Below are 72,089 nucleotides of genomic sequence, written 5' to 3'. Positions count from 1 at the left end.
TCACCTAATAAAATTATATTACATTATTAAATATAAATATCAAGTGTGGATAAATATTTACGACTCTCCCCACTAATAATAAGGATGTGGGTTGGTGAATTTGATCAAATGTGAGCACGCCAACACCGACAGGGGAAAAAACTAGTGGGGAGTTTAATGATTTGCATTGATTGAGGGGACGAGATGAGTAAAAAGGAATAAATCAACACCTTTTTAAAAAATAATTATTTGCTTTCCCAGTCCCCACTAACATAAATAATTACAATTTCTATCTTTAATTATCCACTTTTGTTTTATTATATAGTTTCTTTCATACATTATGTCACATGATATTGTTAACATAACGTATTCTTCACATCGCCGCTTGTCTATTCCCTTTCCATGCAATTTTCATCAATACTACTTTATTAACCAATTAATTTAATTTTTATTCATTTTTTATTCAGCATTCGATACTGATATTCAGATTCGATCAAATTAGAATTCTTAATAAAAAAATTTATATTAAAGATAAAACGCTCTCTTTAAAAAAAAATCATACCCTGAATTCAAATTTAAAATTTATGGTTAAGAATAAAGGAATACGCCAAAAACTTGTCAATACTAAGCAATTATTATTATTATTTGGTATTCATATAGAGATTTGACTTGAATCCGCGCCGAAAATATTGAGAGTAAAGCGCTCCCAACAAAGATGATTTCCTCCTCTGAACTCGAGCATATGACCTCTAATTATGTATGAAGGAGTACAACACTCCACCACTTGTTGGTAATAGGATTTTTTGTCGTTGTTGTTGTTGAGGTGGGGTGCAGGAGATCCATTCGGTATTCATATTGTGATTCGATTAAATTTGAATTCGAGTGTAAAATGTTCTCAACAAACACAATTTTATATTTTAAGTTTGATACAAAATCTTTAACTAAGGATGAAAAAATATACTCCACTACAACTTATTATTATTTTATTTTTTGCTTATTGATATTAAGTAATTATTTTAATTATTTATTTTTATTGAATATTTGATATTCATACTAAGATCCGATTGAATTTGTATTTGCGCTGAAAAATCTAACATTAACAATAAAGATGGTTTCATAGTCTGAACTCGAACTCGAGACAAGAAGGAATCCACTCCATCACAACATGTTGGTATATATATTAAAGCAATTAATTTAGTTTGTGGGGGTAACAATAATGTACCAACATATTATTTGCAATTACATTTTCACACTGACATTAAATAAGTTTTTTACTTAGGCTATACTCTCTGTTACCGCTATTAAGTATATATGTATATATTATTGTAAGTTGTTCTATGAAATAAATCTTGAAGTTATTTTTAGCAGCTAAGAAAATTAATTTGGGCAATTAATGCCATTGTGGTATGTCTCATAATCTTATCCCTCAATTTAATTATGGAAAGTTATTTTTAAAATTAAAATAATAATCAATAAATATGTAGGAAGCAACAAATGGTAATGTATTTACTTAGAAAGTATAGACGGAGAATCGTCCGTTAATTCTATTAATGATAGATTAGCGATAGACTATCAAGAAAATTATTAGTTATGAGCTATTTAGAGATGAATTTCATAGTTAATTTTAATTTTAGGTGGCATTGTGCCCTCTTAGTACACATGATAAGTTCATACCTTTTACTACTGTTCTAAGCTTGAATTTATAATAAAATAACAATAATATACTCGGTATAATTTTATAAATAAAATTTGAGAAGGGAGAAATATACACAGACCTTATCCTATGTTTATGGGATAAATAGATTATTTCAGATAGACTTTCGGCTCAAAAAAAATGTTTATGACAACATAATTTGAAAGAAGTAAAAAAGCTAGGAAGAAAATCTTAAAGAAAAAAAGATACCGATGATATAACTATTAAAGAAAATCAAGGTAAAAGAAACAAAATCGAAACAATTATTGGAGAGCAAAACAAAAGGGAAACTTATAGAAATCTCACTAGTTTTGGAGCTAATTTACTTAGATATACTTTAGTTTGCAATATTATGAATCTTATTAGATTTTGATACGTCTAGATATATATAGATACATGTATTTCGAAATACACGAGATCAAAATTAGGTGTATTTTGTTCTAAATACATTGTATCTAAATGATTCGCATGTATCTAGGATACATAGACAAATCTCGCTCGCCTTCCTCCCATATATTTGGTATTTCAGATACATGCGAATCACATCAGATACATACAAATACATGTATCTAGTGTGATTTACATGTATCTAGGATACATGACTATCCGCTCACCTTCCTCCCCATCTCGCTCGACTCTCCCCCTATTTTTAGTGTATCTGGTAGTAAAAATACATGTATCTAAGTGTATCTTTCTAAATATATGATAGAAAACTCTTAATTAATGGTAAAAGATATGCAATTATTTGAAAGTATAAATAAAATTAATATATATGATATGAATATATGTCTAATAAGGTAGTTTCTCAAAAAAAAATATGGAGTGGATTTGGGAGGAAATCAAATATGGTTTATGTTCTTGTTTAACTTCTTCTTCCTTTTTCATATCATTTTGTTCTTGCCTGCTAAATAAAAGGGTTCAATACTTTAAAAAAAAATATTACAGAGTGTAGTCTAGTGATAAATAAAGTGGGAGGATAACCATAAGATCTCATGCTGAATTTGAATGAAGGTAAAAAATAATTAATATTAGGTGATATTTTTATTTTTGCGTAAACTTAATAGGCAAATTACCTTATCATTATGAACTAGTTGAGACACGCAAACTAACTCCAATACCACCTAGGAGAGATAGGGGTAAGTGGATAGTAAAAAAAAAAAAAAAAAGAGGCAACAATACAAGTTCTTCAACAATGTACCTATTAAGTTAAAACTTATAATTTATGTTCTTGTTTAATATTAAAAAGGCAACCCTTGATTCTTGCCCATCGAACAAAAGGGGTTGAATATTTAAAAGCAACCAAGCATGCAATCTTGCTATCAATGAAATTATGAGGTTTCAGATTTCATTTTTATTATTTATAGCTAAGTCAATAATAAATATCGAGTATGGATTAGGAGTTTAACTGAACCAAATATATATATATATATATATATATATATATATATATATATATATATATATATTCTTGTTTTCTCAAATGGTAATTGATTTAATAGTATTATGCTAGATTATAGTCAATCTATTATTTGCTTGGAAGTGTATGATCATATATTTAAATAAAAATTGACAAAAAAATTAAAAGAATCGACAAAAATCGAAATGATGAAAAATCGACTTAATTATTTGAGTTGTTAACCGTTCAAACTTTTGAATAAGATAATCACATGATTATACACTTTTAACATTATTTTCTAGTTTTTGCTTTATTTGTCCATTTGTGGAGTGGAAAAGCTCAAATGGAAGTATTTACAAATGCATTCTCATGAATAGTATTTTTGTAATTTTTCAACTGATAGTCTAACTAGTGAGGCACGTAGTGCATCTCACCCTACAATGCCAGTAACCTCTTTTTGTACTTCTAGAATAGGGCCCTCAGGGCCATCTACTCTCTATAATGTTTTGTTTTAATTAATGCAACATATTTTTTTCTACCAAAAAAAAAAAGATCCAAATGGTTTAAGAGCTAATTACTTAAAGACACACTAATTTGTAATATTTCGTATCTTATCAGGTTTTGGTGTGTTCAAATACGTCCAATACATGTATCTCAGAATATATGAAATCAAAATTAGATGTAATTTGTTCTAGATACATTGTATCAGAATGAATTAGCATAACATTATATCGGAATGAATTAGCATGTATTTGGAATACATAACAAATCTCGTTCACCTCTTTCCCATCTCGCTCGCCATTCTCTTATGTTACTGGTATCCCAGATATATGCGAATCACATCAGATACCTACAAATAAATGTATTTAGTGTGTATCTAGTGTGATTCACATGTATCTGAGATACATAACGAATCTCGCTCGCCTCCCTCCTCATCTCACTTGCCTCCCTCCTCTCTCCCTATTCTAATATATCTAGTAGCAAAAATACATGTATCTAAGTGTATCTTCCGCAATATATAGTACTAATATAGAGACCAAAAATGTCATTTCTCCCCTAAAAAGAAAGGATAAATAATGATTTTATTTCATAATATTAAATTTTTAACAACGGACTACAATCGAACTCTTCCATAGTGAGTTGTTGGTTTATCAAGGTAAAGGAAGGTCTAAAGCTTCATCGTTGTCTTATTGGACTATTATACATATTGATAAATAATATTATTCGAGCGTTTGGAATTTGGGCTTGAAAATAAATAATATAATTGCTTGGAATTTGGGCTTGAAAATAAATAATATAATTGCTTAGAAACACACTTGAATTGTAATAGAGATTTGACTGGTAAATTTGAGAGAATAATCTCAATAATTACGTTGGGTGGTATTTTTTGGAGTCTTGGGGTTTGAAGTAGTTTTTTCTTTGGTTGAAAGGTTGTTGCCATTATAATTATATTTTTTAATATAATAAGAGAGGAGAAGAAGAGTTAATTTTATAAAAGAATTCAAGAATGTGATAATTAATATTTAATAAGACCGGGAGCCTTCTATTCATATTTACGAGTAAGAAAATATTGGAAAAGAAATTCTAGGGGTCGATTCTAATTATTTTTAAGATAGGTTTAATAGTTTTATATGGTTTTCTTCCTATATATCATAAAAATAAAAATAAAAGAAGAAGGAATCAGAATAGTTTTAGGATTTTGATACGTCCTCCTAATCATGGTAATTGTAATTGATTAAAGATTTTCTTTTTAAGTTTAATAGATAGTAATTAACTTTAGGCTTACATCTTAAGAAAAAATTAACTAAATATACAATTTATTTTACCATATTCACTAAAATTTTCTACTATTTAAAAAAATTATAAAAATTCCTACTCTCTTCTATTCTTGGATACATAACTTTACGCGTTGTATCGATCGGATACATCTTTTACGCGATGTGTCGGTCGGATAGATCACTTTACGTGATGTATCGGGATATACCTGATGTATCAGGACATTGAATGATGTATCCGAAATTAACACACGATGTATCGGGACATTGAGGGATGTATCCGAAATCGAAACGCGATGTATCGTGACATTTTTGGGATGTATCCAAACGTTTTTGGGATGTATGCAGATTCAACCAAATTTAAGGAATTTTTATAATTTGGGAAAAAGTAGAAATAGAATGTAATTAATTCTTAACATTATGAGATTTCGGTAATCCTTACTAAATTTAATCCGATTAAGCCCTCATTTGTTTGCACTTAATAGAGGTCTAAATCTTAATCATTCAGATTCAGCCCATTAAGTGCATTTGGTTTTTAGGTCTGAATCTGAACCATTCAGATTCAATCCATTAAGTCTATTTGTTTCTTGTTTTAAAAAGTCTCTTAATGGATCTGAAAAGATCTGAATGAATCTGATCTATAGGAGAGTCTTAATAATATTCAGACTTATTAAATACGCTATAAAATAATTACGCCTCACCTCTTTTGCTCTTTGCACGACTTTATCAAAAAAATTATTTTAGACTACTAATTTTATTGAGATTTTGTATGATCAAGCCCTCTGCAATAGTACATTAGATAATACTATTATTGTTGAACAATGTATATACTTGAGACCTTTTATTAGAATAACCACTAATTTTATTGAGACGCTTTGATCTTCAAACTTTCAATCTCGTTTGTATGATCAAATCTGCTTGTGTGATTACGCTAGATATATTATTATTTTTGAATACTTGAGGGCTCTTATTAAGATTTTGATTTAGACCACAATTAGTATTTAAAAATATTCATTATTTTCGTGTTTATAGTTTTGACATTAAACTATAGTGACTTGTCTTTCCAATTTTTAAATTTTTTAGTAAAATCACTATAAAACTTTGTTTGATATTTTTAAATTTTAAATTAAACTATTTAAAGTTCATACACTAGTAATATTTTCTAGAACTAAAATCAAGGTTTTATATTGCAACAAATAACTAACATTTTTTAACTTAAAAAAACTTTTTTCAAGTTATATACTTATAGTTGAACTATGAATATTCTCTTTAAAAATTTTGTTTTAGACAATTAATTTTATTAAGACTTTTTGATCATCAAACTCTCTGGTATGATCAAACTCACTTATGAGATTACACTAGATATATTATTATTGTTGTTGTAGTATTTTAATCTCCCAATACATATGAATCAGAGAGTAGCAAAAAGAAAGAAATATCATAACATACTACAACTAGATTAGTTTTTACTTCTATATTCTAAATATGAAAAAAAAATCTTCGTTTTTGATATTTTTAATCATCTTGATTGTCTTTGTTTAGTTATTTTTTTGTTGCATCTGTTCATATGTTATAGTTATTATATTTTGTATTTCAGCTATGGAACAATCTAGTAAAAATTCAAAAGTGATTTGGAAGAATTTGAAGATAGATAAGACTTTCTTAGAAAATTATATTCATGTCATCGCTTATCATTTCTCTATTGTCCTTGAATACTTCATAGGACAGTGAACACAACCGTCGAGCTTATGTTATAGTACCCAACTTGTTAAAACAAGGACAATTTCTCATGACATTAATATAGAGTGGTCAGAATGTTAACCAAGCAACATTTAAGTTAGCAATAGGAGGATAGATAAAAGACTATAGAAGGTAATTGGTTGATATTAAACAAATCCAAATCTTAAGCCTAATAGTTCAATTGATAACCATCACTCTTATTTTCAGGCTTGCCTCCCCCAACATTCAGTCAGAACTATAATACTGTTTCACCACTAAGAGGCTCAATGTGTTTGATATAATTTAGAAGAAAAAATCACATAGTAGTTGAGTAAGATGTAATCTACTATGTTGTACTGCTCAATTATAGTGTCATCTTTAATTCACTGTTAGTTAAAGCTTTATGTCATTTCATTATTTTTTTGCTATCCTAAGTTTATTCTTAATTGACTTTGATCGATTTGGATTCAGATTCTTTCGACTGCATTCTTGATTTGGTCAAGTTATATTCAATTAATATGTAATTATATTTTGCGAGAAGAAATATCAAATTGATTAAACGTGGGAGAATTTGGATCACCAGTGCAGACTTTGGTCCTAATCGAGAAAGAAAAAGATAAGGGAAGGGGAAATCGAAGAAGGAACATCAAACAACTGTTGTCAAAGTGATGCAGACTTGATATTTGAGTTAAACTTTTGTAACAGATTCTTATGCTTCAAATTATCTATGGCTACTATAATTTCCTTTAAATGCATTTCTAAGGTGGTAGTTTCATAATTTTTTTCTAATATATGTTGACAAAGAAAGAAATTGAAATACCTTATACCTTTTTCAACAGACTTGGGAAAGATCCATAGGGCATTCCCAACAATCTTATGCTTTACATTCAACAAGTAGTTGTTGGTAGACTGTCAGAGTTGAATGTGGCAACAACCACTCTAAACCTGATGGTATTGCGATAATGTTGGCTGATTATTTTGTGACTATAGCATATTTTGTATGAAAAAATATAAGAAATAAAATGAGAAGTGAGCAAACGTACCATATGGAATAACTTATTGAACTATTATTGACGAAAAAAATAGAAATATAGTAGAAAAGCCAAGTAGATTCTTCACGTGAACTTGATACCTTCAACATATTTTGCTTGTAATTGACTGATAAACGACTTATAATCTATTGCTTACTAGATACAAGATTATATCCATGTTATGAATTTGATGGATGATCATATTGTTGAACTTCAGAGATTTAGGTAAGTAATTCTTTCCAAAGCAAAGTTAAGATTTGAATTCTTTTGATCTGTATTCGATATAATGATACACTTCCTTCGAATGATTTTGCTATTTCGTATTTTGCTGTTTAAGGTAACATCTTGTGACATTAGTGTTTCTCTTCAACAGTTTGCATTAGGCTGTGTTGCCAACAATCTGGATACTGAAAACAACAAATTTGTCATGTAGATGATTTCTGCCTCTGAAAGAGTGTCTGGATAATTGCGAAGAAGTGCTAATGGGTGATTATTTGACTGCATTATTGCTTATTTTAGTCTTAATAGGACTAATAAACCTATGGTTTTCATGCTTCATCTCTGAATAGTATCTTTTTTCTTCTTATTTTACTTTCTTCTTCAATAATTCTCAGTTTGTTAAGCTTTTCAATGAGTATTCACATGACAGGGAAAAAAAGGGGTAGCAAGTCTTTTACCACTCTATCTATTATTTGTTTTTTGCATTCCATAGATACAAGGGAACTCTATCATTGTTTTTTCCATCTGTTGTCATTTTATTGTTAATGCCTTATTTTGTCTGGACAAGTAAGAAAATTTGGAGTCTTGCAGGCAGTACTGGAACACACCAATCTTCTACACCTGTTCCTTTTATTTGATATGTATGTATATATATATATTGTTAGGGATAATTATGATTTCTTGCTGCCTTTTAAGAATATACTACTGCATTTCATATTCTGTTATAAAAGATGTCATAATTTGTTAAGGAACAATGATTGAGAAATGTCATAATTTGTTAAGGAACTTGCATACAAGTTATGCTTGCCTCCATTATTTTGCATAAAAATGAAAAATAGCTATGTTGTAAGTTATGATTAAGAAATAATAAACTTTCTTGCAATTTTTTGTTTTGTTTATGAGCTCTGTTGTATATTTGATTCTACTTCTGGACATATCTTTGACAAATACTCAGAAATAGTAACTTCATAATTTCAAGGGGTAAAAAAATAGAGAAGAAAAAATTGAAGGTAAGAAGGTTAAGATTAACCTGATCATATTGAAGCATAACTCTATTTAGACATACAGATGAACATTATAATGCTTATTCCATTCATAATTTGGGGTGGTTACCTCTCTTTAAAATGCCATTCTTTCCCTCTCTTTAAAAATTATTTTGTAGCAAATTTTTTAACTTTTACTAATGTTGTTCTTAATTTATTATAGGTTACACCCACTGGTTTGATTAAGATAGCAACAAATAGATGTGTTGTGTATTCAAATGAATGTGATCTCTATGTGCAAGAGGACTAAACGAAATTGGCCAAGGACCAAATCACACACAGTGTAGTGTGTGATGTTTTTGATTGGTTGGGTGATATTGTTCATATATGGTTGGTTCCTATTGTGAATGTAAAGGTGATAAGATTCTTCCCCTACTTGGAAGTAAAAACTAATAGTTTGTTATCTTTTGAAGATGGAACCATGTATGTTTACGCGTATGTATTTATTATTACAAATGGTTTGATTCTTTCATGTAAATATTGGTTACTGATCTGAATGTGATACTCTTCTTAGGTTCTTATCAGTCCATAATGCAAAAGATCCCTTTGTTTATCTATGTGCAAAATGGTTTAATCACAAGTATATATGCTACTGTGTCTTTACTTGGTTGAACTCAATAGTCCCTCTTATCTCATTTTATTTTATATGGTACTCTTTCTTTTTAGTCCGTCCTAAAAAGAATGTTACTAAAGTCAAACGGTGCCACAGAGGGAGTTTACATGTTAAGTGTGATATGGTCATAGGTTGCCTGGTAGATCTAATTCCCCAAATCCAATCCTGAATGACCATTGAACTAAGATTTAGAGGAATTTTTGCCTTGATGATGATTGGTGTAAAGAAGTGAAGACAAACCCCACCAAAAGTTTACCAAGTTTAAATTATACAATCTTCGTAGGAGAAAACTTGAATCAAGTTTGGAACATGTCCAATCAAATATATGTACTGATAGTAGAGGTGCAAGAATTCCCTATGGCTATTATCATTTCAATACCATGCTTTGTAATAAGAATTGCCATGCCATTTCTGGAAAACTTGTACTACAGTGATCTCATCCCAATTGCAATTTAGGCATATTATCTAATTGCCAGTGATTGTCATAGTTCATTTTGATTATTTCCGAAAGAAGAATTTTAATTTGCAAAATTTGTTGATGATAGCCTTAAAAGTAATAGCGAAAATTTTATACTAAGAACCCGTTTGGATGACCTAAAATTTATAAGTTAGATAAACACTGTTGCAAAATTTTTATTTTTTAAAAATTATTTTGACTTTAAAAATAAGTGCTTAAAGATACTTCTATTTTATTATTTTCAAATTCTATAAAAATACTTTTAAAATATCTTAATTTAAAAAGATCTAAGGTAAACCAATTCAACTAGACAAGTAAACAACTCCAATGTTGGGGTCTCACTTGAAATATTCCTAAAAATTCACCAGTATGGACAAACAGAAAGTGAAACAAACATTTTCAAACACATGTTATTCATTTGATGAGTCATATGATCCAATGTCCACAAACATTACATCTTTCTCAAGACCTCACAAAACCAAAACTGAGGTAAATCACTGGCTACAAAAAAGATACACATTACTTGATCAAGCCTTCAATGGTAGGCTTACAGCCAAAGCCAAATCTGGACCAAGCTGGGAATGCAAACCGTTGCCATCTCGGTGCATGTGGAATTCGTCGGGTTGTGCTTCTTGATAGGTTAAGTCAAAATATGTTCGTGCAGGTTCATTATAATATCCTGAATGGCTGGTTTGCAGAGCTAGAGCGCTCAAGCCTCGCTTTCTTTACCTTGGTCTTTTTGCTTGCAATTTCTTGGAAAAGGTTTGGTCCACCAAATTCAATTTTGGAGCTCCTAATCTTCCTTCTCTTACCTGCGTCATATTCCTCATCCCTAAAATAGATATGTCGTTAAAAGTTGTACTTAAAACATAACAACAAACAACAACATACTCTATGTAATCTCACGAATATCTACATCAAGAAAAAAGATCCAACAGCATTTTTAGAGCATATGTTTTATGATCTTTAAACACAAGTATGTCCACAATAGACAGAGAGACTCACCACTCATCCCCGATGTACCCAATGGAGCCACAATTTCCATTCTGTGCTTCTACGCCATTCAAGAAACAAACTTCCACACCATCCCAACGAGCAACTGTGACAATCAAATAGGAAGCAGCTATGTTTCAGCTGACAAAGGCAATAATAAAATCATAAAGGCACATGTAGTTGCAAACAAGTACTTACCGCTTGACTCCAAACCTCTGGTAAGCATATTCAACAGACCTTTCTGTGTTGCAACTACTTTAGTCTCTTTAGAATCGGTAGACTGTCTATTGTCAACACCTTGATTTCCTACTGATGCCAAGCTAGAACTTTTTTGTGGTTGTTTGTCATTTGCTAATACAGTGCCGTTGTTCACAACTCTCGCATCATCAATTGTATTCCTCAGGAGATCCCCATTGCGTCCAGCAGTTTTCGTATCTAAACTGGAAACTTTCTCAGTGGAACCAAATTTTGACTTCTTTCTTTGAGAATGCGTTGAAGAAGATATCAAAGTATGGGACAATTTGGATGTAGATGGCCCAAGATCAGAATTACTCTCATCCACGGAACTTGGATTGCTACGCTTCCTCTTTCCAATTTTATGTTTCATTCGTTTGAGTTTTTTCTTCCTTTTCAGTCCCAAGGCTGGATCTAAGATCATAAAACTGAGATGCATCTTGGAGACACGACTCTTGAAAGACTTCTTTTTGGTCTTCAAGCATGCCTTGACAGTAGCTACCTTTTCTGTTGAGCTAGTCATAGTTGGTTGGCTCACTACTCCGGCCGATTCAGCACCTGCTTTTCTCTGTCCAACATCATTATTAACTTCAACATCTGAACCACCTAAACTGCCATAGGAGATGTCTTTTACCTGAAAGGAAATTTATCAATAAACATAAGACAGAGAATAACACTGCTTATTTTCCTAGTTTGGTTAGTTGTATCAGAAAAGCATTGCTTCTTTTCCTAGTTTGGTTAGTTGTATTCAAAATCCAGCATGAAAGAAAGAAGATACAACATAAGGAGGAGCATAGCACAATAATCAATCAGAAATATATATATATATATATATATATATATATATTACCACTCGAGAGTTGGTGTTTGCCTTGCATTCCTCTTGTTTGTCTTTGTTCAACAGTTTGTCAGGAGCACTTGGATCTTTGTCATTACTTACGCTGCTACAGTGAAATGGTATTGCAGCAGAGCAAGTCAACTCTTTGATGGTTACATTGCCATTAGGTAGTGGGGTAGAGTCCCCGCATCTTGTTTCACCCTTGTTATAAAGTCTATGAATTCCATTGGAGACTGGTACAGCAGGCTTAGCTTTAAGGAAGGATGGTCCATCCCTTGCGTCTACAACAGAAGGGTCCTTTACTCTGTCACCTGTTTCTTGTACTTTCGACAAATTTTCTAGCTGTATAGCCCCTCCGTGAGAAGAGAACCCACTAACTACTGCACCATTAACCTTTGAGGGTGCCAGAACCTTTGTTGAAGTTCCCTTTGAAACTTCGGCACTTAACGTCTCCCTTTGATCTTTTGTACCAGATAAGGAATCCTCATTCTTCACATGAAATCCATTTTGAGCAGTATCCTTAAATCTCTGGCTGTGATTAGAATATATTTTATTTCCTATGCCATTAGTGATCACATTATCATTGCGGGCAACATCTACCAGCTTCTTAGGCACAGGAGATTTCTTATCCCGAACATAGAACAACATGTATGCCTTCTGTTCCAACACCTTTCTCTCACTTACTTGAACCACCTACAAGTACATAGGAGAATAGAAATATTCAGAAGCTATTCTTTACGACAGTCGGACTACATTACCATAAACTATTTGCTTAAGTTTAAAAAAAATCTGAAACACCGAAACATCTAAAAGCCAAAAGATAGAAAGCAAAATGTATATACCTGATTGTCATCAAGGGAGTACCAATTTCCACTTGAAGTACGAACAAAGCAATAATAATGACCAGAATGGGTGCTCCAACCTGCATGAACCAGCACACCATAGAGTGTGTACTTCAATTCACCACCCTGCAAAATAAGAGGGAATCCCATGAGTTTCTAAAAATAGAGGAATTCCAGATATAAAGGAGGTACCAAAAAAAGTATCACAGAAGTATCAAAGCAAGATAATAGCAAGTAAAGCAAGCACCGGTATTGCATGTATTTGAGACTACGAATTGTTTCCACTATTTGTTATGTAAGGTTGATACCTCATTGGTGAAGTCTAAAACTACCACACACAAGAATATCAGCAGAATTGATGAAAAAACATCTTCTCAACTACTTGACATGCAATGCGATGAATTTTGCAGAACATTCACGTCAATTCATCATCCAATTAATAGGCTGCTAATTATCTTATTTGGAGATTAGTCAAATCACAAAATAAGAGCAGGTTCACATGACAAATATTAGATCTAAAACAAAGAAGGTAAAGGAGTTCTCAACTGCAAGGAGGAAAACTATTCTTACATAGGTATCGGAGACAAAATGTTTTAAGTCTAAAGTAGGCCCATAGTGAATCTTTTTATCGATCTTTTGCCCCGGGACATGTGAACCAAATCGCTTCAAGTGGATGGTTAGGACATGAGGTGCCTGGTCAATCGTTAGCCGTTTAGTAGCCTTCACTTTCTGTTTGCACTGCTGACATTGATACTGCCTCTGACCACCATCTAATAGCTCTCTGGCAGTGAAATGGTCAAGTGCTTTGTGGAGTGAATCTGCCCTTAAAATTTCTAGACTTAAATCCAGAAATGGATCAAACTTGTCAGAGCAAAATTTACACTGCATGCACTGCACCTGCAGATCATTTGGAAAGATGCAATGGGCAAGGAGTCAAAAGAATTGTTAGAAAAGGAAGAAAGGAAATATCCCCCACCCCCACCCACATTCACAGCGAAATAACGCTTCTCTTGTTTTTTGGAGGGGAGGGAGATCAAGTCACAGCAAGTAAAAATTTTCTGAACTCCTCCCAAAAGTTACTAGATCTACCACACTAACAGAAGAGCAACTGAAATGTACCTGACTGCGAAGACGCCCACCAAATATCTTATGAACCAAACTTTTCTCATAAGCACTGGGGGATTCACTAGGCACTCCTGAAGGTAAGCAACATTTATGCATTGACTCAAGTAGATTCACCATGTATTCATGTGCATCCTCCTGTCTAGCATTTCGAAAATTCCGTGATATGCCTAAAGACATAATTAAGGATCAACTGTGACAGTCAAATGTCTAAAAGCCTTCAAATATGGAATAATAAGAAAAATAAGATGCATATTCTGAAGCAGTATACTCGGTGTAAATCTCGAGGATAGAGAAGCAAGAATCCTATCGTCAGCCTTCTAAAAAATCTCTATCATACCCTTATTTAAACCCCAACTTGTTAGAGACGGAGGCATAGTTGTCGTTATCATACCTTTTATTAACTTTCTGACTAAACAAAAATGTACATGGAAATAAAACAAAAACAGTCAAGTCACCAGACTTTGAAATATATTGGACATCAGATTTACATGATAACTTAGTACATCCTAACCAAAAGAAAAGGCTTATGAACATGACTGAAATTGCACTACTCTTGCTTAGGGGGGGGGGGAGGACACCAAGAAAACAAGTGAGAAAGGGGTAAATCAATCATCAGAAAAAGAGAATAATAGCCAGAGAAACCACTTAAAATTGTAAACTAAAAGCAGAAGTCGCAGTCCAATAAATTAATACACTACAGGGAATAGGAAGGATACATCGCAAGTTTGACACAAGATCCTTGGGCGCCAGTATTTTCCCAGTTGCCTGCAAAGCACGACTCACGTGTTTTTGGATGGCGCATAAAGCACAAAAACCAGCCATACGACCTTCAATAAAACAATAAAACACAAGTTAACAAACATATATGCTCTGACAAAATTGACCTTCAATAAAACAATAAAACACAAGTTAACAAACATATATGCTCTGACAAAATTAAGGATCCAAGACCAGAACCCACATAATATAGATATGCAGAAACCAAAACCGAAGTTTAGTTTATGTGAACAGCTCTTATACTCTACTCAAATATTCACTTCAAAAAGATCAAAACATGCACACGCAGGAGACTGGAGACAGAGACTCACAGGAATTTTGATGTTTCCCACTTTCCAAGTATGCTGCTAATGGCTCAGTGTATGTAAGACACTGTAATACTGAATTGAGGAAGCAGGTATTCCCAAGATTTTGCAAGCCGGCTCCCTGTAACAAAGACAACCGGTCCCATAATTAAGCAATATGGAGACTTCGATAAAAAGATTGATCTCCAAGTGTAAATAAAATGGTCTTAGTAGGTCTCCTTGATTCATCACGTGATTCTTGTCCAACAACGTTCTTGAACTAAAAACGTTAAACGAGAACAAGGTAAAGCATAAAGTAGTTCATTTTACCCGCAATAGAGCAAGATCAAATTCCAAAAACAACCAAAGAGCCATCAGAGAACCAAGAGGAAGAAACTATAAGTTCCACCATACCATCAGCTACAATCTCAGAGCTACTTGAAGTAGAAAGATACATGACTAAACACCACGTCAATTAGTATGTCTCCTTGATTTATCACGTCATTCTTGTCCAACAACATTCTTGAACTCAAACATTAAACGAGAACAAGGTAAAGCATAAAGTAGTTCATTTTGCCCGCAATAGAGCAAGATCAAATTCCAAAACCCACCAAAGAGCCATCACAGAACCAAGAGTAAGAAACTATAAGTTCCGCACATTCCATCAGCTACAATCTCTTGAAGTAGAAAAATACATGACTAAACACATTCCATCAGCTACAATCTCTTGAAGTAGAAAAATACATGACTAAACACCACGTCAATTAGTTCAAAATAGTAAGACATGCATATCCACTAATTTTCGGAGTAAAAAGCAATCTACAAGGAAAGTGTGCCTCAATTTAAGGAAAAAAGGACAACAAGAAAAGATTCACTCTGCTTTGGGGTTCACATATGCAGTCTAATGCAGATTTATAATTGTGAGATCGTACGAACAAAAAATGGCTCCAATTACATGTGACAGTATAATGGGCCTCCAATCAAAACCCTAAAAAGAACAGTAGAGCGGCACAAGATGTATATAAACTCTTTTTGTCCCTTACCCAATTCGTCTGGGACAACATAATAACAAAATAAACCACTTTTATCTTATCAAACCAGAGCTTTTGACTTCTAGAGCCTTTTGTATCTTATCACATCTCTCTCATCTTACTTTATAAATAAAAAAAAAGACCCTTCCTCACACCAGAATTTCTTTTGTGTTAAAACATGTAGACTTCAATGTAAACCAACAATTGCCAGAATGACCTTACCAAAAGTTGATTCTCATAAAATATGGAAGTTGCGTATCCTACCTAAAAAATTAAGGCAACCCACAAGCTTTATAAACCCTTTTACATCCTTACAGAATCCAAGTGGGACAACTATACAACCTAAACAAAAAATGCACAATTCTAATAGAAGGAAACCCAAGGGTGTGGCCTCGTGATCAATGAAGTAGTTGAGAACCCTGAGGTCTCAGGTTCAAAACTTAGCGGAGACAAAAAACACTAGTGATTCCTCTCATTTGTCCTAGCCTTGGTGGATAGAGTTACCTGTTACCTGTTGCAGGTGGCTGGTGGCAGGTATCTCGCGAAATTAGTCGAGATGCGGGAAAGCTGGCCCCGACACCACAATCATCAAAAAAATAAAAGAAGAAGGAACGGATTCATGTATGTGAGGATTCATTTATCTGACAAACAAATAATAATGGCATTTCACCGTTACACAAAGGTATAAGATTCTTTCCAGGGGAGGGCACAAATTGGCCATGGAAGATGCTGCAAGCAAAGGTACCTCCAACCGTGCCATTCTTTGGATGGATTCACCTCAATGTAGCTAGTTTAGCACAAGATAACTTGCTAAAGGGGGTTTCCTATGTAGTAGATGTTATATGTGAAGGAGAAGCATACTGCGGAGGAGTGTAGATCATCTATACTGTCCAATTGCATGGGAGCTATCAGCTCCTTGCATAGTTAAACAAGGAGTCTCTTAGCGTGCTTGTATTATAAGTTTTGAACATAGCACCCTCTTCACACCGCATGATCACCTTACGTTTTCATGGGAAAAATAGAAAAAATATGACCTAAAAGCATTCATAAACATGATTCAAGCAATATAATCAACCCAAAGGGGGGAATGTGAGGGGGGAACAGAAATAGATGCAAAACCCAAATATCAAAAGCAAAAAAAATCTAAAATATCCATATAACTATAAAGCAAATATGCACAATCAAATACAAAGTGAAAAAAAAAATTAATTAACAGAAATAGATGCAAAAAGAAACTCACAATTCTCATAATCTTTCTGAAAGCAATTCCAAAGCTCACTTCCGGATCCATCCCATTACTTTCCATCACCGCATCACCGCCACCCTTTTTTCCGGCGCCGACAAGTGACCCATTTTCTTTCCGGGTCTCAGAATTCGGGTTTAGTGTTTCTAGCTGAAACCCACTATTATTTTTCCCACTGATAAACCCATTAAACGGCTTCCTCGCCAAATGAAACTCAATCTTCCGATGATACAACGACGACGATGTACCCATGCACGGATCCGACACAATTAACTGTGGACCCAAATTTTCCTCCATTCTATCCATTGTAGCTTCACCCATTAAACCCCTTTTCTATTTTCTACATAAAAGTATCAAAATCAAACCTTTTTCAAGAAAACTTGGCTAATTTTTGCTGTTTTCACTCCTTTTTAGAATAAATACATGAATCAAATTGGATTTTTCACCGGAAATTCACTGAACAAATATGAAAAAGAGAAAAGGGGTTTGAGTTTTTCGGCTCTTAGAGAAAGAGAAGAGCTAAGAGAAAAGCTTAAAACCCTACAAACTAAAACAAATATAGTAAGGTGTCTACTTTACACTGTTCCGCGATACACTAGATAAGGTTTTAACATTTGGCTTATAGAAATTTGACACGTGTACTTATAAGGGTATTTTTGTCATTTTAAAAAATATTTTTTTGTGATGTTGAAGAAAAGTGTGATATAAGTAGTGGTAGAAATTGAACCTAGGGAAAAAATATGGAAATTTTTAATGTTAAAATTCACTACCAATTTATCTTACCTATAATTAAATTTTTGAAATTTGCTATGGTTATAAGGTAAGGGGAAAAAAGTTTAAAGGAGATTTGGATTTTAGTCTCGTAAAAAATATGTTTTTCAAATGAAAGGATATATGTATGTTTGAATCGTGGATATAGAAAAATAAGTTAATATTATGTATAACAAAATTATATTGATTCAAGTTATTTTTGTATTTGTGCAAGAGTATAGTATGTTGCTCGCTTTTTGTTATATTAAATTTTGAAGAAAATTATTTTTCTTAATTGTTTTTTTATATATATGAAGATTGCAAATCACCTAGTTATATGTCTAAGGATGGAGCTACGATGATGTCAGGGTGGTCATCCGAACATTATTCATTGAAAAAAAAATTGTATAAGGAAATTAAAATTATTTTAGAATTAAAATTTTTGCGTTAAAACTTGATCTAGCTAGGCCTAGTTAGCTTTGAAATCAAATGGGCCTTTGCTTTAAAATTGGGCCTAATGTTATGAAATTAAAATGGATCATAAACCGTAAATTCAATCTTAAAAATCATGTTTGGTTTTATTAAGAAAGCTATTTTTAAATTAAAATAATTAAAAATTATAATTTAGTTAAATATTGTATTGATTTTTTTTTGGTGCACCCAATCATACCCTTAAAAGGAAAAATTGGAAGAATATACACATTAAGACTTTTTTCCTAATATATGAAAATACTCTTATTTAATTACAACAACATAACATATTCTGTTTATTCCATTATTTTAATTTCTTTTTTTTATTCTTTCTTATTTTTTAAAAAAGATTTTTTTTCTCTTTCTCTTTAATTCCATTTTTTTTTCTCTTTCTTATTTTTTGAAAAATAAAATTCTCTCTCTATCTCTCTTAAATTTTGTCTTTTTTTATCTCTCTTGTTGTTTGGAATTTTTTTTCTTTCTCACTTAATCATTCTTGTTTTGGATCGTTTTGAGGGCTGTTCTAGATGGATGCACCACGAGACCTCTCGCGGATGCTTATCTAAACTACGGAACTCTTCAATTTTATCCTTTTTTATCTCTTTATTTTGAAAACATATGTTTTACTCTCTCTCTTTAATTTGTCCTTCTTAATTTCTAGTATGGTCTGATTTTTTTTTTCTTTCTTCTTTAATTTCATTCAAATTTTTTTGGACAAATCTCTTTTTACTTATCTCTCTTCAAATTTATATATTTTAGTTATAAAAAGGAAAAAAATAATATTTTTATTCATTTTTAACCATAATGAATAACTTACACCAAAATATAATCAAATTGTATACCAGATTACATTACACTTAAAGCTTATTTTATAGTTTTAATTGTAAAGTTGAGTGTATTAAATAGTGTATAATGTTGGTTAAGTTTGGTGTGCAATTATTTTTAAACACAATGAATAACTTACACTAAAAAACAATCAAATTAATAAATAACTAGATCAACATATATGAAAAAATCACCATAATTGAAAAAATTTCATTCGTAAAAAATTTAAATTACAAAGTATTATATTTATGATATTGTTTTACAAAGCAGCACCAACATACCAAACAATTATACTAAAATAAATATACAAATTATAATTTTACACCACAAAAGCATATTAAATAAATAAAAAAAACAATCTTTATTGCGCCCATCGTAATTGGTGTTTGCATCATAAATAACTCCTTCAATCTTGAAATTCACATATTTTTCTGTGATACATTTCAACAAAAAGTTAAAAACATACTAAACACAAAGTTTAATAATCAAATTCGAAATAAATGGTTAAGCTATTTTATATCACCAAAAAACCTCATACAAAATGGTGCACATTATGGTTAAATAATGATGTTCAACCCAACATGATCAATAATATATGACCTACACCAAGATATACACCAACAAACACCAATAAAATAAATCAAATACCAATTATCATACACCATAGTAGAAAATAAACCCTTTATAAATTCATAATCAAACCTAAAAAAGAAGTATTGTAAATCATAATATAAACAAACCAATACTAGACCAACTCGTATTGCAGTATAATATATTTAATAGTTATTTGATAATATTTGGTAGCATATTTGTAAGGAAATAATTAGTTTTTCTTAATATTTGGTAGCATATTTGGTAGAAAATAATTAGTTTTCTTATTTCAATATTGTATCACATATATATTCTCTCTTGGGGGAATGAATGAAAGGCAGTCAAGCAGTCAAGATTGTATAGTTATTTTCATGGTATCAGAGCCTTACGATCTTGGTAGTGAATCAAAGAGCTACCACTGTCGGCGGGCGGTTATTACCCATATATGCCGCCCGTCTGGCCCATGGTTATGTTAACAAAAGTAGGATAAATGTTATATGTATGAATCTCATATGCAAGGGAAGAAAATTCAGTCAGACAGGTCACTGTGCGTCAGTTGTTTTATGTCAACCCTATATCCCTCAGTGTTTGTGTAGCACTGTGTCATCTTTCCGGTGACTACTTTCTTATAACTAATTTGCATAGCACCGTGCATCTTTCCGATGACTACTTTGTCATATCCAATTTGCGTAGCACCGTGCCATCTTTTCGGTGACTATTTTCTTGTTTCAGTAGAGTCGTTCCATCAAGCCGACCTTATTCATATAATTTCTATTTTCTAGTAAGGCCATCCCATCAAAGTGTTTTTTTTCATCGTAAATTTTCATGGCTGGTGAGGACGTACCTACTCCACCACCACCCAAAATTGAGTCTAATTCTCTCTATTTTCTCGGCCCTCAAGATCGATTCGGGGACTATATCACGCCTACTCGTTTCAAGGGCGACAATTTTGATGAATGGACAGCCGACATACAACCAAAGCTCTAGTCAAAACTCAGTTTGACTTCTTGCTTTTCAAGTTGGGCATTTTTGATTCACATGCTCCAACTTGAGGGGGTATTGCAGTATAATATATTTGATAGTTATTTGATAATATTTGGTAGCATATTTGTAAGGAAATAATTAGTTTTTCTTAATATTTGGTAACATATTTGGTAGGAAATAATTAGTTTTCTTATTTCAATATTGTATCACATATATATTCTCTCTTGGGGGAATGAATGAAAGGCAGTCAAGCAGTCAAGATTGTATAGTTTTTTTCAACTCGTATAAATCATTCTACGATCATATAAAAAAAAATTAATGAACATACATTAAAAATTATCAACTACCATGTTCTACATACAAATCACACACACAAAAAATTTTCATAAAACAAATACCAACTGCCATGTACCATTATGCAAACGATCAAAAATATCATGCATCATATAATATAATTACACACAAAAAAATTAAACCATAACACATTAAAAAAATCATAAAAGTCAACTGTTATAATATTTAAACCATAACACAATCAAATCGAAAATGGACCAACTCTAAAAAAAATTAGCTACTATAATACACCATATAAATGCCAATATTAATATCAACTGTAAAACACCATATACAAACCACAAATAATACAATATTCAAAATCAAAAAAAAATTATTATAATATTTAAATCATAGCACAATCCAATCAAAAATGGACCAACTTTTAAAAAATTAATTAGCAACTGTAACATACCGTATATACATCAATGATAATACCATCTGTAAAATACCATATACAAACCACAAATAACATCATATTCAAAACCACAAAAAAACAACTTATTATATAGCATAAATACCAAATGCTACATAACATTTTCAACCCAATACTATACCATATATCATACTCCATAAATACACCAATTAAACTAACAAAGCCAATATAAATACCATTAACAAGTCTAAAAAATTCAACTCGTACAAATCATAATATAGCCTAACCACAAAAAAAATAAAATCTGTGGATAAAATAAATTAAATAACAAACGCTAAATATCATAATCAATTCACTCAAATACCAACTATCATACACCATAATCTCACTAAACACAAAACTAAAAGCTATAAATAATAATCGAACATAACAAAAAAATAGGAAAAAAAACTCCACAATTAACCCCCCCCCAAACACAAACAACCCACATATATGTTATTATAATACAATTTTTTTCCATCTCATTTTCTGTCATGCTAAATCAAAATAAATACGATGTTCATATCTTCCATTCTATCAATTAACAGAAGAAAGAAATTAGAGTGTTTGATTTTGAGTAGAATATTTTTTTTTAGTTTATGAGAGATGAATCATTAACCATTAATTATAGTTTGACTTATTATTGAAAGGTAAATAACTAAATGGGAGTAATTTAATGGATGAGAAGTTCATTAAAGGTAAAACAACGTGTCCTCCATTTTAGGAATTCTCTTTTTTTATTATTGGTCATTCCTATTATTAGTCTTCCTTTTTTTAAAAAAAGTTTTTTGTTTATGATTGAAAAAAAACTAGTGTAAATTAAAACTATTGTTATGTTGTGGTTATTTAGATGTTTATTTTGTAAAGTTAAGTTTTTTACCTCAAACTTGTGGGATTACTCACGAGTTCATTTGTCAAATAATAAATTAAATTCACATAAGTAATATTAATTATGTGAATCACAAAATAAAATTCTCGTTTAGGCATAGATATTCCTAAAAATATTTGGTCATATAATTTGTCATTATTTGACAAATATTTTTGACAAACAATCCGAATTTTTAAATACTAGAAAAAGTTAGTATTTGGGCCAAATATATTATTTAAAAACTTTTAAATTTTTTAAAATTACCTCAAACTTTTATATTTTATAAAAACGGTCATCATTTAGTTTTGGATTGAATTTCAACCCTAGTTTGTTGTATAAAAATTATACAGTTATATACATATTTTATACATGTTTTATCTGAGCTTTCTCTCCGAAGTCATTTTCAATTACAAGTAGTAATAATAATTTTTCATATACAGATCAACGATGTTTTCCTTTTGTTTCCTCTTTTTTCGGATTTATATTAATTGTATTTGTTGTCATGACTTTTCACGGAACGTGTTTATTATAAAATGATAATACAAATTTACGAATATTTTTAATAATTTATAAATTTATGAATATAAATCATATTTATTTAAAAAATCAAATATTTCTTTCAAAATCTATGACCAAACGCTTATTAATGTTTTGGAGTTTACAGACTTTACATAAGTAGCAATTTGTTACAAAACATTGTGTTTTGGTCTTAGTGGGCTTGTATTGACTATTACACATGCTTTGGGCTTTGTCCCACAATATTTTGTGATTGGTATTAGAAGGTTTTACATTAAATTGAAATTATTTGGACTTAATTAAGAAAAAAAAATGTATTGATGAAATATTTTACACGATTCATTTTGGTGATTCGTCAAATATTATGTGGTTAACTTTTAGTGATTTATCAAGATTCGTGATTAAATTGTGCAGCATTTTGTTAGGATTTGACCAATAATTCTGGTGATTCGTCAAGATTTATGACAAAACTAGTAATTTATTAGTCTTTGATGAAATAATATGGCGATTTGATGAAATAATCCCTCACTATATAAAGCTAGCGGTATCAATATGAGCCAGACCTGTCCATTCGGGCTAGCACATACAGGCTTTGAAACTTATGGGTCAGGCGGGGCTGACCCATTATTTTGACGGGCCAAAAAATAGTCAATCCAATTCATAACTATGTGGGCTACGGATTGTGCCGTACTAGCCACTTTTTAAAAAGAAAATATTTTTTATAATTTAAATTCTAATTTTAAAATGTTGACATATATATCGATAAGACAATACATAGTGTTTACTACTTATTAACCAAGTCTCAAATTCATAAATAAAATAATCTTAATAATACTTATTAGCTTCGGCTTCAAGTAAAAAAATTAGTTGTATGACTTCAATATGAAATCATTGTCATTTTTATATCTGGACCAGGCTAAAAAGCCCAACCCACAATGTTCAAGTCCTACAGACTAACAGATTTATCTGGACTGGGCTAAAAAATCATTTTCTTAAATGAGCGCTAAAAATCTCAATCCAATCCTATTAAACCACGGGCTGGATCGGACTGAATTGGATCTACCCTTATTGACGGCTGTAATTATAAATAACTACATGTAGTTCATCTGTGGTATACAAATTTAACCTTAAATTTTTCTTTAATTATAATTAATTACCATGATTAGGAGGACGTACTGATGGATCAAAATTCTAAAACTATTGGGATTCCTTTTTTTCATGATATATATAGGAAGAAAACCATATAAAAATATTAAACCTATCCTAAAAATAATTAGCATCATAAAACTAGAATTTCTTCTCTTTATAAAATCAACTTTCGTTCTTTTATCTTATTATCTTATAGTAAAATAAATTATTATGGCACCAACCATTCAACGGAAGAAAAAACATTCACTAAAAACATCAAGACTCCAAGACATACTACCCATTGAAATTATTGAGATTATTCTCTCAAATTTATCGGTGAAATCTCTGTTACGATTTAAGTGTGTTTCTAGGCAATGATGTTGTTTGTTTTCAAGCCTAAACTTCAAACAGTCGAGTAATACTATTTATCAACATGAAACATGAACAATTATCGCGATGTATAATAATCAACTTGTAATAAAAAGGCGATGACAGAGCTTTAGTCCTTCCTTTTCCTTGATATATAGCATTTCTCTACTAAAAGAAAGAGTTTTAATGTAACTGATAGAATTGATATCATATGACTAGAAGGTTACGGATTCAAGACTCTAATTACCAACTGAGTTACTATCGTTATTTTTTTGTTTTGACATGTGTTAATTCTTTTTTCTCTAGTTTTTTTCTTCTTTTTAATGTTGTTGACGGTTGGTGTTGAAGTGATACTTCAACATTCATAAATTAGTACTTTTTATGTTACAAAAATAAAAGTATTTAGGGAAAAGAACATTTGGATCCCAAAAATTAATGGAAACTATTTACGAGCAGCTATATACTCTGATGTTATCAAAGAGAACTAGAGAAGTAGAGTGTGTGTGAGTATATATATATATATATATATATATATACTCCGATGGTATCTAAGATGAAAAATAGTGGTTCAATGAATAAAGTAAGGGCAGACGAGTAAATAGTTTGGGTTGTGGATCCAACTCAGATAAATAGTTTGTGTTAGGTCCAATTTGAGTAAATACTTTGCCTAATGGGTCTAATTTGTGTAGTTTTTTTTTTACATATTTGTTCCTCGTAATTATCAACTCGATACGGGACTATATACTTGCAAGATTTTGTAATAAGGTAAATTTTATCTATCAATTTGAAACACATGTGATACATCAAGATTTTGCTACTTAATGCGTCGCAAATTTACTTTCAATTTTGTTTAACGAGGTCAAAACGCACATGGTGACTATGAATAAACGAAAAATATCACATAAATTAATATGAAACGAGTAATTGAATTATTAACAATTAGTTGTGGTAGATGCAACAAAATATCGAATAATATACTTCCAGTGGGAGAAACTAATAATATATCAACTACTAATAATTAGATCAACGATTATATTGTATTTAATATTCAGCCTATAGAGTTGAAATTCCAAAAATCCAAACAGTCTTTTTTCTTTATTCCTTTTTTATGAATAAAATGTTTTTTTAAATATTTTGCATAATTTTTTTCAAAAAAATAAAAATAAATTGCAAGAGTCCTAGATTCTCAGACTTTAATTTAATTAGTATACATTAAATCCTGACGTGCGGACTGGTTTCCAAGGAGAAATTATTAGACGTTAAACATGCATGCATGACTTTGCTAATAATAATTTTGTAGTAATTTTCATTTGTTTCTCATGTACTCGAATAGAGACGGATTTAGAATTTGAAGTATATAAATTTCTACGATTATCTAAAGTTAGAATATAATAATAGTAAAATTTATCATCAAATATTTAGCAATTTGAAGTATATAAATTTCTACGATTATCTAAAGTTAGAATATAATAATAGTAAAATTTATCATCAAATATTTAGCAATTTTTTAATATATAATAGAATTTACGAAAATTACTGAATTTCTGTGAGCATGTATATTGTAACGCTAAATTCGCTTCTACACTTTAAAATTATTTTCTATTTCCTTTTTTCTTGACACTAAAAAAAATCCGCAAAAATAACAAAAAAAGTCTCAAGAAAAAGAGTTTCAACAACAACAGAATGTGCTAACTTTTGATATTTTGATTTTATTTTAAGACACTTCTTCGATGAATGATTAATATATTTATTTTTCACAAAGTATATATTGTGCTTTTTCCAAAATGTACATTTAAATTTTCTATCAATTTAAATAAATATCATTAAAGAAAAGAAAAAGAAATCCATGCTAGTTGACAAGAATTATTCTATAAAAAATTCATTTCTTTTTTGGTTGATGTTTATATTTTTGTTTAGGAAGGTCATTTCCACTTTAATCAACCTATCATATGTTTTAACATAACTATTATTCACTTAAGCTGACATATTTTAGATAACGATTGTTTAGCTAACATATAGAATAAGTTCCTACACAGAAAATATAAGTTAACTAAGCAAAAATAAAAGAAAAAACCCACATATAAAAAAAGACTGCTCAATAAATTTAACACCAATTTTATATGAAGTGATGAAAAAGTACACAAATAAAAAAGATTGCTCAATAAGGACATGACTAAGATTAACATTAAGACCATAAAACACCAAGAAGAGTTTTGGGTTCGAGCAAACGTGGAAATAAAAAAAATCTTGTTGAAAGCATCGTTCTCAAAAAATGGGCTCGTCAACACGTGAATTCAAATTTAATCGAATTTTAATGCGAAGAATTTAGCCATTTTCCTTGCATTTTAAACGAATGGACCTTTTTGTATTTGCTTTAGAACATTCAAATTTAAAAGTCTAGGAGGACCAAATTGGACGTAAAATGACAGTTAGGTCTACCACGATCTTTCTATGCATTTTCATCACTTTATATTGCTAGCTAGCTAGTCAACTAAAAAATTCAACTATATAAATATGAATTTATATTTGTCTAGTTTTAGTGGATAAATTTGTTAATAATTATTAAATGAAAATAACTTTCGTAATTATTATGAGCCGATGGTTTATCGAAAATAACTTTTTTATGTCACTCAAAGTGAAAAATAAAATATGCGTACACTCTACACTTTCCAGATTCGTGAATGGTTATTTTCATTTGTTAAGTATTGACCTTTGTAACTCCTATTTGCCAAACTGCAAACTGCCATTGACCAAATCAAAGTTGGAAGTCTTTCTTATCTTTCTATCTTTCATAGTCTGAGTAATTTGAATTCCCACTATGTATAACTCTATTCAACCAAGAGGGAAAGCTCCCCTACTAAGGACTTTTTAGACGCAAAATTCAAATTCGAAATTGCTGATTAAAGGAGAGACAACTCTTTGTTTTGCACCACATTCTTTCATGGTCTTTCTATCTTCCTTTTAAAAACAAAAGTCTTCATTATTTTATTTTTGAATTTTAGCAAAAATATTATTGTTGTCCAATTGAATTTTGTTATCTCATGTATTAGAGTTAGTAAATCAGAAACAATTAAGATAAAAAGAAAGAAATAATATCTGAGTCTATAGAATTCACTGTATATCATTAAGGAATTTAATCCCCTCATTGTACCCGAGATTATGGATTATTTTCTCCCCGAATAAAATGATAGAACATTAAAGAAATAGTGGTACCTCAAACTTCTTCAATTTCAGCGAACTCAGAAAGCAGCAATGTAATCACACAAAGACACAACTTAATTTGTTTGTAAGAAAATATATGTAGAAAAGAGAGAGATCTCGATGTCGAAAACTGAGAGGAGACCTCTCTATTTATAACCAACAATGAGTTAGCCTGTTTAGAATAGTCTCATCTGTTCAAAATAGTCATAGTGTCGTTTGAGAAAGAAATGTCTTTTCGGAAGGAACGGATCCTTTTCGAAACATTTTCGCAAAATTTAAATAAATTCTGTTTTAGTTAATTCGGTTATTTCGCGGATTAATTTGAATTAATATTCAGAAAAGGAAATCAAATAATGGGATTAATAAATAAATTTTATCTAAAAAATTATTAATCAATCATTTGCCGAATTCGAAGTCGAGCGAGCGACGACCTCTACGGAAGTCTTTTCTAATATAAAGACAAGACTTTTCCTTTTTTGTACCAATGAGGAAGAATAACTTTTCATTTTTTCTGCACTTAATTCTCCCAAATTTTTCAATTCTCATTTCTCATTCACACTTCACTTAAACCCAACAAATTTAAATTAAATGACTTAGTTCCAAATGGAGATTTCATAACCTGACCCTACTCCAACCTGAAAAGCAGAACGAAACTTGAAAAAAAGGATGTAGGGTGCAAAAAAGTTTGGCCAAAACAATTCATGTTTATTAATAATTTATCATATTTAATTAGTGATTTAAGGGTGCAAATTTTGACTCTTTAATAATCTCTTTCTTCTCTTAAGATTTGGATGAAGATTTGTGTCTATCTAATAAATACAGTGCATTATATATACTACAAAAAGAAAATATTAAGAATTAGCGATGGATATTTTCTATCACTAAATAGTAAAAAGAGAGGTTTTATCCTTTTTTGACTTTTTTTCTTTATGCTTTAATTGTCGAGTATTATTTAGTATAGTTTCAAAGTTTCAATAATCATTATATAATAATAGGATTTTTTTTATATGAAGCGCTAAATTTAAATTAATCGAGCTTATGACAGATGAAAAATAAAAAAATAAAAAATCCCCCCACTGCCTGGGTGTCAACATTTTTTTGGTATATTTTTGTTTTTGTTTTTTACTTTGACTAGAAACACTAATGGACTTGGAAAACCATGTGAAAATTGACAAGAACTATAAATTAAAAAGGGAAATTTATATAAATGTACTGCATTAAGAAAATATTTATTATTTATAGTAATATTATTTTTTTTCACTGAACATTTATAATGCAATTATAATATAATTTTAATACATATTAGCGAGAAGAATTTATAAAACTCATGTCATAAAAGTTTTATTCATGGATACTTTATTTATCACATACTTTAATACACTTATAATACATTGTATCAATTTCTTACCAAACAAGTATAATATATTTTAAAACACTTATAATACATTTATATTACATGCATAATTCACTTTTAATACATAGTAGATATATCATAATATTGCTATATATTGCTATAAATGGTAATAAATAAAAAGTATCGCTGAAATCAGTAATTATTTATTAAAAGTATTTTTTCTAGTAATATTTTCAATTAAAAACAATTGCTCCTTTGATACGTTCCTGATCGAAATCTTGCTTTATTTATATTCTTCCTGCCTTTAGAGAGTCATCAAAATCCCACAAATATTCAATTTGTTACTTGCCAATTAAATTCCCAAAATCTTAGCAAAATAACGAAAATTAAGAGAATTATATAATTTAAAAATATTCAAGGTGGTAATTTTATTTCATTTGTCTAAACTTTCCTTAATAAAATTATCAAGTACCTGATAGAATAATCGAGGCGTGCATATAACTTATGTTGGAACCATACAAATCGAAAAGTAATCAATTGAACATCCGTCATAAAAAAAATATTAGTTTATGGCCATCATGATAAGAACTTTAGCTGTTAAGGCCATGATAATGAAATAATTAAGTTTCATAGATCTAACAAACCTATTATCTCCTTGAGAATGTAATTTGGTTTACCAAACAACACTATTTATGAAATTGTAAATAAATTCCAATCAAATATGAAGCCATCAAATCAAAGAGATGAATTATTGATTATTATTTTTTGTGGATTTAAGCTTAAGCAAACCATAATTGTAATAGAATTGAAAATTACATTAGCTTTTTGCCACCAATTCTTCAATTATATTCCATAACAACTCTCATTAGTAGCCTTCACATTTTATTATGAGACACAGAAGTTGGATCTACCAATTCCACTTTACTTAAAAAAAATTAAGTGTCAGATTGAAAATATTTATGTAATACTCCCTCCGTCTCAAAATATTTATCGTTATTGCTAAAAATATTTATCTCAAAATTAAAATACTTGTTATTTTAGAAGTTCATGAAAACATTATTTTTTTCTTTTTCATTTTACCTTTAGTAGTAGTAATTGTTTTTCAAAACTTCAAACACGTTAATTACATAGTAAAAATTCATTGACATCCTTATCTTGTAAGACATTTTGATGAACAAAACATATCGCTTTTATATAGAGTTAGATGAAGAGCCATATATATATATATATATATAATAACCTAAAAGGTGTAATGTAAATATCCTTCTTAATATAATTATGATCAATTACTATCTTCATGACTCGAATCTATATAAAATAATACACGAAAATAATTTTATCATTATTCCAAAATTTTCCATCCTATCCTTATCTTAAAGATTGATAAAATAATCCAAAATAACTTTAAAGGTAGTATGAGGCTTCAGGTTTTTACTATATATATATAAAATAAAAAAGGTGTAGAGGTCTTTTTAGTATTCTATCTAGTTAAAGTAACCAAGTGGAGAAAAAAATTGCGTCCTCTTGAAGTCTTCCATTAATAATAATTTTTTTTAAAAAAATATATGATAATTGAACGTAGAGATGTTCAAACATTAATTCTTAAAAAAAAATTTGTTCAAGATCATATAACAAGACGAATTACTAATTTCATATTTGATGTAGGACTCTTAACAAAGACTATTCCGTTATTAGAAAATAATTTCGTTCTTTCATATGATTCCTAACGGAATTCCTACTTGAACATAATTTTAAATTATAATTAGAAGTTGAAGAATAAATTTAAATATTTTCTTTTTTTTAAGAATTTGTATAAATATAATCTATGCATCTGACGCATCATTATTGACATAAGAAAATACAAGACTATTTGCTAATAATAAAAGCATGAAATAGATCAAAAGTGAGCAAGATAGAAACAAATTTGGACATTTTCCTATTAATTAGTAATGAATCTCGTCTTTAACAACCTCAAAAAGAAAAAGGGTGTTTATCTTAACTTATTAAAAAAAAAAAAGATCACAATGAGAAGAAAAAAGAAGGATGAGAATGATGACTCAATTGGCGACCCTATTTTAGTCCCCACACATATATAGAGAGAGTCAATGATCATCTCGATTTTTTGAATTATTATGTGCGATTTTTTTTTAATCTAAATTATCATAATTATTTATCAAAACACATTTTAATAATCAATTGTGCGAGTTTTCTATCATTCAGGTAGAAAAAAAAAATAATTGATAGTTATGGTGTGTTTTGATAAATAGTTAATAATAGCTCAAGTAAAAAACTCACACGATCTGATAGTTCATGTATGGACCTCAAAAAGTCGAGATATTAAGTGTATTTTTTATCCAAGTAAAATCTGAAAAAATTAGAGTATACCGAATATGCATATCTTATTCTTATCTCGTAGAAATAAGTAAATTGTTTCCAAAAATCATCGACTTATATATATATATATATATATATAATTGAACAGTCTTCAAGACTTAATAATTGGTCACAATCTCCAATTTTTCCATAACAACTTCCTAAAGTTCAATTGACATAAAAAAATAACCATTGGGAAAAATAAACAAAACACCTAACGCACAAGACACGCTCTCTTCTTCTTATGCACAACAAAAGTGAGCTGACTTTTCTTTTGAAGAAGAAGAAGAATGCAGACTTAACTAACCAACAAACAAATAAATAAATGGATATTAACACTTTTAGTTCCTCAAATATCGCCAAATTCTAATTTTGATCTTTATAATTTTTTATTAAGTATATTTTTTTATTATCGCAATGTCTGAATCAGCTTGTACATATCTTAAGTTATTCCATCAGATATTTGTTGCCTTTCACCAGTATTAGTACATTATAACTTCGTTCACCAAAATTTGGATAAATGAAAAAAATTATCTAGTGTTTTTGTTTTCACCAAAAATAAAAAAAATTAAACATTATGACCTCATTTCAACTTAATTCATTAACCACTAAGTCGTCATATGCTTTTGGTGTTTTTATCAAACACTTTTAGCATTCAATTAACTGATATGTCCACTTTGATCCCTCAAACTTTGAATCTTCATGAATTTTACGAATTATTATTTATACTAAACCCATTCCATTATCAATGTATTATATTAAATTTCTATTGTTACTCCACAATTGATAGTAAATTAGTTCTTAAACAATACTCTAAATATCACATATTCTTATACAAGGAGACCAAGACATACATTTTAGTTAATTGAATATAATTATGAGCCTGTTCGGATGGGCTTATAAGTTGGTTAAGTTGGTCAAACCAACTTATAAGCCCTTTTTAGTTTATTATAGAGTTTGTCTAATGCTAACTTTAAGCCATAAAGTTCTTAAAGTCAGCCAAAAATGAAAAATTAGAATTCCTAATTTTTTTTTCTAAATGCTTAAAACCATTTTCTTTGACCATGAAAATTATTTTTATATTCCTTATATTTTAGCAAAATTTTCAAACTACCATTTTTATTCTTTTAACCCTAAAATTCACATTATTTTCCTCATTTCTTCGGCATAAACACTTTTATCCAAACACTCAACTGCTTATTTATAAAAATAACTTTCAACACTTCAAAGTTCTAAAAGCACTTCATATATAAAAATTATTTTTTTTAAGCTCATCCAAATGGGCTTTATATAAGCTTGACCAAATATCATCACAAGGATCAAAACCATAATTTATTAGTAATTAAGGGACCAAAAATGCAAATATCCCTAAACAAAATAAGTGAAAACCCATTTAACCATTTTTAAAAGTACTATACAACCACCAAATCTTTCTTGACCATTTGATCAAAATTTCATATAATCCAATGGTCAATAACAAAAGGAGCCAAAATGGGACCCACATAAGACAAAGAATTTATAAAAAGCTTATATAGCTTGTGTTCAGACCAAGCAAGACCTCAAAAAAAAAGAGAAGTAAATGAAGCAGAGAAGAAAAGAAAAGAAAAAAGATCAAAGGAAAAACACAGCAAGATTCAATTTTTTTGAAACCCAATACCCTCCAAAGTCCAAATCCAATTTACTAATCTCAAAAAAAATTCAAAACCCATCTCTCAAATCCTTTAATCTTCAATACCCATATCATAAATTTTGTCAAAATTGAATCTTTTCTTCTTTTTTCCACCATTTTCCCTCTGTTTTTTCCTTCTTTTTTGTTCATCATCATGATAGGTGTCTTGCTAGGACCATTAAAAATCTGTTCTTTTCCATATTGGTTCTTGTAAGAAGTCTTGAATTCAAAGTTTTCAGTAGAATTTATTGCTAATTTGTTCTTAAAAATTCCTTTTTGGTGTGTGTTCTTGATTTCTTTGTTTGTATCTTCTTGTTTTTTCAGTTCAGCTCTTGATTTCAGGTCCCCTGTTTGAGTTATGGGGATTCAGAAAGACAGGGTGAAATTTAATGTTGGTGGTAGAATTTTCGAAACTACAGCGACAACATTAGCCAATGCTGGTCGGAATTCACTATTTGGAGCTATGTTTGATGATGAATGGAACTTGAATTCTGATGCCACAATCATTGAACACTTTATTGATAGGAACCCTAATTGTTTCTCAGTCCTTCTTGACTTACTTAGAACAGGGGAGCTTTATTTACCTCAAAATCTTCCTGAAAAATTGTTGTATAGAGAGGCTTTGTTTTATGGTCTTTTAGATCATGTCAGGTCAGCTAAATGGGGTCCATTTGATGGAAACAGGCTTCATCTGGCCCGTTCAGTAACTGGCCAGGCTCCTGGTGATGGCACCGCCATCCGGGCTGGCCCGGACGGCGGGTGTTGTGTGGCTCATGGTAGTATGGTTCATGTGTATGATTGGATGATGGAGGAGCATCCTCCTATTAATCTTGATTATCAAAGGGTGAATGATGCTGGTTGGGTTGATTCTCAGAATATTGTGTTGAGTGCTTGTGAAAGATTAGGTAAAGGGGATGGGGGTATGGGGTTGTTTAGTGCATCGGGTGGGGAGTTGAGGTATAAATTTAATGTCACACATGAAAATCAAGTCAAGAGTTATACTGCTGGCGCGCTTAGTTTTAGTTCAGATTATAAGTTGTTTTCTAGTTGTAAAGGTAGAAGTAATGAGTATGGTATTGGTGTATGGGATCAAGTTACTGGTAAACAGATTGATTTTTTCTACGAGCCGCCCGGTTGGTCTCTTGGTGAAGCTGATAAGTTGCAATGGTTACATGGTACAAACTGTTTGTTAGTTGCTACTTTGTTTCCAAGGAAGGATAATTGTTACATCAGTTTGTTGGATTTTAGAGACAAGAGTATGGTTTGGTCATGGTCTGACGTTGGTGCGCCTATAACTGACGAGAGAAGAGTTAGGGACGCGATAGCAATGGAGGAAACGAGTTCAATATGTGTTGTTAACGAGTATGAAGATTTGGGGTTTATGGATTTGAGGAGGAGTGCTGGAAGTGTAAGGTGGAGTTCAAGAAGCAGGCTGATGAAAGGGAAAATGCCGGATGAGCCATGTTATCCTAAACTGGCATTGCACGAGGGACAGTTGTTCTCATCGATGAACGACTGCATCTCTGTGTTCTGTGGCCCTGATTGGGTTCTTACATCAAGGCTTCGACGAAGCTATGGTGGTTCCATTTGTGATTTCTCTATTGGTGGTGACCGTCTTTTCGCTCTTCATAGCGAGGAAAATGTGTTCGATATATGGGAGACATCGCCTCCACCAATAATATGATTTTTATGTAGTTTTGGGGAGTTTTAAATGAGTGATTTTGTTATCTTTTTCTTCAGATTGTTGAAGAGTGATAAAAAAAAAACTATAGTAGATGTTTTAAGGATGGAGAAACTGACTAGAAATCAGTGTTTGTAATACTTTCTAGATTTGTGAAGTTTGTGTATACATATGAAACTGACATGTTAAAGTTAAAGGAAACTGATTGCTTAAATGCTTAGCAATCAATATTTCAAATTTTGCCTTTGCCTTGCTTCTAATAGATGCATTCTTATATCTAATGCACCTTTTTCAGTGGATATATTCACTGTCAGGCTAAACTGAAAACTTCTTTTGTTTTTGTTATCTTCATTCAACCACCTTTTGTTTTTCATCCAATGTCCAGTTCAGTTACTGCATTGGCGTCCGACTAAATTCAGATTCGCGCTAGAAAGTCATTTCGAAAGGCAAACAACTCCTTAACAAAGACGTGAAGCCGAGACTTCTGATAAAGGATGAAGTAATTACCACTCCACCACAATTTAACAAGTTCATTGGACCACCTTATGATAAAGTACGTACTAGCAAGTGTCTTTTGAACAAACCCCATACAACAACTTTTCTTTTGACCTAAGCTTTAACAAAGATTATTCCTCTTTATGTAGTTGTACAATACAAAGTAACTTAAAAGTTCCCGAGTGATAAATAAGTACTCTTTCATTCTTAATTAAAAATCTCAAGTTCGAATCCTTAGGTATGAAGTCGTCTTTGTTAGGAAACGCTTTAACACATCTACCCACCCCTCCCCCAACTAATGTGGGACTATCCATCACGAATTCGAATTGTCCTAGTACTGCTATCAAACACTAGGTGAGAAACCGAAAAGAGAAAGAAGTTAAAGTTCACAGTTTGATTCCAGATTGTCCACACATTTGCATGTGAGCAGTTGTAACTACTCATCCAGGCTCTAGATTATTTATTTAAGAAAAAAGGCGGTAAAGTTTTGCTTTATTTTTTTCATTTCAGTAGGGTATCTCAGTTTCTGTCTTTTGAAACATAGAAGTATCTTCTCTCTTTAGTTGTTTACCCCAACTATTCCAGTAGTTAATTACTATACCCACCAGCACATAAGTAACTATTTTATTGATACTTAGCATATGGAAAGAAATCATCTAACATTTTTATTCTGCGGGCGAACTGAATTGTAATTTCTCAGGATTTTATTCACTTCATCGACCAATAGGCCATACCCGTAGGTGCTAGGGGCATTCTTTCCCCATCTTTTGCAGTTTAAAACAGAATTGTTGGCAACTATAAAAACAACATACTGAATATATGATATCAACAAATGCTGACTCTTGCATTTTAGTTTCTGCAATTCATGAAATCTGGAGCCAACATTATTTGTTTAATGACACCACTAATCACTTCTTTATGATTAATAATAATATTCATTGAATGGCACGACGCCTAATAACACGACAAAATTTCAAAATTATCATAATGCAAGATCATTAGAATAAGTTCAAATTTCTATAATTGAGAGCAAATCCCCAGTTAAGAAGCCCCACAAACAACATTAAAATTCATGCACCCTTTGACTTTCGCCGGCGTATTTCAAGTTTCAACAACAATCCAGAAAAAATATTAAACAAAGTAACTACAACATACCCAATATAATCTCACGAGTGAGGTCTGGCGAGAATAGTAGGTACGAGACCTTACTCGTCTACCTTTGGGGCAGAGAGGTTGTTTCCTATAACAAAACAACTAGTGTTATTCTAAATTATGATTCTTCCTATTCAAGACAGTACTTTAATGTAAGTGCATCAGGTTTTACAACCTGTTAGCATGAGGTTTCAAATTCCAAATGCAAAATGACAATGGATAGATACTCAATGAAGGTAAATTACTGTCAACCATCTACATTTACATATGTAAAACAAGATTGAGGATACTGACATAACATAAGTCTTGGCAGATTATATTGAGTCGACCACAGAGAGAAGAATCTAATGAAGCTTTGGTATTATATAAGCAACATGTTATTCATGAGTACTTATCAAAAATAGAAGACAAAATCGCGAGAAACTTAAATTATTGTATACTACACTAACACTACCAAGAAACTTCTTGAGAAGATATTTCTCTCTTTGATGTGTTAAAACAAGTCTTGCAATATTTGTGAGAACTTGACATTTGGGCCTAGACCGCTTGACCGGACCCAAAAGGATTGGAAGGATACCTTCCCAAAGAAAGAAGCAAGTGAAAATTGACCTTTTGAGGTGCAAGCTAATCAAGCGTAGTCAGGCATTACTTTTTTAAGGAATGTGATTGGCTGGGCTTCTTCGGGGACAACTTCATCAAATGCAACATAATTCCGCTCCTTATCATAGACATGGCATACTGTCAGTATGGTCTTCATTAGACGCCAGTTCCATGAAGCCTCGTTCAGGTACTGTTGGGTGTCAAGAACAAAACACATTGTTGTCAATAGCAATGGAAGACGATTTTAGAGATCAAGATGAAATTTTTATATTTATTTTTTTCTCCTCACTCCTGCGTTTTCTGTTTCCCCACCAAACAGAAAAAATGATGCCCCATTTAAACGTCATTAAAAAGAAATGGACAGTGTTAGAGAAAATGCCAAGTCACGATACCTTTCCCCAGTTCTCTTGGAGAGATTGATGAGCTGCCCGTAAATTATAACTTGGTATTCTGGAAGATATGTGGTGGGGAATATGAACATTTATATCATGACAAAGAACCTCAATCCTGTCGAAAAGAAAGAGCAAAGAACAGAAAATAAAAATATGAGACCAAAAAATGAATACTTGTCTAGTCCTTTTACTTCCATTACTCCTGTAATTTGTCTTTCTATGGTGTCCTTTTCTTTCATCTCTGGATAAAAGGAAAATGTTAACGTTGCCACTAACAATGGAATAGCCAAGCCAGAATTACAATAACGGACAGAGACTTTGATCATAATCAGACAGATAATACAAATCCATCTTTCTTCCAGGATATGAATCGTGGAAACCGAGATGTGATGTGCTCGGCTAAGCTGCATGAACTCTTCACTTTTGATACCACATTCGTGTCAGATTCTCCAAAAATATACTACTTCTGGAGAATCTAACACGCACCCATTGACATTTTTGAAGAGTCCGAGCAGAAATTCCTACTCCTATCTTCATAAAATTTCCATTAAGATCACTTTGAAAAATTAAGTATTCCATAACTATAATTCTTGTGATCAATTTTCATTTCTCCACTTTCTGAAAAAGATATGGTGGGCCAGCTTAAACAGGTCTTCGATCCTTTTTTTGTTTTATAACCGTGGTATCCAGGCCAGCATGCGCAGACCTTGACTAATTCCACGGGGCACCTGTTACCTCGACCAACACAGGTACCAGGTAATGCTATCCACTAAGCAAGTTTTCTATCTCTCCAGTCAGAAGTTGAAATTCAGAGGATCTCATCGAAGGTGGGAACAATAAACAAAGAAAAAAGAGGTCGCCTCTTCCTTTATCAGGTAGAAACATAGTCTCCACAGTGGGAAACATGCATTCCAGATTCATGATATTAGGAGAAAAATTGCATCATTTTTGTGCATATGAAGCATTACCTGTGACTTCGTCCTTAAGACCCAATTGTTTTCTAATTACCAAATGTGGTTTCAAGGTCCTTTCTCTTGTTGCTAGAATAAACTCAATTAATCTCATGGAGAAAAAAGGAACTAAAGAGCTTTTTCCACTAGTGCAGACATCGGCTAACGAAATCCACCAGCGCTCACGCAGACGGTAAGATCACCTAGTTTTTGCCTGTATTAGGATTTGAACCCTGATTTTTGTGATATCATTTCAACTTCATTGACTTAAGCCACCCCAGTTGGGTGAAGAGTGGATCTTACTTTTGAGAAAATCTTCCACCCACTAAAGTATTTACAGATAATTCAAAATCCCTCTACTTCAATCTGTTTGTCTTAGTTGGACTGGGCACGGAGTTTAAGAAACTAAAAAAGACTTTTGAATGTTGCAGTCTTAAACTAAAGATATGTAAATGTACCAAAATATTCTTTAATCTTGTGATCTTAAACATGCCATGTGGGATGTTGAAATTAAATAGCTACCAAATTATGAAAGATGCATTCTTTTTTAAATAGACTAAAACGGTAAGTAGACAAACAAATTGAAACCGAGGGAGTACAAGATTAGCCAGTAATTTCACGAAAGAGGATAAGAGAGATCAATTACCAACTAGGATAGTCACAGTGAACTGTGCCATTCAGCTGGGCCTGAGTGGCATTCCACTCATCGGAAGTTTTGAAGGGTATGTGTGGTGCTGTATGATGAACCATCGTAAAAGTACTCATCTGATCATTTGAATCGAATAAAAATTTATTAGTACAGGAAGTTTTCTACAGCAAAATTTCAAGAACGAGGTACCAAGAAGTAATCGCAGGAGAGCAGAAATTGTTGTTACCCAAAAGTGATAACCCAACCATGGCATCAACCAGAACTTGATCCATCCAATAATCCCCGTTTTCCAGATTATCAGTGGCCAGCCAACTGCCATAAAAGCAAAGACGCAACCCAAACTTATCTTCACCTTGTTAATTTCATTTGGTCTGAACTTCTTCAAATTGAAATGACAGAGCCACCTAAATCAAGATCAAAATAGTAGATATGAATCAAGAAGTTGTAAAAAAAGCCATAGAAATTAGGAAATATGGCTGTTATAAAAAAAACCACAAAAATTAGGAAATATGGCTATTTTCACAGAAAAATGATAGGTTATAATGGCATACCAGTGAGCTATAGACATCCAAGGTCGAATAGGGCCGTAACCAAGTATAATTGCCTTCCTCAGAGCAGGGATTGAATCAAACTCCTCCTTCCAAACAGGCTGCCAAGCTGTGTCTTCGTGCAACCTGGAATAGAGAAAAATGTGAAAGTTATAGTTTTTACATATAGATGAATAATGAGTATAAAGTGCCAAAGTCTAATATACTAAACAATTGCAAGGGAAGCTTCATTGATGGAAAAAGATTTCTTCAAGTGATTGCTATAATTACCATTACTCAAAAGAGCTGCCATACTACATTAATATACAAGTCGCGACGGCAACTACATTTTTACCACTTTTAGACATAAAGAGCAAATTTGAACATTGATAAAGCTGACTTCCTTAATTTGAAGCTGTCAACCACATACGCCTATTCTCTGACTTGTGTAGGATCAGTTGGCAAAAGTTTATGGGTCACAAAAGTTATAAAATGGATCTTGTTTTCCAATATACGGAAGCTACTAAAGGAATAAGGCAGAATTAAATCTATACACAATGTCAACGGGTGAGGTATTCCTGTCTAGGCAGTGGTATTAGCCTTGAAATTTCCAGTTGAACAGCTAAATACAATAGACAAAGTCGTTGAAATTTCACAGGTCATGCCACAAACAAAGATGTAATTAACTTGAAGAAAATAAATGGACAAGGGTCATTTGACTAACATGTTTGTTTTCGCGTGATGCCGATCATGCTTGAACCTCCATGGCTCATAGGGATATATCAATGGCAAAAAGGCTAGAGTTCCAACAATATCTTCCAATAATTTGTTCTTTGAAAAGGATTTGTGAGCGCAATCATGTCCTATTACAAAGAACTTCACAAATAAAACCAACCAAAGAAAGTTGACTTTGAGTTTTATGGTTAAGAAAAGGATATAAATAAAAATAAGTGAGTAAATAAATAGGCTAAATCCCGGCTTGGAGATAGACACAAAAAAGGTTAAGTAAGTTGATCTGTGCTGTCTTTAACATGATTTCCTTTCCCTGCTGCGTTAGAGATCACATAAAAATAGAATAATGGCAAGAACAAATAAAAGAAATACAGAACTCACCCCTGTAACTGCTGTTCCTGTCCAAGCCCAGGCCAGGGGAAGTAGATACCATGGAGCTTTGGCAATCATGAAGAGCCCCAGCGTGTATGAAGTTACTGATATCAAAACTGACTTCAACGCCTTTCCATCATCAATCTCGAATACCTAGCGAAGTAAATGCAATCTTAAATCAAAGTTGCACCATGGATAGCAAGCTATTAACCAATGAAAACAAAATATTATTTCTATTTTGGCCACTATATGTGTCCATTTTTGTCCTTCATTATAACATTGGGGACTGACTTGAAGATATTCCATCAAAAGGGACTGGATACTCATTTTTGTAGTTTTTTACATAAACAGTACATCTCATTCGGAAGAAGTGTGAGCAACTAATGTACCAATCTCAATCACCAGATTCTAAAGAAAATAATCTAACATTAAGATTTTCGAAAGCCTTTGTCAGAGGAAATAATAGTACCTTCTTTGGTAGTGAGTCAGTAATATCTCTCATTGTGACTTCATCAGGTAATGGTTCTCCAATTTGTCTAAAACCATATTTTTCACTTAATCGTTTCCTTTCGTCTGCACAGTCTAAGGGTGAAGGTGCTATCGGAACTGCAACAGCTTGTACAACATTTTTCTTTCTCGAGTAAATTAAGCAGCCTTTCTGTTTCGAGCTTCTCTGAGGCAGACTTTCCCACTTTAGACAATATGTTCCTGTTTATATAATCAAATATAAGATTGTCCAGGAAGCTAGTCAGACACAATACAAAATCCATCCAAGACATCAAAGAGATTCAGCTATTGTTACGATTTTCAGCATAGTTATCAAACTTGGCCTAAAACTGTGCAATGCATGGGAATCTTAGTATTCATATCTTTAATGCAAAATTGCTTTAAAGCTTTCCAGAAATATCATGGTGAGTCAATATATCAATATGAATATGTTTGGTAGTAACATTAGCATTTGTCTGATAACACTGTTGCATCTTATTCCGTTTCACTAAACAAATAATTTAGTTAAGGCGTTTATCACAAAAGGGAAAGTCAAAAAAAATTGTGTTAGAAAATGGTCTTTAGTTAAGCAGTTAGATTTTTTTAGAATGTATATGCTCATGATGAAAGCTTCGCCATTTCCAAATGGCTTAGAATTAACTCGAGATAGTACTTCTCAATTAATTACTGTTTTTTTGTGTAACATTTTACGTTTTAAGCTTTGCTAAAATACAAAAAGTTAAAAGTAGGACAAGGAATACTATGACCCTGTTGAAACATATCAACTACTTGACCGAATAATTAATGCTATTTACTTTTTTTCTTGTTTCTTGCGACTCCCTGAACTAATACTTTGACATTCACTTCATATAGTAAAATCAGAAATTACGTTTAATAATGAACATAACTATGCAGATCTATAGCTAACAGTATAAAGATTCTTTGAATAGAACGTTGCTATTCTACAAGTTGCACTAAATCTTATGCAAACACAATTTAAATAAAAGATAAAACTCTAGATTATATGAACAACAACAAATGAGAAGAAGAATCTCATGATATAATCAATGTAAAGAGAATGAAAATACTTGTGAGGAAAGACTAATTCCAAGTTACTTTAAGCTATCCCAAATTTTGTATCCAAAATACAGGCAGAAACAAAAGGAACACCAATTCAGTTTATAGAAAGGAAAATCTATACAGATGAAAATCCTTAAAGAATTAGCCACTAAATTTTAGTAATCAATTACAAACAAAATGCTCACAGAAGTAACCTGCAATTACCATTCAAAGAAGCTACATTTAAGTGTTCTATTATCAAATCAAGAAATTCCACCTTCAATTCAAGAACAGAAAATCGCCAAAAATGCCCTTGAATATTGTATATAGAACAAAAATGCCCCTGAACTATTGCAAATAGGACAAAAATGCCTTTCCGGTTGGCAAACAGGCCCAATCATGAGCCTATCATGTTAACGGAGACCTGTATAGTCGTTTAAACTTATATCTTTGCTAAGGGCATCAAAATAAGTGGGATAGCTTAATTATAGTTTTTTTAATTCTTTTGTCCAAAATAATAATTGTCCGTGTTTATAAATATATACTTTGTGTTTCTTCATAGACGCTTTTCTTGGCTAAAGCCCACACTTTAGCTGATCTTTGCACTTAAAACTCCATCAGACTTTGGCGTTTTCCTGTGCTTTTTGCTTTAGACTACTCTGAGCCACTACTTTACAGTAATCAATTACACAACTAAATACTCACCAAAGTGACCTGCAATTTACCATTCAAAGAAGCAACATTTAGGTGTCCTCAATTCAAGAAACAAAAAAGTATATAGACAATAGACCCACCACCACCACCACAACAACAACAACAACACAGTGACAACCACAATTAACTCAGTTCAAGCAACAATGCAGATGCAAACTACAAAGTATAGCTATTAATTTTCAGTAATCAATTACATAACCAAATCCTCACAGAATTAATCTGCAATTACCATTCAAAGAAGCTACTTTTAGGTGTTCCACAATCAAGAACACCAAAAACAGAACCCCCCTCCCCCTCAACACACACACACACACCCAAAATTAACCCTGTTTAAGCAACAATGCAGTACACAAGAAAATACAAGCAATTTTTATATACATACCAGAAGAAGCAATTTGCCCAATTCTAGTGCTATGAGCTGGTCTTTTCCTGGGAACCTAAATATTAAAAAAAAAAAAAAAAAAACATAAGCTTACAACCAAAATTCACCAATACAAGAATAGTGAAATCAAAACAAAAAAAAGGGATATTACCAAGAACAGGAAACCAGAGTCTGCAACACTGCAAGCCATTATAGAGAAAAATTTGCAGAACAAGAACTCACAAAAAAAAAAAAAAAAACTTAGTTTTTATGGTCTTTTAGCCCTTTTCTTCTCACCCCTTACCTCTATAACCAATAAAAATTGGTTCTTTAATGAAGATAAAGGGTGAAAGGAGGAGAAAGAACCAAAAAAAAAACTTGTTTGTGTTGCAGTGATTAGGCTAAAGCCGCTATAATGGCCTAATGGGGTTAAAAAATTCACATGGGGGTATATATAGGACTTTGAATTTGAGGTATATAACACATCAACAATGGCTATTTGGACCAAATGTGGATAGAAATTTGTGTTAGGATTTTGGGGGACCCCTTTGAGCTATACTACCGTCTTTTTGTGGTCAATTTGTAACCTGTTTGGATCATTAAAGTTCACAAAATTTAGAAAATGGTAATAGTAGTTTTCTTTATTGGTTTGGAGGGGCCCCAAGTATCATTTCATCATGTGTCGGATCATGTTATAATATATTGTATTATTTTGAGAAATATAATATTTTAATGGATGCTATCATTTTTTATTTTTAAATAATGTCAAATATCAACAATCTAAAGAATAAATTTAAAGAAAAATAGGATACAAGGTAGAGTTATTATTAAAAAAAAGATAAAATAAAGGAATTAAGATGAGGATACGATCTGCAGCATGTCATTATTAAAATGGAGGGTTTCATTGTTATGTAATGATAAATTTAATGATATTATATAATAAAATTTAAATAGCAATTAAAACAGATATTCTGTTATATAATACAATAGGTACCGAACATCCAAACAAGTTGTTAATGTTTAATTGCTTCGAAATTAACTTAAAACTTATTAGATGAAATTTGAAAATTAAGATGTAAAGTTACAAACTTCAAACATATGAGTTTAAAGTTGGGCTCAAAACCTAATTTCAAATCTATAAGCAATAAGTATAAAGTTGACAAATTGCTTATGCAGTTCAATCTTCATATTTTTAGGCTTACCATTACGCTTTGACGATTTCTAATTTTAAAGTTGTATATCTGAAGTTTTAACTATTAACGTTATTTTACACTTGAATGAGTAAAGTTGGAATTAATACATATTTTAAATTAGCATACTTCAATCTAGTCGAGAAACTGAATTGCAAAGAAACGAAATTACTTTATGATTGACATAAGTTTTGATCGTCAATGATATCTTGTGTGAAAAAAGATATTGCTATCAAAATCGCGATTCACTATGAAGCAATGCAACGGATTGATTAAAATTCTTTCAGCTTTAATTATAAAATACAAGTTTAGAACTTGAAAATATAATCTCTTGGTAAGATACTTTCTTTATATCTTGATCTCGATTTAGCATCATGTATCACTTTGGAAATCATTTTTATTGATTGTAGTGCGGATGTTGGAATCAAGTCTTTGACTGACTCTTGATCGAGCAATCGCTACATTTACGAACAATCACAACCTACATAACTTCTCTTTTCTTTTAAGGAAGTGAGTCTCAAACCATATGTATATAGTTCTTGCCTCTCGATCCTTTTTATACGTAAATCTATTCAAGTAATTTTAAATTTATTAATTAAGTATATCTTAAATTTCAAATATCTAAAAATAATAATAATCATGATTTGAACATTTATCACGTGTTCATCACATCAATAAAAAGTTTTCCCCATTATAACTATGAATTCATGAAATCCATTAAGGTTAGGTTTTATTTGTGGTCTTGTGGACGGTGGACAAGTGACAATTGATAAAAGTGGCACTGTACAACAAACGGCCTCCTTTTACGTATGTCAATTATTTTTAATCGATTTTGATAGTCGAAATACGAGAAGTGTCCAAAATTAGATGGTTTTTGAGTTGATATAATTCATCGAACACTTTGTTTTTGGTGACATAATTTTTCTTGAACTAACAAAATCTTGGATCTCGAGTTTCAGACTGAAACATCGGATCATTAAATGCTTGCGCAACTTCACTTTTATGATAATTAAAATTTTACTTCAACCCTTCTTCCGCATGTAGTAGTTGTGTAGTACTCTCCCTTCTCGATAAAATAACGTTTATGTCAAGCCAATAAATACATCAATGCATGTTATGTATTTGCACATAAATTAAATCTAGCACTCAATCTTGGTTAATTGAAATGTATTCTTATCCCAATAAATTAGTTAACTATATATTAATAAATTTATATGATTTGAAAAACATTCGGTGCAGATTATAAATATTTACCATTCTTTTACTCTTGATAAAAAGCTCAATATCATTTTTGCTCTAGGTAAAGATTCATATAACAAACTTCTTTTTCATTTTTTTTTTTTAATATTTAGTAAATAGACTTTTGAAAAGGAATTATCACTTATTTATTGGGAGTTAGGAAATGTTGATTGGAAAAAACGGTTCTTAATCTAATTTTGGTCCCTGAAAATCGATAGCAGGTTAGCAACAAAAATATATTTATTCCTAGTATAAATAGGACCTCTTCCCTATTAATCAGAGATTTTGAGTTCGATTTTGAATATAGAAAAAATCATGTTATATAGTTTTTTTCTTTTAAATAGATTTTACGCAATATAAATATAAATCAAGCGAACCTCAATGTAAATATCGGATATTGAATAAGAAATCAAACCCTTAGCAAAACAAAATTAAATGAAGAAGAGATAATATGCTAGTGGTACCATTAAGTTCCAATAGTTAGTGGTCTAAGGTTATTATAAGATTGCATAATTAAGAACATTCGGTAATTTTGGATGGTAAAATAGGCCTTGCAATGATATTTCGTTTTGGCAAACTATTTACTCGTTTAAATCAACCTCTGGCTCTAGAAAGTGTTTGATTTGATGATAATGTAAAATGTTACTCCTCCAGTTTAAATTATTTGTCGTAATTTCTAGAAAAAATATCTTAAATTATTTGACATTTTAGAATTAAGTTAAGAAAAATTAACTATTGTATTTATTTTCATTTTATTCTTAGTAGTAATTGTTCTTAAAAATTATAAACGCCTTAATTATGATGTGATGAACCCAAAAAATAATTAGAAAAAGGAAAACAAAAACTTAACTTAATAGCTCAATTTCTTATTCTTGAGCGAAAGATACACTCAACCTCGGTGTGGTTGATCATCCTCTCGAACCAGCTACTAATTATCACCTTGATAAGCTATTATCTTACCAACTAGATAATCAGATGCGAGTCTCAGAAAAATAAATTAAATATCTAATGAAGATAAATTAAATCTTAAAATTAATATAAGTAAATAAAATTATTTTAATTAATATTTTTTTAATAAGAGCGTGTAAAAAGAAAACACGACGTAAAATAATTAATTTGACACGGAGGCAGTAATGTTGGAACTTTGCGTGGAGTAATAAAAGTTTATTCTTCTTCCTTTGTATAGATATCCAAGCACATGAAAAAGGTCCACAAAGTGACAATTTTGTGTAGTACATTTCCTAATGTAATAAGTTTTAAATTTTGTATTCAAGAAGATGATCGAGTGATTAATAAAGATCAATAAAAATAATAAGAGGATTAATTTTTGGAATTTCAATTGAAATAATTTATTTTTTAAAGGTCATTTATTTTATTTACTAAAGTAATTATCTCACAAACAAAAAGGTAATAAGTACTCGATTGAAGTACATACAAGTTAATCGATACATCATTTATAAAAACTTCAAAAAAAAATGTTTTGCAACATTTAAAAGATGTTATATTTTTGTATAAATAAAGATAAGATAAATGACAGACAAACACAATTAAGCAATTACTAACATTCATTCGATAAATATTTAATTGTATTAGGTGTTTGCAATAAATTAATTCAACTTCTAATGATTAAGTAATTTAATGAAATAGTAATATATGTTGATTGACCATGGTCAAGTCATGATATTAGTGAATATTAAAATAGTATTTATTGAATTTATTGTACACGCTGGTACAAAACTTTCAAAACAAATTATAATTTAATCGGATTCTAAATATAAATATCAAACATCAGATGAAAAATTATATTAAAAAAATAAAAATAAAATAAACACTCGATATAACTAATATTTTACTCCATCAAATCTATCTCAAAAATGCCTAGTTAGTTAGGTTAATATCTTGCAAATAAGGAGACAAATTCAATTCCTCGAAGCACATCGATAATCTCTACAATAATTCATGCCATATATTTTTTCTTAACCTTAAAAAATTAATCTGATTTACAAAAACTATAAAGGAACATAAAATGCAATTAAGAATGCTCTAATCGTTATAATATTCATTCGATTGAATATAAAATAACTTTTGGCCATTAATTTCTTCAATGGAGTTTATATATTCCATCTTATAACAACTCTCGATAAATATGATTATATCATCAAACAGTTGTGATTGAATTGATAAGATTCTTCCGTCTTACTCTTAATTATAGTTTTTATATTTCAATTTCACAATTAAAATTTTTTTGACAAAAAATCATTTCTCATTTAATGAACTTGAGCATATTTCTACTTAACGAACCTCACAAAACATGAGTTTCATTTAATCGTACTTAAACAAATATTGATATTAAATATTATTTCTTTCATTCACTTTTACTTGTCATATTTGGACATGACACACTTATTAAGATCAGTTTGAATTGGCTTAAAAGTTGGTCAAACCTTATTTTAAGTTATTTTAAACGTTTGAAAGTATTTGACAAAGTTAAAAATAACCTAAAAAAAGTTTAAAATGACTTTAAAAAAGTTAAAACCCAAAAGTAAGACTCTCCCCTACTTTTTATTTTTTTGACTTAAAAACTATTTTTTTCCTGCTAATCCAAACGGGCTATAAGAAAACAATAACTAACATGACTATTTTATCATATTATCCATATTAATTGATGTTTATATGAGGTCGTGAAGAATAATTTGAAAAATAAGTAATTAATGCATGAAACTAGCTAGCTATACAATCTATTTTTAAAATATTGAATAAATAAAAATAAACCGAGGGAGTAAATATATATATATATATTTTTTTTTTTTTTTTTAAAAAAACACCTCCAATATGGATATACTTTTGCTTAAAAGTTAAAATAGAGTTATTTCCCATTAAATGACAAAATTTCCAATATGAGATATATATGGATAATAAATAAAATTTCCTTTTCCAAAGTCCACGTTTGCTGCTACTATATTTGTCCTAAATGCCTTCCACGTCGTCGTTTTTCATAAAAGAAAAAAAAAATACCGACTCCAAAGTTCTTTCTTCCTCTTTATTCGTTTAGCGATCCCTCAGCTTCAACAACAATTCTCCATTTTCATAATACACAATACAAATTCACAGAAAAATATATGTATAGATACATGTATATATACACATATTTTTGTATGTATAGATAGTTTTTTTTTTTGTGGAATTGAAAGGAAGGAAGGAAGGAGGTGTTTGAATTATTAAGCAGAAATGGCATTGCTACGGAAATTGTTTTATAGGAAGCCACCTGATGGACTGTTAGAGATCTGCGAGAGAGTTTACGGTACGTGATATTTATTTTTAATTTTTAATTAATGGAGGTTTTGAAATTCTGGGTATTTTGTTGCTTTTTAGAGATCGAGCTAGAATAAATAGAAAATTTTACGATTTTTTTTTGTTGTTGTTTATATTTTATGTTTCAATGTGTAATTATAATGGGGTAATGGAAACGTGAAGAAGTGATTTTTGTTTATGCAACCAATGGTGTGGCTTAGTGGTTAATGAAGTGGTTGAGCATCCTGAGTTGTGAGGTTCAAATTCTAGAAGAGATTAAAAAGCTATGGTGGTTTCTTCCTGTCTGTTTTTCGTCTTGGTTGACAGAGTTACGTGATACATATTGCTGATGGAGGTGCCATGTATGCCGTAGAATTAGTTGAGCTACGTGCAAGTTGGCCTGGTCACCACAATTATCATGGTGGAAAATGACAGGTATTTTGTGGAATTAGTTTAGTTGCGCACAAGTTGTGTCCACCTGGTATATGTTGCTGGTGGGAGGTGTCTGGTATGTCGTAGAATTAGTTGAGGAGCGTGCAAGTTGGCCTGGGCACCACGTTATCATGGTGTCCACTTGGTATGTGCTGTTGGTGGGAAGTGGAAGATATGCCGTAGAATTAGTCGAGGTGCGTGCAAGTTGGTCTGCACATCACGGTTATCATGATAGGAGGTGACAAGTATCCCGTGGAATTAGTTGAGGTGCGTACAAGTTGGCCCAAGCATCACGGTTATCATGGTGGGAGGTGGGAGTTATCACGTGGAATTAGTCAAGGTGCGCACAAGTTGGCCTAGAACACCACAATTATAAAAAAAAAGAGAAGAAATGATTATTCTCTGTTAAGGTACAGAAAATTGAAAAAAGGAATCATTTTTGTTGCCACTTTGAGGCCAGTGAAGATACATTACCTTATTTGGATTAGGAAAGGAGGTTTATTATTACTGAAATTGAAGACGAAATTATTAAGGCCTTTCATACAAATTAAGACCAGACTTTAGCTACTTTTGGATTGATTAAAAATACTTCTACTGTATGTTAATAATTTAATTTGAAGTACATGTTTTGAATTGTATGCCAGCTGGCCCTCGGTGATTTCTTGGTTATAAGAAAATATCTAAATATGGGATGTTAAGTTGGAATTGTGAGTGGATGAAGTGAGTTAAAGCAAAGTGCAAGTTATCTTACAATGAAGAAACTGTCAAATACTTTAATTCAACTAAGCAAAATTCAGTTGATTTTCAGGGAAGTTATGTTGTGATGACTATATTGACTGCTGCCAAGTTGGCGACGTTTGGCATGCTAGCTGAGATGCTTAACGGGCAGAGGATTCAGCTCGTATTTTTCGCCCAAAATACTCTAGTGTAGTACTTGGGAATAGTATAATTAAAAGCTTGCTTGTGGGAGTAAAAAACAGAAAAAATGGTGGAGCCTAGTCCCTTCTTGCATATGTGGTCAGTCTGGAAGGAAAGAAATGATAGATGTTTTAAGAATATTACTAATCCACTGCAGAAAGTAAAAGAAAACTGCATTAATACTTTGTATTTTTGGTGTAAAGAAGAGGGTATAGATGAGGTAGAACAACCAGTATATTTCCTAGGCTCTCTGTAATTATGATTACTTGCACTGTAATTTTTTGATGGTTGCCAGCATACCCGCATTGCTGAGGAATACAACTTTACCTTTATTAAAAAAAAAACTGCTTGTGCTTTGTTTAGTATAATTAATGAAATTTCTAAGTTTCTGCTAACAACTTAATCTAAAATAGTGCTTTTCCAACGTATGGGTCGTTTAGTTTGAAGGGTGGTTGTGCTGGACACTAATGCATAATACAGTTTCATTTAATCTCTCTGGTATCTGCTAGCACAACTGTTCAATTAAACTATTATAAAAGAATGAAGGCTAAAGAAGTAATGTAACTATGAATGTGTTCTGATGACTAATGCAAATAATATTATTCTTAGAATATTTTGAAGTAAAAAAACCCAATGGTTTGGTGTTAGTGGTCAATGAAAATGGAGGGGAACCATGAGGTGTCATGTCCAGATCTTGGTGGAGGCAAAAAAATAAATAGGTGTGGTGTAATAGTCAAGGTACACGCAAGTTGGCGCCGACACCACTATCATTCAAGGCAAAAGAAAAAACTTAAGCGGAAAACTCAGCCACTTAATAAACAGAGGATTGAACTACTTCTTTAGTCTAAGACATGTTCTCTATTAGGGTTAGATGAAAGGAAAACCATGTCACGCGGCAGCATAAGGTGAGCTTTCCAGCAGTGTAAAATTGTGAGTTGAAGAGTTTTGATCAGTCATACTTCGATGTGTAGAACAAAAGGGTAAAAATACTTGAGGAAGTGATGCTTTATATAATTTTTCAATTTTATTAAGTTTTGAGTACATGTAAATTAGGTATCTTACTCTTATGTGACCCAGAAGAAGGTGGAAGGAATGGAGAAGATACTGAATCTAGAGTCAACAACTCAAAATGTGATGTCATTCTATCCATGCCTTTTAAAACTATAAGGGACACTGTCAAGAAACACCTGGACATGCTTCCTTGAAGTTTTTCAAACAGTATTGTGACAACAGAACCCAAATTTCTTCTCTTTGAAAAAGGAGAAAAACAGAACAGTAATGTAGCAAGAGAAAATGTTTTTCTCTGTTATATTTTTTTTGAAAATATTTATGTTTAGAGCTCAACATAATGCAGGAGGCCAAGATTATTACAGCTGGGTCATGTCATCTCTGTGGTATATTGTGACTTGAAAATGTTAATGCCTGTTGTATATGACTTGCGCTAATAATTGCTTCTATTTTATATGCAGTGTTTGATTGCTGTTTCACTACTGATGTTTGGGAGGAAGAAAATTACAAAGGCTATGCAGGAGGTGTGATCAGTCAACTTCGGGATCATTACCCTGACGCGTCAATATTGGTTTTTAATTTTCGTGAGGGTTTGTCGCAGAGCCTGATGGCAAATATTCTGTCTGAGTATGATCTGACAATAATGGACTACCCTCGGCACTATGAGGGTTGTCCCTTGCTTTCAATGGAGGTGATGCACCATTTTCTAAGATCCAGTGAAAGTTGGCTCTCACTTGGGCAACAAAATGTGCTTTTAATGCACTGTGAACGGGGTGGTTGGCCAGTTTTGGCATTTATGTTGGCTGCATTATTGATATACAGGAAACATTACACTGGAGAACAGAAGACCTTAGACATGATTTACAAGCAGGCTCCTCGTGAGCTTTTGTACTTGCTGCAGCCACTGAATCCAATTCCTTCTCAGCTAAGATACCTACAGTATGTAGCCAGGAGGAATGTGAACATGCAGTGGCCTCCATTGGATAGAGCACTCACTTTGGATTGCATCATTATTAGGGCTATACCTAATTTTGATGGCGAGGGTGGTTGCCGGCCAATATTTCGTATCTATGGACAGGACCCGTTTGTAGTTTCTGATCGATCACCAAAAATTTTGTTCTCAACTCCAAAGAGGAATAAAGTTGTCCGGCATTACAAGCAGGTAATTTTTTTTTTCCTCTACTAAAATCATTTGTTACTTCCAAAGGGTTTATGGTATCTTTGAGGAAGGCTATCTTTATTCTATTTTGTTGATTAGACATGCTTGTTTCTAGGACTTACATATAGCCTTGTCAGAATCATCTATAGTTGAAAAAACACATGTGAATAATCTGCAAATAGAGCAAGGAACATACGGGGAACTTTATCTATGAAAGTACAACTTATGGTATTTCTATGAGATCAATATGTTTGACTTAGAGTGGATCAACTACCTAATATTTGATTTTCTACAATTTTCTCGCTTATTTCATCTTCCCAAAGAAGCAATTTTACAGTTTTTCCTCTGCTCTATGACCTTGTTAATTTGTCAAGTGGTGGTCTTCCGTTGGGATTGAGATGTTTGGTTTAGAGTGAATTGGACTATTTAACAAGTTGTTCTACTGAAGTTTATGACATTTTGTTCTAATAGCATTATTCTTATGGTTTTGCTCAAGTGGAGTTCAGTTGAGTTAGGTTGTTATTTGCACATGCTTGAATATGCATGTACCTGTTACATCTTGGTCTTTCTCCCTCGCCCCCTCTTTCCCATTCTTGTTATGCATGACCTCTTAGGACACAACTGACTAGTATTGATCCAACATTCTTTATAATATCATTTCAGGCCGAATGTGAATTGGTTAAGATTGATATCAATTGCCATATTCAAGGGGATGTTGTGTTGGAATGTATTTGCTTGCACGATGATTTGGAGCGGGAACAAATGATGTTTAGGACCATGTTCAACACAGCTTTTATTAGGTCAAACATTTTGATTCTTAATCGTGATGAACTTGACACTTTATGGGATGCTAAAGATCAATTTCCAAAAGATTTCAGAGCAGAGGTATCATTGTTCGTATAAAATGCATTTTTTTTTGTTGATACTCTCCAGCTAGAAGCATATTGTAATTTTATGAAAGTTGTGCTCTGGATGAAGGTTCTTTTCTCAGAGATGGACACTGCTGCTTCTGTTCTTCCTGTAGATTTGTCCTGTTTTGAGGAGAAGGATGGACTACCAGTGGAGGCATTTGCCAAAGTTCAGGAGATCTTTAGCTCTGTGGATTGGATAAGTCCGAAGGCTGGTGCTGCTCATAATGTGCTCCAACAAATAACCACGCCTGGTTTAATCCAGGAAAATTTGGAATCCATTCCTCCCTTGTCTACAGACACTAACATGCTCCTTGACCAAGCAAATTTGGAGACTCCTGGAGAGAGGAAGGGACCTGCACCAGTGGACAATAATGCTAAAGGCTCGTCACCATTTATGTTGGAGCAGCAGTCTATGTCATCCATCAAATCATCCTCCAAAGTACACCAAAGTGACCAACAGAAAGCTGAAGCTCAATTTGTTGGGACCAAAAGTGAGATGAAGGTGTCAAAAGTGCAGCCATCAATTCCTCTTTCAAAACCTTCTCCTGCTGACCTTAGTACAGAACCTAATGCGTCTTCTGTGTCATCACAACCATCTCCGTACGTTCTCCCAACGTCGGAACATCCTCCACTTATAAAAGAGTTGGATCCTCATGTACGCGAATGTGGTAAGCTGAATGACCTTCCTTCCCTACCTGAAACCAAGGCGCCACACTTCAAGACCAGTATTTCAACTCCACCTTCATCCTCATCCATACCTGGAAAGGATCAGGGTATTGGTATTGGACTAGTTCTATCTCCTACCCCAGTGACAGCAGCACCGCTCACTCCTCCCATGAAGGATAAATTAGTCACTGGAACTGTACCTTATGCATCTCCGGCTACTCCATCCAGAACCCAAGGTCCTCCAATTGTATCCTTGAAGGATGACAGGCCTACTACGTCTCAACCTGATAGATATCTGCTTCCTCCAGCAGCACAACAGCCAGCTCATGAAGGGGAACCTGCTTCACCTCCTCATCTTACTGGATTATCTGTGTCTCCTTCCCCCATGGCACCATCACCGCACACTCCTCCCGTGAAGGATAAACTAGTCACTGGAACTGTACCTTCTGCATCTCAGGCTGCTCCACCCAGAACCCAATGTTCTCCAATTGTTTCCTTGAAGGATGATAGACCTGCTATGTCTCAATCTGATGCACCTATGCTTACTCGAACAGCACAGCAGCCAGCTTATGAAGGGGAATCTACTTCACCTTCTCTGACAGCACAGCAGCCAGCTGATGAAGCTGCTAAAAAGGAACCTACTCGACCTCTTCATCCTTCTAAAAGTTGTCCTCCATCCCTAGCTCCTCCTAATTCTTTTTCTCCATCAGCTGCCATTCCCTTTATCAAACCTTTAGAACAACAATTCGTGCAGAGGAGTAATCTTTCACCACCACCGCCGCCACCACCTCCACAACATCCAACCTCTCTATTGAACGAGAATGTTGCTTCCATTGGTGGATCACCTCAGCCACCTGCTCCTCCTACCCCACCTTTGAAGGAACATTCAGTTTTCAGAGGGGTGCCATCACCTCCACCACCTCCACCTCCTCCACCTCCTCGAGACTCATGCCCATTATTTACGCCCCCAGTATTGAACAAGAATTCTGCCTGTACTAGTGGACCACTTGAACCAGTCCCAACTTTGAAGGGAAGTTCAGCTTTTAGAGATAAGTCACCGCCACTACCACCACCTCCTCCACCACCTCCATGCCAGTTAACTACAACCCAAGTATTGAGCAGAAATTCTTCCTCTATTAGTGAACTGCCTCCACCTCCACCTCCACCTCCACCTACTCCACCTTACAAGGAAAAAGTTGTTCCCCAAACCGGGGTGCCACCACCCCCGCCTCCACCTCTTCCTGTGCAACCTATGAAGGAGAACTCCTCGTTCAATGGTGGACCCTCTCCACCTCCACCCCCTCCTTTGCCTGCTGCACAAGCTTCTAAGCTTGCGAATGTATCTGCAATGCCATCGCCTCCTCCTCCTCCTGCGTTGGGTTCTCCACAAAGTGTTCCTTCTGCTCCCCCTCCTCCAGTCCCTTCTCTCAAGCCGGATCTGAAAGCAGGTTCTGGTATGATACAGTCACCATCCAAAGGTAGTAATCTCCCTACTTCTCCATCTCCACCCCCACCTTCTGCTCCTCCACCTGGCATAAAGGGACGAGGACCATTGTCTACCATGAATTCAAGAAGTCATTCATCAAAGAAACTGAAGCCTTTGCATTGGTTAAAAATATCTAGAGCAGTCTCAGGAAGCTTGTGGGCTGAGGCTCAAAAATGTAGTGATGCTCCCAAGTACGTGCCAACTATGAGTGTGAAAGTAGCCATTAGTCAATCTTTTTAAGATTCTTTCTAGATATAACATCTGATGTCCTCAATTTATGTTTGATAGGGCACCAGAGATTGATATATCAGAGCTTGAATCTCTCTTCTCAGCCGCAGTTCCAACTTCTGGGCAAGGCAGTTCAGGAGGGAAAAGGAGTTCGGGGACCTCAATGGGGCAGAAGCCGGAGAAAGTGCAACTGGTAATTGCTTATGACTATATGACATCTGAGGTTCTTTATAGATTTTCATCAAAGGTTTCCCTAGATCATTTTATCTTTGTACATTCATTTGCACAGTTCCTGGTGTTCCATGGTTTGACATAAATCTCAGAATCTTAAATATTATGAACAGTCTAATTCTAACGTACACTTTCTGATCATGGTCTTGTACTTCATTATCTTCCTTTAATGCAGCTTGCTCCCCAATCCCTTTTTCTTGACACGATTCTGTGTTTTCAAGTGGTTCCTTTTTAAACTGCTAGTTCTCAGCTTAAGAAACTTTGTTTTCAGAAGGGTTTCTGGAATGAAATTCTTTGGCTGAAATCCGGTGGACTTTATTCCTAAAAACCTGAGTGTGTAAAGGGAGAAGCACGGGGCTGACATGTCGTAGGCATTATTGCTCTCAGTGATCTTTATTTTCCTGTTTACTGTAACATCACTTGATATATAGCATGTTTAGATAGGAGGTCGCACTGATTACTTAAATTTCCATATAAATATTAATTCCAGAATGGACCATGATTGGATTGTCAAGAATGTCAAATCTGAAAGCTGTCAAATTTGCATGCTGTTATTCATTCAGAACCGCCCCTTAATTACTGAAGAACGTAAAATTTAAGACGTTAGGAATAATAGTTTCACTATTGAGGATGCCAAACCTTATGGCTGTTGGTGCTTTTCTTTAAAAGAAAATTATTGGAAAAAAGGAACTATGTAGGTCAGTGCACCGTACTGAGGCAGCCGTGTAATGGATTTTTCATCTTTATTCACATTATTTGAATCAAGGGTCAACAGAATTTTCATACTCACGATTGAGGTGCGGCCCTTTCCCCTACTCTGCGTGAACGCAAGATGGATGCTATGTGCATCAGACTGCCTTTTTATTTAATTGAGGGTCAGTAATATATAAGCTATTGCTTTACCTTGTCAAAAATAAATAAATATCAGCTATTGCTGCACCTAAGGTTACCTTAGTGGTCAATGAAGTTGGGGGAGAACCATGAGGTCCTAGGTTCAAATTCCATCCGAGGCAAAAACACTAGGCGATTTCTTCCAATATATCTAAGCTTTGGTGGAAAACATCACCCGGTATCTGTTTCTAACAAATATTTACATTGTTCTGTATCTTAAAAAATCTAACTAATAAATTCTGTCTCCTAGGCCTGTAGATGGGGATCTTTTAACAGTTATATAATACCATGGTGGTTGGACAAACAAATCTTTTAATTCTGCTTCCCAAGTTTGTTTCCACAAATTATCTAAGCTTCTTTGTCAAGGATTCAGTGAAAACCTATTCACGAGCAACATCTGATATAATCCATCATCTAATACTCATATAGCTCTGTGGAAGCCACTGCCTGTTCTCTCCTCGCATATAGCTGCGGAGAAAAGATGGCAGTGTGGCAATATTTCAGCTCTTCCAAGTTTTAAGAGAGCATTTACCTGAACTCTATTTTGGCAGGTTGATCTTAGACGGGCTTATAATTGTGAAATCATGCTTTCTAAGGTGAAGATACCACTGCATGACATGCTGGTAAGCTGTATACATATACAATTGGCTTTCTTTTTTTATAATATGGTTATTCTAGAATATATATATCTGACATACAGCTGGTTGTACTATTGCTTGTATTCATCTCTGTCATATTACCTTGGGTAATCATTTATCCACTTCTGTATACCTGCAGTAGGGTGGTGCTGTTATCACAATGATTCATTTGACATTCAAGTTCTAATAGTTAAAGCATGTTATGTGTCCCATGATTTTATAGCTTCCAGTGTTTGATTAATTTTTGTGTTCTTGATAAGCAATTATGGTAAACTGTGTGCCCATTGTTCTTAGATCTGCTCATCTATATAATTTTCACTCCCATTCTATTTTCTCAATTTTGTACTAAACTTCCTCTCAAAAATAGGAATAACAATCACATTGTAGGCCTTGTTGGAGATTCTTTGCGAGATGTTCAGTTTCCAAATAAACATCTGTAGTAACAATATCCATGCTTAAATGGGGACTTGCTATTGATTTGGACTCTGTACTGCTTAATTGTATTGGTAAAAAACTTACATTTTTTAATATCCTAAGACTGTACTTTATTGTTTAACCAATGTATATATCCCTGCTGATTTAAGTGTAATCTGATATTTAAAGAAAGCAAAGCCATTTGAGTGTCACCTATCCCGAGAAAAGGTGTTTATACTTGTAGTCACAAATTTTGGTCCTGTTTGTGCACTTTTTGCATGCTAGATGTTCTCCTCATTTTTAACCTTCTCCACTCTCTTCCTGTCATCTCCCTTTGTGATGGTCCGTGGACCATAATCCTGCATATAGTTGAGTTATATTGAAATGTGATTATTTCCAAGCATGATGTACACACACTCACACACACGTACTCACAAACACGTCTTTACATAGACCACACACCCATACACCCAAACACATCTTTAGATTAATTATATATCAGTGGCGGATGGAGTAATTGTTCTCCTTATATGGTTTTGGGCAATCCTCACCTCGTGAACTAGCTTTTGAGGTTGAGGTAGACCCAAGGTTCATGAATATAATGTTAATTGTGTGGATTATGTTCTCTTAAAAGTTGGATTATGCTTCTAATTGTTAGCTACCACTTTTTAATAATTTCAACAGAGTTCGGTGCTTGCACTGGAAGATTCAGCACTAGATGTGGATCAGGTGGAGAATCTGATTAAGTTTTGCCCAACTAAGGAGGAGATGGAAACACTCAAGGTGAAAAATCTGATTAAAAAGAATTAAGGAAAACTAATAATTAAATGTACATAGGAACACAGTGAATAACCTTGTTTAGTTGAACATTTCTGTTTCAGGGTTATAAAGGAGAGAAGGAGAAGTTGGGTCGATGTGAACAGGTCTGTCCATTGTGAACTAACCTTTTTCCCTTATTTTTGCTTACAATCCCACTTTCTCCTGCATGGAATTGATTGGACCATTTATATAGTAACGTCTAATTGTAAGACCTCTTCGTTGTCGCAGTTTATGTTAGAGTTGATGCAAGTACCACGAACAGAGTCCAAGCTGCGAGTTTTTTCGTTTAAGATTCAGTTTGAATCTCAGGTGAGAAGATGGCAGATGCCAATCTCCTGGCTTTATTCTTTTACTGATTGAGCTGCAATATTTTCTATTCTAAAAGATTCCACTTCGCTTGCTTCTGCTGCCTCTTTGCTGCACCGGGAATGTTTCACTTGCTGACGGCATATTTTTTCTCTTTTAATTTCAGGTTTCTGAGCTAAGGAAGAGTCTGAATATTGTGAATTCGGCAGCAGATCAGGCACATTTTCTTTTGTTTATTCTTTCTAACTTTAATGCTTTACCACTTTTAGATGAGATAAGGGGTTTCTTTTTTGATGCTGTCCTTGAATATCATATTTTCTTTGATGTTGTAATCAGATCAAAGGTTCATCAAAATTGAAAAGGATTATGCAAACAATTCTCTCTCTCGGAAATGCTTTGAACCAGGGAACTGCTAGAGGTGGGTAAACATCTCTTTTATTTTCAAGCATATCTACTATTGATCTCTTCATTGTGACGTCTTATTTTTCTGTGGGAGTGAGTTGAAGAGTTCCCCTACCCAAAAGAAAAGGAGTGGCCTGTTTGTCAAATGAAAAAAGAAATTACACAATCTATGGGGATGTGGAATTGAGAAATTAAATGCACATCATCAACGCTTAAACCTATTAGCTTAGACTGTTCACCTATGCTGGTGCACTTACCACATCAAATAACCAGGTCCAGCTTTCTATAGAAGATTAGCTGATGTTGTTCCTGCTAAAGATCATCTAAACTTGCTTTTTTCAAACCTCTGTAGGGTGGAAACCACAGCCTGCATGTCTGTTATTTGAATAGGTCCAATTCTTACCAGAGATTTACCCAATTATGTTTCATGAAAATTTTAGAAAATTGGTCCCACCAAAAGATTTCCAAGTTGAGAACTTCTCCAGCAGTAGAAATCTTAACTCTAGGTAAGGAAAACATGTCAAATAAATCAACTGGGTATGGCTCAAAGCTTTTCTGATGAAATGATATATCTCTGCAATTGTCATCTCCTTTGGCTTTTCTGGTCTTGAAATTATTGAAACATCCCTGCTTCACTTAGATGATAAATGCAGTTCTTACAAATAATGATTCTTTGAGCAATTATCTTTGTCTCATCTAATAATCTCTTGATGATTTGTGTAGGTTCTGCTGTTGGATTCAGGTTAGATAGCCTCCTTAAACTAACAGAGACACGTGCACGAAACAATAAGATGACTCTCATGCATTATCTTTGCAAGGTACAGTCTTTGATCGGCACTCTTCTTGATGAAAGCATAATGATGTGGTTGACTAATATTTCGGGGGTGGGAGTTTCCTATAACACACATATTGCTTAGGAGTCGTTTGGTGTGAAGGATAACACCAAATAGTCCCGAGATTAAATTATGGTGCTACTTAATTTGTTGTTTGGTCGGTAAGTCCAGGATAACTTATCCCGAGATTAATGATTAGTGCTGCGATAAGTTATCTCTCCCCTTGGGTGGAATAGTAATGCCGGGATAACTTATCCCGGAATAAAGTAGGTGAAATGACAAAAGTATCCCTTTATATTCTTTTTATACCTCACTTTTCACATTCATGTATATTCACATTATTTTAATACCATGTACAATGACATTCACAACCTTCACTAATCCTTATTTTTATGATAATTCTTCATATTTTTCTATTAAAAAATTACACTATATAAATATAATTTTTATCTATGAATTTATTTGGCTAATTCTTATTTTTATTTTTATTTTAATTTCTCTACTACTGAATTTCATATTTTTAATTATATATTCTTTTACTCACTTGAAAGTTTGTATTTTATATATCAATTAAATGGAAGATAATTTTAATATTTTACAATTTAAGAGTGACATGTGCTTAAATGAAGTGACATAAATAATAAATCCTCTTTTAGTTAATCCATAAATAATAAATCATAAATAATTTAAGATGAAAGTTTTATATTAAGCAAAATAAGATGGAAGTTTTGTTTTAAACACACACGGTATAATCATGGAATGCACACACAAAAATATTTAAGCTAAATAAGATGGAAGTTTTATTTTAAGAATGAATAAATAAAGCTTGCAAAGAAAATATAAAAAACTAAATAAAGTTAAGGACATTTTTTGTAAACAAACAACTTATTCTTAAAATTTATGCAATGCATATTATTTTGAATACAACAAACCAACAATCAATAAGAAATAATCTTAGTATAATTAATCCCATCATAACTTATCACAACATAACTTATCCAGCATAACTTATCCTATCATAACTTATCCCAGCATAACTTATCGCTACATAACTTGTATTCAAACCAAACGACCCCTTAGTCCCCAATTTCTTGGCAGATCTGATTTTTTTCTGAAATAAATGAGTCATAACATTTCTTAAATGAAATGCTGACATAAAAATCTGTGATGCTTGTTCAATGATTAGTAGAATGCACATTAAGCTAAAGCTAGCTTTCAAGGACTTTGCTTGTTAGGAAGGAATCATCTATGTTGAGCATGAGTTGGATTTTCTCTTATCTGTGACCTGATGACTCAGGTGCTTTCATAGAAGCAGCCTCTAATGCCATTCCATTTGCGTCTCCAGATCGTTCATGCTTGATTTTATTGACGTTTTTTGGGCCTTTCTCTCAAGGATGGGATGCTCTGTTGCGACTCGAGCGACTTCTTTGCTCGGTTTCGGTTGCTTGACTCAATAATGGTCTGCTCGGACCTCTACTAGGGCTAGAGCTAGCCGGAAAAAGAAGCCACTTTAGAGATAGGGGCGAGCAGCAAGCAGTCCCTTGTATAGGGTTCCAAAAGGGTATGGTAGTGATCTCACTCCACGCATTGCACACTTTGTTCATCCAAGCTGGGCAGAGCTAGGCTGGAGTGAAGAACCAGAAAAAAGCCTGCGGATACGGGGCATGCCCCCGGGAATTCGGGCTGCAACAAAAAACGAAACTTTCTTTAATGTATACTAGCTGGTCTACAAAAGCATGACATGTCTTCATCCCGAAATAAGTAGATGCGGAATCTCTTTGAAAGGTAATTTGATGGAAAGGGACTCCCAATTGAAAGTCAGATTTCGGGGGAGATGGATTATGTTTAGCCCGAGAATTTGTTCTTTGAGATCTTCGTCCATAAAAAAGGAACGCTCAACTAGCTATGCGCCTCCTCCAAGATATCATGGCACAGGTCGCTAGACAGTTTGTTTTCCTTTCCTGTCCAGTATTTTCCATTCAAGCCACCCCAACTCCTACTTCGAATGATAGAACGATTCGAAAGGGGCATACGTAATTAATTTAAAAGGCGACCCGCCGCGCTATCGCGGAGGAAAAAAAGACTCCCATTGAGGCGCTACTTGGCCCATAGGTTGTGCCACTGGTGTGGCCTTCCAATAACTTCGCTGAAGCTCAATTACATCGAGCCGGGGCTGGAAAGGGCGAGTGGAATAAACGGCAAAGCTAGCTCTTCGTATCATTGGCATTGGGTAGGTGAACGTGACTTTTTTTTATTCCTTTGTTTCGAACTTCGTGAATGAACTATTCAATAAGAATAGGGATTTTCAATGCTAGAAATGCCTCCTATCTTAACTGGATCACGACTCATAGAATCTATTCCTACTTGGAGGTTGAGCTAAAAGATAATACTCGAAAAGGGACTACGAGTCAAGGACCGATCCTTTTGTGCCAATACTGTTGCGATACTTTTCTTCATCCCGGATCAAGAAAAGTATCGAACTCGTAGAAATTCGATGCTCTCTTCTTCTCAAACCCAGCCGAAGGAGCACATCTAGTTGAAAGACTCCCCCCCCCTCAATAGGGCTCAGTTTCCATGTGCGTCAAGCACATCTATGATTTTGGACAAAAAAGGCAAAAATTGGGCTTCTAGATGTCTTACCCCAATCTTCACTTTACGCCACGCCGACTCCAAGTGGTAAGGCATCGGTTTTTGGTACCGACATGCAACTTTCTTCGAGGACTCTTTTGTAATAGCTTGATGAGCTGAACCAACAAGAGCCACTTGAAGGGGTCCTTTGTCTCGATGACTGTCCCAAATCTTTGAGGTTGTTTTAACCAATAAACTGGCAGGGCGGTACACTCCGCTCTCTCGCGACCAGACAGGAAAAAGTACTAAAAACATTCTTCACAAGATGAGAGCAAGTATTAAATGAAGCCGACTTTGTCGTTTTCTGGGAGGTAAGTTATGTAGACGAATGACTCTTTCTGGGGTGTTTTCGATCACAAATATGTGCAACGGGCTCTCCGCTCCTAGTCACTAAGAAGAACGGTACACTTCACACCAACCCAAACTCCCTGCTTGCTTTGAAACCTATTCGGATGGCGTGAGATACGATACCAATCCAGCCACTGACTCATCCAATTACGGAGAAACTAGTCCAGAATGATATCATCAACTGCAAAAGTGGGACAAAACTGAGAGTTAGCAATATGAACAAAGATGGATTTGCGACTTCCAGAGATAATTACAGCAAGGGGAGATGAAGTTGCGCAACCTTTAATTGAAGCTACTTTTGCGGATTGGGACAGCACCTAGCCTTGGATCAAGCTTCAATCAATGTTAAGTCTGACTACGCCAGCAGCTGACTAAGTTTTTCAAGGTTACTCTTGGCCGAATCTATAACTCTCAAAGCAAGGTCGAAATCCATCCCTCTTTTTATTCCCCTTTCATCCGGAGCAGCCGTAACTTGGGCTCATCATGCTATACTCACGGGAAGAAAAGGTGTAAATATGGAAACTTCTCTGCACCCATGGGCATACGGCCTGGCAGGCCTTCCCTTTCCGCCGGAGTTTCATGGGCATTGCAACTAATTTGGATGAAATAGAAACATCTCTTTTCCATTTCTATTTACCCAGTTCGTGTAGTGATTCAGTTCTGATACATAATCAATCCTATTAGAACTGGAAGTTCCAGAACAGGTGGCTGGCATGAACTAATTTATTCGCTTCGATTCCTCGGCCGAACGGAATCACCGCTCTAGATAGAAGGGTCGTTAGTCGATTCCTACGTTTTTCAATTCCCAGAAGCTCCTCAATTTTTCCAAATTATTGTTCTTGTAGCAGTCTACTAGACTAGCCAAGAAAGAGTGACCTAGACTATATTCTAGGTCATTCGGAAGGAGCCGGCCTGTACTTTTAGTGAGCAACCAAACCTCTCTTCTATACCCGGGGAGTGTCATCCCCTTTCATTCATGTCTGATGGATAAAAGCCCAATTGGTTTTTCATTATTTAATAAGAAAGATGGCAAATCCTACCATTGTATTTCCTTTTTTCATTTGGATCCTATCAACTTGGAGAGTGTCTAGATTAAGACACTTCTCGTATTCGGACTATCAAGATCGACTACCTAATCAGATCAGCTATTTTGATATTTAGCTGTTTGCACCTTTTGTCATCGGTCCTTTTCAATTGTGTCCCAGGATCATCTGTAAATTTTTTTGTATCGGCTTTTATGTAGCTAAAAGTGTCTATATCTGAAGTTAGTAAAGACAAATTATAAATTCAACCCTAACTGTTCAGGTTGGGAAAAAGGAAATAGTGTCCAAAGTTCGTTGGATAAATCAGGGATTATCTCTTTCTTTGGGTTTTTGAATCTGTATATAAGTTGATTATAATAAAGCTTAGCTGAAAGGAAGAATAGAAGACTTATTTTAAAAATAAAACAAAGAATGATGACTAGATGCAGAGAAATGGATCTTTTCTCACGCCATGCGATCAAATCACAAAACTTGGCTTTTTGTGTACGTTGTTATCAGCTTCCTCACATTTATCAAATCAATCTATATAATTATCTCTATCCTAAAAAGTTGCATGGCACATGGTACTTCCAAATTTCTTATCCTATTGTTGTTAAATTATCCTCTAGCGCAACCTTCCTTACAAATTGCTACAGTAACAACTACGTGTCTTTATATTCTCACTATTTTCTTGTCATTGCGCTGGTTATTTGTAACTCAAGATTTTCACTTGGGGAAATGATTTAAATTTGAGTTTACCTTATGTTAGCAACCAGCATATTTTACAAGATGCTTAAAGAAATTTTCTCTGCCAGGTACTTGCTGACAAATTGCCTGAATTGCTAGATTTTTCTAATGATCTTTCTAGCTTGGAACCTTGCGCAAAGGTATCGTTATTTGGACCGACCAATGACAAATTCACTGTAGAAATATGAATGACAAGTGTTCTGATTAAGAATTTTCTGCAGATACAACTGAAATTTCTTGCAGAGGAAATGCAAGCTATTAGCAAAGGACTGGAGAAAGTTGTACAAGAACTGTCCATGTCTGAAAACGACGGAGCTGTGTCTGAGAATTTCCTTAAGGTAAGCCATGACTACAGTGATCTACATAATGCTGATTTCTGCATACAGTCAGATTCTTTATCTCTTCCTCTTTCTGGGCCACTCTACCCGGTCAATCAAAAATTGAAAATAAATAAGTGTGATGTTGGCATCCACTGAGATGCGCCTAAGTATTTAAAGTTTTGATCACAGTAGATAATAGTGCATTTCGAGAAGCCGAATCCTCCTAGATTCCACTATGCAATTCAGAACTGAAAATTCTCTCGCGATGAAGGCTCTAATTCACTTTTATTCTTTCTAATAATGGATAATGAGAAAGAAAAAAGAATTCTAAGTCAAGACACTACTTGGTAATATATAATGTTGACCAGGAAAAGCAAAAGGTTCTCACAGTAATAAAGAACACAAAGATTGGAATGGGGATCTGTGGAAGAATAAAATCCTAGTAGACGAGCATTATACCAAGTCGAAAATCTAGAGTGGTGAAGAAGACAGGAAAAGAAGTGTTGACAGAGGAACCACAAACAAAATATTTCATTTATACTTTTGTAAGACACTGACCTTCTTTTCTCCCAGCTTCTCCCTTTCCTCAATCTTATGTGTAAGACCTGAAACAGCCAGCCATCTACTTTCTACTTTTGTTCCCATATGCTGTGGTACTGGTGTTAGAGCTGTATAACTGTTGACATATGTGCACTTTCAAGGGAGTCTTATGATCATGAGTAGATATGCTATAGAAAGTCCTAATTGATTTGGAGCTTCAGTTCCGGATCATTGTTGTCCCAGGCATAATTTCGTTTCTTTTCCTCATTGGTCCAAGATAATCCTCTGGTTTGAGATGAAAGTACGAGAGTTTTGTTTCTTTTTTCACTTCATCTCATGTCACCCTTAAGCATGGTAACTTCACATCCTTTTTGATCATTCTTGATAAGGATGCGGAGGAGAAAACCACTCATGTATCCTTGTCACCGGGATGGGATTCCTCTTATTAACGTTTTTCTTATTCCATTTCTTTTTTACTTAGGATAGCCGATGGAATCAAAAAAGAGATCTTGAAACATTTTATTACAAGAGAGATCAAAAAGTAGATAATGAATATTCTCATTGATTAGTATAATTGTCATTTGCCAGGCTTTGAAGGATTTTCTATGTTATGCTGAAGGTGAAGTGAGGTCCTTGGCTCAACTTTATTCTGGTGTGGTAGGTCTTATTCCTAACAGATTTTGTGGTCATTTGGTGTCTTACCACATTGAGATGTTCCTAATGGTATGTTTTTCTTCTGTACTTATCCAACAGGGTAGAAATGTTGACACATTGATTCTATACTTTGGTGAAGATCCAGCTCGTTGCCCATTTGAACAAGGTAATGTTTTTAAGTGATCATCAAAACAAAATTGCGCTTCAAATTTTCTGCGATTCCTTTCCTGGTAGCGTTGGTTCATATCACTTAAATATTTTGAGTTTACTATCTACATTGATACAAATTATATAAATCATTTCGTATGATCATCTTGTGCACAGTTTAGACCTGTATCTATAAATGAGGTGGCCAGCTTAACGTCATTCCTCTTTTTTCCCCTAGTTATCACAACATTACTAAACTTCCGAAGGATGTTCAATCAAGCCCTAGAGGAAAACCGAAAGCAGGTGGAGTTTAAGAGAAAGAAAGCAGAGAAGGAAGCATTGGAGAAGCAGAAGATGAATGATCATTCGGAGAAAACTTGACCCCATCTGAAATAATGTACTTTTATATGAAAAGCACGAGCATGTCTTCATTGAAAACATGAAGGAAACTTTTCTTTGTCATGGCAAAGCTTCGTCGAGATTGAAGATTTCATGGGAAGCAAGAAATCAGTTGATCTGATGGGTATAAAGAACGATGTACATTTCTCTGCAGAAAAACTGGATATACGTTGGTGTAGGTTCAATGCCACCCACAGAGTTCTTCAATCCTTGTTTATGAGAGGTAATCGCCAGAACTGCATGTTGTTGCTCAGACTCTCTTAAAATGTCTCCCTGGTGCATGTCGGATACTTCAAAACTAGTGCATTTTTGGAGGATCCGACATGGATGCAACAACAATTTTGGAGAGTCCGAGCAACATAGGACTTGCTGCTCCTTTTCTGTTATTGACCCTTTCTAACTCTTGTTTAATTCATTTCAACTTTCTTGCAGAATCCTACACTATGTAGATGGAATTACTTTGGGGCGGTAGGCTAATTGTACATATTTATTAGGAAAAGAATGTAGAAATTCTTGGAGATGATTTTTTTATTTTTTATTTTAAAAAATTTGATAACATAGAAATTTGTTGTCCATTTTGTTTAATCTTTCAGCTGTTAGTGTCATTTTTTTTATTACCTGTATTTCATGGTGATGATCCTAGTTCAGTCTTAGAGCCTGTTTGGATAAGTTTTTTTTAAGCTGCTTATAAGCTGAAAACTAGTTATTTTAAGCTAAAAAAAGTTGGGGTAATCCAAAACAACTTATAAGTTGTTTTAGATAAGCTAAGTTAAACAAACTCAATTATTTTTTGGGGCTTATTTCAAGCACAAAATGACTTTAAGTTGGTTAGTCAAATACTCAAAAAAGCTGAAAACAGCTTATAAGCTAATCCTAACGGGCTCTTAGTTTTGTGGTTATCTTATTACCATATATTTTTGTTTTTTTTTTCAATTCATTTTATACAGGTATTTATTAGCGTATTATCTCTTTACAATGAAACAATATGAATTATTAGTTCTGTATTCATTTTTCAAGATCTAATATTAAATATGTAGTGTGGTAGAATAATCATATTAATTATTATTTTTGTAATAGGTGCATCCAATTCAAATGTATCAACTAAAAGTAAATGGAGGGAGTAATTTTTTTTAAAAGAGCATGCAAAATTGAAACACGACATATAATTCGAAATAGAAAAAGTAATTTCTTTATCCCTTTTCTTATCATAGTTGAAATAGTCTGAATATATGGTACTACTGTTAAAATAATTATTAAAACGTATTATCAGGAAACATGTTTGTTCTACCAATATTTTTTTTAACCTTTTCGAATAAGTGCAATTTTAACTATTATGTTTTTTTTTATAAATAGAGACATGTCCATTACTTCATATCGATCACTTTTAATTCAAATGATAATAGACTTGATAATATTGCCCCCCACCCCACCCCACCCCAAACAAAAAAAAGACGAAGTAAAATTCTTTGAGTACGTAAATTAGACCCAGATCATTAATTCTTAAGGACTTGTTTGATTGAGGAATAAATTATTTGGGTATTAATTATCCCTAGGTTAACTATTTCAGGATGATATTATGCATAAACGTATTCTTTAATTTGGCTTCAACTGACATATATGTCCTCTGACTTTGGGTGTGAACATTCGTCCTACACGACAATTTATAAACTTGTATAAACATGAACAAATAGTCACATTCGTCCTACACGATAATTTTGTGTCATATATGGCATCCTATGTGTATTATGTAGGACGTGTATGTCTACTTGTTCAATTTTATACAAGTGTAAGTGCTTACTTGTGCACACCCTAATTTGAAATGCATAAATGTCAACTGAAGCCAAGTTAAATGGCATATTTGTGTATTATGCCTAAATTGTTATCATACTGTGAATATGTGAGATAAAAATAACATTACAATTTCCGATAAATTATCTTACGATTTTACATCAATCAAACATGTAATAACAATATCCTAAAATTGATTATTTTTATTCGTCGTACCAAACAAGCCTTAAATGTACATGTTCTTGTAAGTTCCAAAAATGAGTGAAGTCTATGAATACTTTCTCTGCAAATATAACTGTGTCCCCCATTTAATTAACTCCAGTTATTACATTTTCAACTCTATAAATACCGAAAATGCCCTTATGATAGATAGACGGCATAAAACGCACTTGCATGCGATTTACATATAAGAAGTTTTAGGAGAGGTAAAGGTGGGTCGATATAATATATATTACTAAAAAATAATTATACTTGTTGAAATTTTTATTGAAAAATATTCGGTGGCTATTTCAATAGATATTTTGATTGAATCAGTGGAAAAAAATCAGTACTTTTTTTGTTCTAATTTATATGACTCACTTTTTTTTAGTCGGTTCTAAAAATAATGACACATTTTTAATATACTACAAAAACAAGGGGGATAGCCAGAGTTGCGACAACTATAGAAGTATCAAGCTTCTAAGCCATTCTATGAAAGTGTGGGAAAGAGTGGTGGAGATGAGGGTGAGGAGAGGCGTGTCTATTTCAGAGAATCAGTTCGGATTTATGCTGGGACGCTCAACTACGGAAGCCATCCATCTTATGAGGAGACTAATGGAGCAATATAGGGAGAGGAAGAGAGACTTACATATGGTATTCATCGACTTAGAAAAGGCTTACGATAAAGTCCCACGAGAGATACTATGGAGATGTTTGGAGGCTAAAGGTGTACCGGTAGCGTACATAAGGGTGATCAAGGACATGTACGAGGGTGCCAAAATCAGGGTGAGGACAGTAGGAGGGGACTCAGAACACTTCCCGGTTGTAATGGGGTTGCATCAAGGATCAGATCTTAGTCCGTTTCTATTTGCCTTGGTGATGGATGTATTGACGCGACAAATTCAAGGTGAGGTGCCATGGTGTATGCTTTTTGCGGACGACATAGTCCTCATCGATGAGACTCGTAGCGGAGTTAATGCTAAGCTGGAAGATTGGAGACGCACCTTGGAGTCTAAAGGGTTTAAGCTGAGTAGGACCAAGACAGAGTACCTAGAGTGCTAGTTTAGTAAGACACCTCAGGAGGTTGGCGCGGAAGTTAGGCTCGGGGACCAAGCCATCCAAAAGAAAAGTAGTTTTAAGTACCTTGGTTCTATAATGCAAGGCAACGGGGAGATCGACGAGGATGTCACACATCGTATTGGGGAAGGATGACCGAAATGGAGGCTCGCCTCCGGTGTGTTGTGTGACAAGAAGGTGCCACCACAACTTAAGGGCAAGTTCTACAAAGTGGTGGTTAGACCAGCTATGTTATACGGGGCAGAGTGTTGGCCAGTTAAGGTCTTCCACGTGCAAAAGATGAAAGTTGTCGAGATGAGAATGTTGAGATGGATGTGTGGGCATACCAGGAGCGACAAGATTAGAAATGAGGCTATTCGAGACAAGGTAGGAGTGACCTCGGTGAAAGACAAGATGCGGGAGACGCGACTGAGATGGTTTAGGCATGTGAAGAGGAGAGTCCCAGATGCACCAGTGCGGAGATGTGAGAGGTTGGCCATGGATGATTTCAGAAGAGGTAGGGGTAGGCCGAAGAAATATTGGGGAGAGGTGATCAGACAGGACATGACGTATTTACGACTTACCGTGGACATGACCTTAGATAGGAGGGTGTGGAAGACACACATTACGGTAGAAGGCTAGCACATAGTGGCATTTTTCCCCCTTATTCGTAGGCGTATTAATGCACTATGATTTTTTGTACTCGGATTTATGGTATTTATGTTATTATCTAATAATACATCCTGCTTTTTGTGCTTTGATTATTTCGTTATCTATTTATCTACTTTTAATACTCTTGTCTGACCTTTTTCTATGCTTCTATTGAGCCGAGAGTCTTTCGAAAACAGCCGTCCTACATTGGTAGGAGTCAGGTCTGCGTACACTCTACCCTCCCCAGACCCTACGATGTGGGATTTCACTGGGTTGTTGTTGTTGTTGTTATATAACAATTTAACTTTTAAATGCGCATTTCACCCTTAATGAAATGATTTATAGCCACAAACATGTATGACTTATTCTAGTAATAATATTGTATTTCAAAAGATGTGATATAGACAACTTATTCTAATACAAAAGTGATTGCTCCTACTACTCAAATTCGATGCATAAAGGTTGAAGTTTATTTTCAAATTACTTAGGAGAATTGTATTTATTAGAATTGAAATAACTTTACTTTGACGATTAGGATTTCTTTACAATGAAAAAATATGAATATTTAGTTTTTTGTACTCATCCAAGTCTCGTCTTTTAACTATTGTTTGGTTTGCAAAATTTGTTTATTTTAATTATGTCTTCCCAGTTGCAAGAAGATTCTCATTTGACTAAGCTTTTTGAACGTTCCATGATTAAATCGATTAGAGGCACTTTTGAAATATGGTATTATAATATAGAAGTCTTTTCAATTTTATTTGACTCGGAGCGTTAGGGATCCTCCAATAAAAATCTCATTTTTTTATCGTCGATAAGTTCTTTCTCAGCGCCCTATTATTCATAAGAAATACGGACTGTTGAGAAACTATTTATGAAAGTTCAATAATACCTTAATCGACGGTCTTTGCTTCGTTTTGCGGCAGATTAATTTTAATATCAAGTTGTAATAACTAAAACAATTATTCCTTTAATCTGTTTCATTCTTATGTGACGGAGTTTAACTGGATTAAATAAATTGGTCAAAATTGGGAAGTAAACAACTTTTATGTATGTAATTGTAACATAGATTTGGCAATATCACGTGCCGTCAACGCTCAGCATGTGGAGCAAAGTTCAAAAAGTCACCAAGAAACTAATATTTTTTTTAGTGGAAGCAATAAACCAATAAACTTTTTATATTTTTCTTATTATTATATAAGAAAAATAATAATAATGAAAGT

General features: G+C 33.2%; 4 protein-coding genes and 1 long non-coding RNA gene across 9 annotated transcripts; 3 read left to right on the top strand and 2 right to left on the bottom strand.

The window, feature by feature from the left end:
- The first annotated feature begins 6,868 nt into the window (after positions 1–6,868).
- Positions 6,869–9,266, top strand: LOC129893085 (uncharacterized). Of its 2 annotated transcripts, none has more exons than XR_008767385.1 (3): positions 6,869–6,893; positions 7,967–8,079; positions 9,019–9,266. It is a non-coding gene; the product is annotated as an uncharacterized LOC129893085 (long non-coding RNA). The 2 variants fall into 2 exon arrangements; XR_008767384.1 differs by lacking the exon at positions 6,869–6,893 and adding an exon at positions 7,503–7,818.
- A 1,044-nt stretch (positions 9,267–10,310) lies between these two features.
- LOC129891535 (ubiquitin carboxyl-terminal hydrolase 23) lies at positions 10,311–17,817 on the bottom strand. 3 transcript variants are annotated; one of them, XM_055966926.1, is made up of 10 exons: positions 17,290–17,817; positions 15,046–15,160; positions 14,674–14,784; positions 13,952–14,124; positions 13,403–13,729; positions 12,833–12,958; positions 12,003–12,683; positions 11,117–11,786; positions 10,931–11,024; positions 10,311–10,757 (listed from the first exon to the last, which is right to left on the bottom strand). In XM_055966926.1, exons 1-10 carry the CDS (start codon positions 17,611–17,613, stop codon positions 10,595–10,597), a joined length of 2,784 nt encoding a protein of 927 aa, XP_055822901.1. In that variant the 5' UTR covers positions 17,614–17,817; the 3' UTR covers positions 10,311–10,594. The 3 variants fall into 3 exon arrangements, with proteins under 3 accessions (XP_055822901.1, XP_055822902.1, XP_055822903.1); XM_055966927.1 differs by having other exon boundaries at positions 12,024–12,683; XM_055966928.1 differs by having other exon boundaries at positions 12,093–12,683.
- Positions 17,818–33,007: 15,190 nt separating this feature from the next.
- Positions 33,008–35,016, top strand: LOC129891534 (BTB/POZ domain-containing protein At2g24240). The gene is made up of 2 exons (XM_055966925.1): positions 33,008–33,349; positions 33,464–35,016. Exon 2 carries the CDS (start codon positions 33,498–33,500, stop codon positions 34,821–34,823), a length of 1,326 nt encoding a protein of 441 aa, XP_055822900.1. The 5' UTR covers positions 33,008–33,349; positions 33,464–33,497; the 3' UTR covers positions 34,824–35,016.
- A 1,796-nt stretch (positions 35,017–36,812) lies between these two features.
- LOC129891533 (omega-6 fatty acid desaturase, chloroplastic) lies at positions 36,813–43,750 on the bottom strand. The gene is made up of 10 exons (XM_055966924.1): positions 43,482–43,750; positions 43,331–43,385; positions 41,159–41,397; positions 40,699–40,842; positions 40,310–40,461; positions 39,610–39,732; positions 39,285–39,462; positions 39,056–39,174; positions 37,460–37,574; positions 36,813–37,257 (listed from the first exon to the last, which is right to left on the bottom strand). The coding sequence occupies exons 1-10, from the start codon at positions 43,518–43,520 to the stop codon at positions 37,096–37,098; spliced, it is 1,326 nt and encodes a 441-aa protein (XP_055822899.1). The 5' UTR covers positions 43,521–43,750; the 3' UTR covers positions 36,813–37,095.
- A 5,012-nt stretch (positions 43,751–48,762) lies between these two features.
- Positions 48,763–67,799, top strand: LOC129891532 (formin-like protein 18). 2 transcript variants are annotated; one of them, XM_055966922.1, is made up of 18 exons: positions 48,764–49,039; positions 51,849–52,549; positions 53,210–53,431; positions 53,525–55,800; positions 55,898–56,030; positions 57,511–57,582; positions 58,696–58,794; positions 58,893–58,934; positions 59,059–59,139; positions 59,303–59,353; positions 59,473–59,554; positions 60,262–60,356; positions 65,185–65,256; positions 65,338–65,454; positions 66,565–66,633; positions 66,730–66,796; positions 67,016–67,399; positions 67,609–67,799. In XM_055966922.1, the coding sequence occupies exons 1-17, from the start codon at positions 48,967–48,969 to the stop codon at positions 67,156–67,158; spliced, it is 4,395 nt and encodes a 1,464-aa protein (XP_055822897.1). In that variant the 5' UTR covers positions 48,764–48,966; the 3' UTR covers positions 67,159–67,399; positions 67,609–67,799. The 2 variants fall into 2 exon arrangements, with proteins under 2 accessions (XP_055822898.1, XP_055822897.1); XM_055966923.1 differs by lacking the exon at positions 65,185–65,256 and having other exon boundaries at positions 48,763–49,039.
- The last annotated feature ends 4,290 nt before the right edge of the window (positions 67,800–72,089 follow it).

Source organism: Solanum dulcamara, chromosome 6 (assembly GCF_947179165.1).
Source record: "Solanum dulcamara chromosome 6, daSolDulc1.2, whole genome shotgun sequence".
In the NCBI taxonomy this organism is placed as follows: domain Eukaryota; kingdom Viridiplantae; phylum Streptophyta; class Magnoliopsida; order Solanales; family Solanaceae; genus Solanum; species Solanum dulcamara.
Note: the sequence above shows the minus strand (reverse complement) of the source record. Positions and strands in the feature narration are given on the sequence as shown.

Bases quoted from the DNA above. Each gene is read 5' to 3' on its own strand.
- LOC129891535 (XM_055966926.1), bottom strand. From the start codon at position 17,613: ATGGGTGAAGCTACAATGGATAGAATGGAGGAAAATTTGGGTCCACAG. The intron at 14,125-14,673 runs GTATCCTTCCTA...TTATGTCTTTAG, and splicing joins TCTTGTGTCAAACTTGCGAT to GCATATCACGGAATTTTCGA. The intron at 11,025-11,116 runs GTAAGTACTTGT...TGATTGTCACAG, and splicing joins CAGAGGTTTGGAGTCAAGCG to TTGCTCGTTGGGATGGTGTG.
- LOC129891534 (XM_055966925.1), top strand. From the start codon at position 33,498: ATGGGGATTCAGAAAGACAGGGTGAAATTTAATGTTGGTGGTAGAATT.
- LOC129891533 (XM_055966924.1), bottom strand. From the start codon at position 43,520: ATGGCTTGCAGTGTTGCAGACTCTGGTTTCCTGTTCTTG. The intron at 43,386-43,481 runs GTAATATCCCTT...TTTAATATTTAG, and splicing joins ACTCTGGTTTCCTGTTCTTG to GTTCCCAGGAAAAGACCAGC. The intron at 40,462-40,698 runs GTGAGTTCTGTA...TTATTTGTGAAG, and splicing joins CAGGAACAGCAGTTACAGGG to TTCTTTGTAATAGGACATGA.
- LOC129891532 (XM_055966922.1), top strand. From the start codon at position 48,967: ATGGCATTGCTACGGAAATTGTTTTATAGGAAGCCACCTGATGGACTG. The intron at 65,257-65,337 runs GTATCGTTATTT...AATTTTCTGCAG, and splicing joins GCTTGGAACCTTGCGCAAAG to ATACAACTGAAATTTCTTGC. The intron at 66,634-66,729 runs GTAGGTCTTATT...CTTATCCAACAG, and splicing joins CTCAACTTTATTCTGGTGTG to GGTAGAAATGTTGACACATT.